The sequence below is a fragment of the Impatiens glandulifera genome, chromosome 6 (assembly GCF_907164915.1).
Source record: "Impatiens glandulifera chromosome 6, dImpGla2.1, whole genome shotgun sequence".
Lineage (NCBI taxonomy): Eukaryota > Viridiplantae > Streptophyta > Magnoliopsida > Ericales > Balsaminaceae > Impatiens > Impatiens glandulifera.
This window is the reverse complement of record NC_061867.1, coordinates 10269064-10341152: the sequence shown is the minus strand read 5'-3', so window position 1 is coordinate 10341152 and position 72089 is coordinate 10269064. Positions and strand designations below refer to the sequence as shown.

General features: G+C 30.1%; 7 protein-coding genes and 2 pseudogenes across 7 annotated transcripts; 4 read left to right on the top strand and 5 right to left on the bottom strand.

Moving 5' to 3' along the window:
• The window catches only part of LOC124943126, a 1245-nt pseudogene extending 503 nt beyond the window's left edge, over positions 1–742 (top strand).
• Positions 743–1008: 266 nt separating this feature from the next.
• On the bottom strand, positions 1009–1905 carry LOC124943969 (annotated as a pseudogene).
• Positions 1906–2875: 970 nt separating this feature from the next.
• Positions 2876–4022, bottom strand: LOC124942497 (probable 2-oxoglutarate-dependent dioxygenase AOP1). Its single transcript, XM_047483016.1, has 2 exons — positions 3646–4022; positions 2876–3562 (listed from the first exon to the last, which is right to left on the bottom strand). The coding sequence occupies exons 1-2, from the start codon at positions 4005–4007 to the stop codon at positions 2974–2976; spliced, it is 951 nt and encodes a 316-aa protein (XP_047338972.1). The 5' UTR covers positions 4008–4022; the 3' UTR covers positions 2876–2973.
• A 5334-nt stretch (positions 4023–9356) lies between these two features.
• On the bottom strand, positions 9357–11990 carry LOC124941105 (sodium/pyruvate cotransporter BASS2, chloroplastic). Its single transcript, XM_047481375.1, has 13 exons — positions 11690–11990; positions 11479–11569; positions 11272–11395; positions 11149–11190; positions 10952–11065; positions 10809–10871; positions 10594–10721; positions 10422–10503; positions 10295–10346; positions 10119–10216; positions 9885–10043; positions 9730–9819; positions 9357–9647 (listed from the first exon to the last, which is right to left on the bottom strand). Exons 1-13 carry the CDS (start codon positions 11799–11801, stop codon positions 9570–9572), a joined length of 1233 nt encoding a protein of 410 aa, XP_047337331.1. The 5' UTR covers positions 11802–11990; the 3' UTR covers positions 9357–9569.
• Positions 11991–20579: 8589 nt separating this feature from the next.
• LOC124941104 (probable inactive receptor kinase At2g26730) lies at positions 20580–23048 on the top strand. The gene is made up of 2 exons (XM_047481374.1): positions 20580–22048; positions 22124–23048. Exons 1-2 carry the CDS (start codon positions 20746–20748, stop codon positions 22765–22767), a joined length of 1947 nt encoding a protein of 648 aa, XP_047337330.1. The 5' UTR covers positions 20580–20745; the 3' UTR covers positions 22768–23048.
• A 14230-nt stretch (positions 23049–37278) lies between these two features.
• LOC124942543 (pentatricopeptide repeat-containing protein At5g55740, chloroplastic) lies at positions 37279–39698 on the bottom strand. The gene has a single exon (XM_047483071.1). The coding sequence runs from the start codon at positions 39670–39672 to the stop codon at positions 37291–37293; it is 2382 nt and encodes a 793-aa protein (XP_047339027.1). The 5' UTR covers positions 39673–39698; the 3' UTR covers positions 37279–37290.
• A 7592-nt stretch (positions 39699–47290) lies between these two features.
• Positions 47291–50114, top strand: LOC124942676 (myb family transcription factor EFM-like). Its single transcript, XM_047483223.1, has 4 exons — positions 47291–47540; positions 48025–48495; positions 48589–48665; positions 49539–50114. Exons 1-4 carry the CDS (start codon positions 47339–47341, stop codon positions 49941–49943), a joined length of 1155 nt encoding a protein of 384 aa, XP_047339179.1. The 5' UTR covers positions 47291–47338; the 3' UTR covers positions 49944–50114.
• Positions 50115–51439: 1325 nt separating this feature from the next.
• Positions 51440–54108, bottom strand: LOC124941674 (U1 small nuclear ribonucleoprotein 70 kDa). Its single transcript, XM_047482022.1, has 9 exons — positions 53970–54108; positions 53649–53747; positions 53097–53572; positions 52876–52945; positions 52733–52786; positions 52083–52151; positions 51917–51982; positions 51760–51828; positions 51440–51654 (listed from the first exon to the last, which is right to left on the bottom strand). Exons 1-9 carry the CDS (start codon positions 54078–54080, stop codon positions 51598–51600), a joined length of 1071 nt encoding a protein of 356 aa, XP_047337978.1. The 5' UTR covers positions 54081–54108; the 3' UTR covers positions 51440–51597.
• A 7159-nt stretch (positions 54109–61267) lies between these two features.
• On the top strand, positions 61268–67975 carry LOC124941453 (protein argonaute PNH1-like). The gene is made up of 22 exons (XM_047481785.1): positions 61268–62838; positions 62927–63141; positions 63213–63362; positions 63522–63655; positions 63742–63851; positions 64022–64128; positions 64302–64440; positions 64508–64624; positions 64697–64804; positions 65191–65262; positions 65349–65471; positions 65557–65716; positions 65786–65907; positions 65985–66122; positions 66210–66352; positions 66548–66610; positions 66678–66741; positions 66806–66941; positions 67036–67109; positions 67323–67417; positions 67504–67535; positions 67658–67975. The coding sequence occupies exons 1-22, from the start codon at positions 62584–62586 to the stop codon at positions 67807–67809; spliced, it is 2709 nt and encodes a 902-aa protein (XP_047337741.1). The 5' UTR covers positions 61268–62583; the 3' UTR covers positions 67810–67975.
• The last annotated feature ends 4114 nt before the right edge of the window (positions 67976–72089 follow it).

The following is a 72089-nucleotide window of genomic DNA, read 5'->3' as shown; positions in this document are numbered from 1 at the left end:
ATTTAGATTTTCAAATTAAATTGTCAATTTTGAAATATGGGTTCTTTAGATTTTGATGATATTGTTTGAGATGCAGATTTGCATCAACTGGGTTTCAATATTATTGTATCTCTTGTAATGTCTATGTTTATAAACGGAGCTATGAGTTATCCTTCTCTTCTTGTGAGTATTTTCTGCTTTTAAATCAAACAATCTTGTGAAATTGTATCCATTTCTAACATATTTTGTGATGGATGAAGGGATGGATACCTTCTCCATTCCTTCATATATACATAGCCAACATCCATAAAGCCAAACATGGAAGTGATTCTGGAACTTATGATACAGAAGGAAGGTACATGCCGGTGAAGTTTGAGAACATGTTTAGCAAGTATGCACTCACTATACCTGGTAGGCTCACTTTTGGGGAGATGTGGGCGATGACTGAAGCAAATCGAGTAGCATTGGACTTATTTGGATGGTATGTATGAACTATGAACTAGAAAGAAGAGATTTTTGTTTTCCTTTGGTATTATTTTAATATTGAAATCGCTAAACAGGTTTGCGGCTAAGGTGGAGTGGATAATGTTGTATGTTCTAGCTCGGGATAGTGAAGGAATGTTGTCTAAAGAGGCAATAAGGTGTTTTGATGGGAGTTTGTTTGATTACATTGCAAAGATGCAGATGAGTGAAGGGAAGATGTACTAAGAAGAAGATGAAGAAATTCTAAGTCTTGTTTGGTGATAATAATAATGATAATAAAGTGTACTACCAGACAAGAAGAAAATAAAGTTTTTTCTGCATTGTGTTTCAATATATTATATGTTGCAGCAATATATCTTGTTACCACCATTATCTCAAATCTTGAAGAGGAATGATCCAACTTGTAATGAGCAAAGCATATGCATAAAACCAAAATCAAATCAATAAAAATCACAAGAATTGAAAGGGTATATGATTCTAATCTCAGTTGTGAATCAAAAAACAAAATTGACAAGTTTTTTAAAGCAAAAGAGTCCCCCGGCTTTATCAGATAATAGCATTGGCAGCACTTGCAATTCTGGGTCATAAATCAGCACATTCCTTCCCAATTGGACTAGTAATGGCAGAACCTGGTTTTTTTACCATTAAACAAATAATTGTGAGTGAATGAATGAGGCCTAAAGATGATATAGTAATTTAACACATTTTGAGACATTTTTTACCTTTCATTTATCCCTTAGGATTCACTATCACACCAGCATTATCTGCATAGTAACAACATATTTATCAACCAAGATATTTACATATTACAATCAACAAATTTCATATATAAAAAAGACCGAGAAGTATGTAAGACTTAGAACGCAAATAAGTGAGTATAGTGTTTCTAAATACATCATTCATCATACCATAAACTCTATTCATTATCCCTAATACTCTTTCTTTAATATTTTAGTGGGTATATACAATACCCAAACACCCTTGAAAACCAATACTAAAGAAAAACTATTTCTAAATCCTCAGCATAACAAATAAGGGAATGTATCAATCAGATCGTGAAAAGAGTGGGTTCTTGTCTAACTATTCTAGTAACGAATAACAAAAAATTGGTTAAACAAGTAACAAGTTATAACACAAAACAAAATCAGAATATACTAAATCACTTTCAAAATACATGAACACTCCATCCTTTCGGCGCCAGGGCTTGCGTTGTCTAACAATGACAGTAGGCATGACCTTCTTTCTCAAATCAGGTTTCCCTTTCTTTACCGTCGCCATAACCATATCTCCCACACAAGCAGACGACAATCGATTCAAACGACCCTTGATCCCCTTCACTGATATGATGTAGAGATTCTTCGCGCCGGTATTGTCGGCACAGTTGACCGTAGCCACCACAGGAAGACCTAGTGACATGCGGAACTTGTTTTCCGCCGATCCTCCGCGACCTGAAACGTGTTGTTTTTCAACATTGAATTACTATCAAGTATCAAGCATGTAGTTAACAGAGAATTGTATAGAAGATGAAAAAACTAACCTTACTTCGACATTTTGGCAGCTTCAGAATACAAGTACAATATGAAATTAGGGTTTTAGAGTATTTATATGAGAACCCTAAATTTAGGATTCGTGGCCGGATAATATTTATCAAATGCGAGAAATACCAAATGCGAGAAATACATTTCTCGTAATTGAGCCAAATGCGAGAAATACCAAATGCGAGAAATACATTTCTCGTAATTGAGTCAAATACGAGAAATACATTTCTCGTAATTGAGCGGTAAAACAGGCGCGCGAGGGTATTACAGACTTTTCACAGGACAAAAAGGCCCTTTTTGCCAACTTTATTAACCGTGGGCCTTTTTTGGAATTACACCTCATACGAGGGCCATTTCATCAAATTTCCCAAAAAAAAGTACATAAGTGGCCGGTGATACTCAAGAGGTAATAAAAAAAAGAATTAAAATATTATTTAAAAATAAAATAAAATTCAAACAGATCTTTATAAAAAAAATATATTGAAATATTATTTTTTGGTAAAATACTTTATTGAAATATTTATTTAAATAAAATAATATTTTATAATATACTCTAATTATATGATATATATAACAAATTTAAATATAGTTGGGTTGCTAGGAGAATCAAGCGCCTAGAGGGGATATGGGGCGCGGAGCTGGAGCTAGAGCTAGTGTCAACTCATAATTCAAAGTTAAAATCGAAAAAAGAAATTATATATACAGCACCAACCTAATTTGGTAAGAAAAAAATATATTTTTCTCAAAGGTTGTACGTACCATTTCTCAATCAAAAATTAGGTTGGAATGCTCCTCAATCGAAAATGGAACCAAAGTCTACAAGATTTCAAATCCTAACTCCGCTCTTATTCATCGTCCCAACTTTTACAAACATCACACTTATAAAAACTCCTTATTCCTTGTAAAAAAACACACACATTACAAATCCCAAATAAAACAAACAGAGAAAATAACAAGACACAATATATTGATCCTAGATCACTCCTCCATTGACACCTGCAAAGACCTTTAAGGCTTCAAAATTAGGATCCACAATATGCTTCTCTAGGTAATCAGAAAATACAAATGATCGGAACAGAGGAGAATCCCCTTCCGCAACCAACTCCGGCGGCACCTCCATCAGCACCCCATCCTTAGGCAACATGAACAACGCACACGTATACTTCTCCTTATCGCCGGTATGCATCGTCACCCGATGCTTCACCGCCCGGAACTTACCATTGCTCCAAACCTCAAAAGCATCACCAACAATCACAAGAAGGGAGCCTTTTGGGATCATCACCGGAACCCACTCATCATCATCGGAGAAAATCTCAAGCCCTTGGATACCATTGTCGTATAGAATGCTCAAGATGGAATGGTCGACGTGCGGCATAAGACCATGAGTCGGTTTCTCGTCGTTGTTCTTGGGAAGAAGCTTGTATTTGAGACCTCTCATTAAGCATGTAACATTCTCCGCATGCTTATTGTAGTAATCTGATATCCCTAGATCTTCGAAAGTGAGTTTCATAACAGAGAGAAGTACATCCATTAATTTCATCTTCATCGACTGATTCACCTCACTGTCAATTTTCATTCCAAACAAGTATTGATCAGAACATCTAATTAAATTGAGATAAATAAGGGTAAGGAATCAATCACCCACCAGAAAGATGGATTGCCATCCGGCCACATATGACCAGCGAGAGATCGAATCTCGTCGTCGGGGAGGCCATAGACGCTGAAGCTCTCCTGTCTAGAATAAGGATTAATTCCAAGGTAACCTCCATGCCAGATCTTAGGTTTCCTGCCGTATTGTTTCTTGGTATCGTCGGGGAGGGCGAAGAATTCCTCGGAGGAGGAGAAGAATCGGTGCTGTTCTTCCTCGGAAATCATGTCGCAATCAATAAGGAAGCATCCATAACTCTCACATGCCTCCCGCATCTTCCGTGCTAAAGTCTTCCTTTCTTCTGCATCTTCGTTTAGCTTCATAACAATGGCAGGGATTTGGATTTTACCACCTTCCATCTCTCTCAAAATGCAACTTATTTATCTTCAAACAAGTAACCTCATACAACACTGTATTTATAGGGATACAGAGAATACTATATTTATTGGCCACGCGATCCATGCGTCCATAAAGTATGTTTTTTATTATTTTTAAATACATTAGCCAATAAAAATCACATTTACCTTTGTTTTTTTATTTTTCGAAAAACTAAACATCAATTTCAATCGATCTCTAATCTTGTGACTTTAAGATCATTTGTTACCGACATTTTTATCGTTTAGTAACCAACCACTAATCATAATGTTACCGATCTCTTATTCATTGACAGACTATATATTAATCACGCTTAATTAAAGAGTTGACTTGTTTTATGAATGTTATGTTACAAGTTCGAAACATACATATAATTTTTTTAATTATATTTTTAACCGTTTCAAATTTTTAAACGGTTCAACTCACTAATCGACTTAAGTATTCATTCTCTCACAAATATATTGAAATTAACCAAACAAATTATATATGGTATATATATAACAACCTATTTAAAAAGTAATTTATAATATATTTAAATAAAAATAAATTAATTTTTTTTATTATTTGTCTCTCTTTTATATTTGACAAGAAAAAATAAATAATATTTTTTATACTAAAAAAATACTTTAGCTCAATAATAAAAAACAAAATTTCAGTTGTAAATTTTATAAAAAAAATCAAAATTTTATTATTAATTAGGTTAAAAATATATATATACATATCCCCTCTTCTTGTTTAGAAGTAATAAGAGGTGGACACTCACCGTAAGATTCTGAGTTCGAGCCTTGTCACGTGACAAATTATGTGTGATTAAATGATTAAGTGTGTTTATAAGCTACATACTTAATTTGTTATCCCATTTTTTTTTTATATATACACATCCCCTCAAACATATATTATTAAGAAAAATGATTTGGAGAGAAAATCTGAGAGATGAAATTTGAGAGGGAATGAGTGGCGCACAATCTAATTTGCTGAAAAAATAACAAATTGCATCTCTTCTCCTCACCCTTTATCATTTTTCAACCAGTGATGTAATGACACGTCATTCTCTACCCTTATCATTCCTTTATAATTACTTCAAATTTGCACGGATTCATATATACAACCATCACACTATCCCCTCAAACACATATAATTAATTAAAATTTACACTCATATATATTACCATCACACTATCTCTCAAACAATATTATTCACTATATCTATATATATATATTAGTTAGTTAAAATGTTAAACTTATATTGTTAGAAATATCATACGTTCATCTAAAACTTAATTCGTTAAAAAATTGTACTGTTTATGTTATGCCTCCCTTCATGGATCAACAGAATGATTTGGTTGTGTACCTACACCACACAAGTATATAGTGAGTCTAAAGACCCAGCAAACATATTTTGAAGAGTATATAAAAAGTCAAGTAAAAGCTGACTGATATTAAGGTGTTGCCTTTGTAAAACTGTTTATAAAATGGTTAGAACAGAAACATCCTTGAGCACATACTGGCCCTTTACATTTCAGAGCTGATCCTGAAAGTTAGAAATCCTGTTGAGCACATAGTTGGAAGGGCACTCTTCGGAGTCTATCCCTAAAGTCCACAACTTGAATAGACACTTGTCTGTGTGGGTAGGATCTTCTAGAGCTCGTCCCAGAAGTCCAGTCCCAATAGAACCCCAGCACATATTTTGGCTTCAGACTACCAGAGCTCAACCTGGCTAGCCTTCTGCCCAGATCCATCCAGTTCATAACTCATTGTCCACAAAAACGTATTATACTTTTGGAAAAACAGAACTTACCTTTGAAACAGATCATGCTTTTGAAAACAGTATATACTTTGCAAATACAGATTATATAAACAAGTGTGGGTTTCTAAAGATGAGTTGAGAAAAGAACTTGCCTTATAAGATGACATTGTTGCTATGTTATGATCCTGCTCAAGGTGCTGCTCAAGGTGCTATGGTCTTGCTTCTAAAAGTGTGCCTCTGGTTTTCTTAGTAGAGAGATTGTGGAAAAGAATATAATGAAGGAAGGGGTGTCCTATATATAGTACTAAAAGAAAACTGGTCACCTGCTTGTCACATGTTGGGTTTACTAATATAATAATAAAAAGGGCTGGTCACTTGCTTGTTTTAGTCATGGGCTAACAAAAGATGACTGGTCACCTGCTTGTCTTAGGCATGGGCTAATAAAAATGGCTGGTCATCTGTTTGTCATAAGCATGGGCTAATAAAAATGGCTTGTCATCATTTAAGTATAATAATATAATAATACAAAGGCTGGTCACCTGCTTGTCATAGGCATGGGTTAATAAAAATGGCTGGTCATCTACTTGTCATAGGCATGGGCTAATAAAAATGGTTGGTTATCTGCTTGTCATAGGCATGGGTTAATAAAAATGGTTTGTCATCACTTAAGTATAATAATATAATAATACAAAGGTTGGTCACCTGCTTGTCATAGACATGTGTTAATAAAAATGGCTGAGGCAAGAAGTTATGGCTGAGGCGCATTCAACACCCTACTCTATACATCCAGGAAGCACCAAAATGTTCAAGGACCTGCAGACTTTATATTGGTGGCCAGGAATGAAGACCGACATCATGAAATTTGTAAGTGAGTGCTTGACATGCCAGCAAGTGAAGATCGAGCACCAAAGACCTGCGGGGCTGCTATGTCCTTTGTCAATTCCAGTTTGGAAATGGGAGGACATTGCTATGGATTTCATAGTCGGCTTGCCCAAGACCGTGCGAAAGATGAATGTCATTTGGGTCATTGTGGACCGCCTCACCAAGTCAGCTCACTTTCTGCCAATTCGCACCACCTTTTCAATGACTCGGTATGCTGAGTTGTATTTGCAAGAGATAGTTCGGTTGCATGGTATCCCAACAAGGATAGTTTCTGACCGAGACCCACGTTTCACTTCTCATTTCTGGAAGAGTCTTCACAAGGGTCTTGGAACAAAACTATCCTTCAGCACAGCTTTTCATCCTCAAACTGACGGCCAATCTGAGCGTGTGATCCAGACACTGGAAGACTTGCTGCGGGCCTGTCTTATTGACTATGGAGGTAATTGGGAACCCAGGCTGCCTTTGATTGAGTTTGCTTACAACAACAGTTTCCAATCTTCCATTGGGATGGCGCCATTTGAAGCTTTATATGGGAAGAAGTGCAGGACACCACTACATTGGGACGAGGTAGGCGAGAGGGTTATGATTGGGCCAGAAATCGTATCCAACACTGTGGCCATGGTGGGCAAGATCCGAGAGCGGCTACTTGCAGCTCAAAGTAGGCAGAAGAGTTATGCTGACAAGAAGCGCCGGGATATAAGTTTCAGTAGGGGCGACCATGTTTTCTTAAAGGTCTCTCCTTGCAAAGGTATCATCAGGTTCGGGAAAAAGGGCAAGTTAAACCCAAGGTACATCGGCCCCTTTGAAATTCTGGAGGAAATAGGTGATGTGGCTTACAGACTTGCCCTGCCCCCAACCCTTGATACAGTCCACAACGTTTTTCATGTTTCCAATATAAGGAAATACATTCCAAATCCGACCCATATCATCCATCATGATGTGATGCAATGGACACCAAACTTGACCTATGAAGAGGTCCCAACAGAAATAATTGCAAGGCAGATCCGAAGGCTAAGGAATAAAGAAATCAACATGGTGAAGGTACTCTGGAGCAACCATTCTGTTGATGAAGCCACTTGGGAAGTAGAAGAAGATATGCAACAGAAGTATCCCGATTTATTCGGTATGTTTTAATTTCGGGGTCGAAATTCTTTTAAGTAGGATCGAGTTGTCACACCCAAAATTTCATTTTAGACCGAGTAAAACTTCGGTCTTGGCAAAAACCAAAGGCCCAGGTCAAATCGGGGTCAGGGCCGAGGTTATATCTATGTCACGACCGAGAGGGTCCGACCGAAGGAAAATCTATGTCGCGACCGAGGGGGTCCGACCGGGGAGTCCGACTGTTTATATTTTCCAGCCCTTTTTGTTTATGGCAAGCAGGTGACAAGCAGGTGACGAGGCCTTTTTATTATTATATTATTATACTTAAGTGATGACAAGCCATTTTTATTAACTCATGCCTATGACAAGTAGATGACCAGCCATTTTTATTAACCCATGCCTATGACAAGCAGGTGACCAACCTTTGTATTATTATATTATTATACTTAAGTGATGACAAGCCATTTTTATTAGCCCATGCCTATGACAAGCAGATGACCAGCCATTTTTATTAGCCCATGCCTATGACAAGTAGATGACCAGCCATTTTTATTAACCCATGCCTATGACAAGCAGGTGACCAGCCTTTGTATTATTATATTATTATACTTAAGTGATGACAAGCCATTTTTATTAGTCCATGCCTATGACAAGCAGATGACCAGCCATTTTTATTAGCCCATACCTATGACAAGCAGGTGACCAGTCATCTTTTGTTAGCCCATGACTAAAACAAGCAAGTGACCAGCCTTTTTTATTATTATATTAGTAAACCCAACAGGTGACAAGCAGGTGACCAGTTTTCTTTTAGTACTATATATAGGACACCCCTTCCTTCATTATATTTTTTTCCACCATCTCTCTACTAAGAAAACCAGAGGCACACTTTTAGAAACAAGACCATAGCACCTTGAGCAGGATCATAACATAGCAGCAAGGTCATCTTATAAGGCAAGTTCTTTTCTCAACTCATCTTTAGAAACCCACACTTGTTTATATAATCTGCATTTGCAAAGTATATACTGTTTTCAAAGGCATGATCTGTTTCAAATGTAAGTTCTGTTTTTCCAAAAGTATAATACGTTTTTGTGGACAATGAGTTATGAACTGGATGGATCTGGGCAGAAGGCTAGCCAGGTTGAGCTCTGGTAGTCTGAAGCCAAAATATGTGCTGGGGTTCTATTGGGACTGGACTTCTGGGACGAGCTCTAGAAGATCCTACCCACACAGACAAGTGTCTATTCAGGTTGTGGACTTTAGGGATAGACTCTGAAGAGTGCCCTTCCAACTATGTGCTCAACAGGATTCCTAACTTTCAGGATCAGCTCTGAAACGTAAAGGGCCAGTATGTGCTCAAGGATGTTTCTGTTCTAACCATTTTATAAACAGTTTTACAAAGGCAACACCTCAATATCAGTCAGCTTTTACTTGACTTTTTATATACTCTTCAAAATATGTTTGTTGGGTCTTTAGACTCACTATACTTGTGTGGTGTAGGTACACAACCAAATCATTCTGTTGATCCATGAAGGGAGGCTTGGAGGGTGTGCAGGGAATGAAATTATTTTTGGTTTACATAGTTTGTATCTACAAACATGCAACCATAGAACCTACCTAGTTTTATTAATAAAAGTTAGATTAATTTCTAGTTATTGTGTTTGGTTTTAAATCTGAGCACAATTTTGTATATACACTGATTGTATTAATATAAACCTACTTAATCCAAACTTTAATTATTACAAAATAACATTATTAATCTATTCCTTTCTTTTTAATACCTGAATTCTCAACTCAAAGATGTTAGTAATTTTTCATAATCATTCCTTGAAGTCATCTTTGTCATCAACTGAAATCGGTTTGTTCCTCCAATAAACAGCAAGACCACTTCCACCCAGCTGTGACAATAACAACTACGGTTCTTCATTCCGAATTTTTTCAAAAAATGAAAATTTCTGAAAACAAGAAGAAAGACATTACCGCCATGCAAACAACGCTTACAGCTGAAGGCACAGCTACAAGAGGATTGGTAAAATGTTTCTGTGCAAGTAAAAACCCAAGAGCAGAGCTCTGCAAAGAAATTCAATCAAAACCTAATCTAATCAATTTGTGTTAAGAATATATAAATAAAGAACCTGCATCCCACACTCTATGGAGATTGTACGAGAAGTTGATTCACCAAAGGATATTTTCGAAAGCCAATAACCAATAGCAAATGCAGCACCATGTAAGATAGCCACAGGAAGCAGTAATTGTAGCCCTTGGGTTTTCAAAACTTCGGAAACTTGTCCAATCTAAAACAACCCCATCAAATTCTTAGTCATAAACGATCATATCTAGCAAAAAAAAAGTTAATTTATTCTACTTACAGGACTTGCACACAAAAGGGTAGTTAAGATAACTCCAATAAGAGGCGTAATAGTAATTATCCTCGAAGTGAATTGTGGGAAATATTCATTTGATAGCACTGCAATATCATACCAAGAAATATGACCAATTGAGAACAAGAACACGAAGAACTTTAATAAATAAATAAAAAGTATACCTCCGACTAGAGTTGGCACCAGGACAACCTGGAAAGTACTGATGGCAAGGCCCTGGGAATTTAAGAAACTATTTGGTCAAATTTGTCTTTTTTATCCTTTTTTGAAAAACCATCGCTATATACTTACAGCTGCATCAACCGGAACAAGCTGACCGGCGAGAAGCTTGGTAAGAAGTGGTGTCATAATAATTGCCCCAATAGTCGAACATCTGCAAACAAGTAAGAATATCTAATTGATGCAGTTTTGTTTGTTATTCTAAAAATTTCAGAGAAAAAGAAGGAAGACAGGTATTACTTACGTTGTCATAAGAACAGAGAGAGCAACATTTCCTTTAGAAATATAAGTAGCAACATTCGATGCTTGGCCTCCAGGACAACAAGAAACCAAGATAAGGCCTGTCGCAAGAGGTGCAGAGAGTTTCAATGTCTGCAATTAAAGACGAAATCCGTAATTCTGTTCTATCTGTTAAATCTGTAATTCTGTTCTTGATTTGAATTCACTTCAAGTACTAACCATGGCTATAAAGAAGCCTAAAATGGGTTTAATCAAGTATTGAGCAAGAAATCCAACTCCCACCTGCATAATGAAAAATACATCTTAATTCTCCTACTAAATCAAAGATCTAACACATGGAAATCTACTGTTCTAACTCTTACAGTCCAAGGATTACGTAAACATCTTCTGAAATCTTCAAATTTCAAAGTCAAGCCCATTGAAAGCATAAGAAAACCCAAGCCAAGTGTGAAAAGGTCTGTTTTCAACCATGTTACCTAATAAAAGTAGGTATAAATTTTAACCTTTTAGTCTACCATTGATTTATGATTCATAAAAGAGTGGTAAGACAGAAAGATACCGCAGCAGGTTTATAGATGCCAATGATAGTACCCAATATGACCTGAAAAGATCAAGGCGAAAAGGATTTGAATTCGAATCGTATTAAAAGTTTCTGTTGTTCGAACATAAGTTCTTAACATACCCAAACAGGAAATAGAGTTGTGAGCGTTTCGATTATTTGTTCATATCGTGTCATTCCCGTTTGACTGCTACTTGGATCATTCTCAGGTACATTTGTCACTGCTTTGCAGATAAATTGTGATCTCCTATGAATAGCAATCATCAATGTTTATAACTCTAATTAAACCCAAATGTCCTATTTATGTTTCTGTAATCTGAAAACAGATACCTATTTGTTGAATTTCTAGCTGAAAGAGCAAGAACTGGATTCTGTGTAACGTTGGAGAGTCCTAGCCGTTGACTATCATTGTCTCTTTGATCTAGAAAAGGTAAACTTATAAGAAATGAATGGAAGAAGTTCTAGTTCTCAGAGGACTTTTATCAAACGGGTAATAGGCAGAATAATAAGAATCCACGATTTAGACTAAAAACCATTTTACCTAACTGGGTTTGAAGCAACCTTACAGAAAAGAACCCAATTCTTCTTTGAACAGCATCACACGACTGAAATCTACAATCTTTGGTAATAAACCTGGAAATTGATGCCGCCATTGCACGATTTGATCAGAACTCTTGTTTGGGTTGTAGATAGATGGAAAAGAAGACGAAGATGATGTGAAAATCGGTGTGGTCAGTGGTGGACGTTGAAACCGAAGAACCGCACGCCACAAGAAGCTAATCCGAGAATTGGTTGCTAGCGGGAACTACTACTTTTGGTCGTTGTTGTCGTGATTCGTGGATATGGGGAATGATCAGAATTGTTCAGTGTGGTTGATAAACTAACAGTCTTCTTCTTCTCCATATCGATTGATTCAATGATGGTGCAATGAGTGAAGGAAAGCCCAATCAAATAACTAAAGATAAGACCCAACAAGTATCAACCAATATTGTTCTGAAATGCTTGCTAATTGCAAACTGAGGTAGTAACATACTAAAAGCCCATATTTACTTCTAAGTAAGGTTTTTTTTTAAGATTGGTTTTGATTCTCCTTCGGAGTAATATTAATCCCTTAGTCTCCGCAAACGCACTTAATCAATTTAACTAACTTTGTCGTCGGAACTTTAGGAAGTTAGGAATATGCTCCTCAGCTATGTTAGAATAGACAATTTAGCTGGACTTTTTTTTAGGGAGAAGACGACTTATCGTCGTTTCATTAAAAATTCCTAAAAAATGAGAAAAAAACAAGGGTTTAAGAAATCATTCTAGACAGGCTTAGAATGACTTTAAAGTCGTAACATTGAAGCTAAAAAGTTAAAAACGTAAATAAATTATCTGATTACAATGCTTTCAATTCTAGTGAGTTAAAAAAACGGTAAATTCCAGTTTTTACAAATATTCCAATTATGTTTCGTGCTTGGAAAATTTGAGTTAGAACATTAGGAAGTGAGGGATATTTCTCCTTTTACAACTATGCTATTCAATAGGGGATTAACTCAGCTTATAACAAAAAGTCAAAATCATGAATTCAAAATAGAGAATTTACTGTAGTAAATTGTTATTTGAAGTTAAACTTAGGTCGTTATTATTAAATATGGGTTCAACTTTAAATTGTATTATAAGAAGACTATTACAGTTTTAACCCTGTAAAGCTTTTCTCAAATGAATAAAATATATGTCTTATTATTAAATAATATTTACAAACGTTTTGGATGTATTTTTTTTAAAGTTGAGTGTTTTTTTGGATCTGTTGAAAAATATTTGGTGACTAAAAAATTGTTTAATATGAGAAAAGATGTGAGAAAATTCGAAAAGAGATTGATTTGGTATTTATTTTTCACAAAATTTTGAAACGATATAACTTTTTGTACGCCAGTTTTTGGTATATTTGAGTTTTAAATTTAGTATTTTTTTTAGATATACCTATTTTAAATTGTCTAATGCAGTTTTAATATCTTAAAAATGTGTAATATATGAAAATTGTTGAAAACAAAATTAAAAAGAGTGAATTGTTAATTTATTTTACAAATATAATAAATTAATTAAGAAGCGGATTATATTATTATAAAGTAAGACAAATTCTTATGTTTTATTTAGAAAACTTTAAATAGCTAAATTTGTGATGGTGCAAGTCTCAAATATTACAATTCAAAATTTAAGCCACATGAAAATACTCAAATTTGAACCTTAAATAGCAATTGGGTCATTATTATTATTTATATATATAATTAAGTATTTTATTTATCTATTATTTTCAAAAATATATATAACTAAGTATAAAATTAATTTAAAATTAACAATAATTAAATAATACTATAAAATATTATATTAACAAAATTAGTTACAATAATTCATTTATTTGAATAAATAATATTTTTTTAAAATTTATTTAAATAAATAATAACTATTATTAACATTTGCATCACATACAAATTTGAGATTTTATTTCTTTCATGCTACAAGATTAAAATTCAACAAAATATATAGATTAAAACTAAACTAAATTCACAATCATTTCACAGGTTAAATTAAACAACTACGATCATTTGTTTTAGCAATATTAATTGTATTCCCAATACTAAAATTTAGGGCCGTCTCGTTCATTTTTGGATCCCTAGGCGATTTAAGATTTGGGACCTAAATTTTAGAGGGAGAGACGAGTAGAAAGAAACATAAAACCTAATTTATTTATTTTTTATAGTACTGCATAAAATGTTTTGAAGGAGAGAACCGAGTAAAGAAACATAAAACTTAATTTATTTATTTTTTATAGTACTGCATAAAAAAAAATTGGGCCTTCTTAATTTTGGGATCTGGGCAGTAGTCCATCTTGCCCACCCTAATAGTCGGCCCTGTTAAAATCATTAGTCAAATCAACATTATTTATCTTTTATATCTTAAAATTATAATACGTAAAATATTACTTAGCATTAGACTAAAGAGGTTAATATATTATGGAAACATTCAACAGGCATAACGCATATTTGATCGCTAAGTTGACACTAGCTATTGTTAGTAGAGAAATTATCATTTTTTGTTTATCTAATTAATACAATAATGCAAATAGATTTTTAGACATTAACGGACAATAATCTTATGTGACGTATCAATAAAAATAAAAATTGAAATTTATTGTACTATAAAATAATTTCAAAAGACATGCCAAAAGGTGCTAGATTATAAAATTTTCATGTCAAAATGTACATAATTATGAACCATAAAATATTATATATCTATTAATCATTACTAAATAAAAGCTAATTGATATCATATACCTAACATGTGAAATAACAAGTCCATCCATATGCTTAAATATGAAACATTATTATTTGATATTATTTTCTACAGTATAAAGTCAAAGCAACTTAAAAAACATAATTAAAATTTTAATTAGGTAAGCATTGTTTAGCATTATGGAGGCATCCTGTCATCCATCTGGGCTGGGATGCTAAATTATAGAATTTTAATCAATCTTAAATTTTAAATTACAATCTAATCTATAGATATTAATATTTATATATATAATGGACTAGTCTAAAAAGTTATCAACCATTAAAGATTGCGATGACTTTCTTTCTTGTTTTTATATATTGACTTACAAAATAAAAATTAATTTCAATAAGTATTTATCAAAATATTGGGAGTAATAACAACGAAATCATTACCGACAAATTAAGATAAGAATTTTTTTTCTAAGCAAATAAGATCTCAATCAACTAACTTCTTTTAATTAAACATATATCATTAATGAGAAAATATAAGATAAAATGACAAAAATATCATTATTGAGATAAGATAACACAATGTCTTATTATTAATCAAACATACACAAATATTTAAATTAATAAAATATCATTAATGAGATTATATAACAACAAAAACTAGTTATATCTCGCGTTCTTGTTACATGATTCAGTGAGTTGAATTAAATAATATAATTTATTAAACATCTTTAAAAAAAAAAATTATTTGCTTAGTTTTTTTTAATTAAAAGAGAACTAGTATAACACTACATAGTCATGTCATGCCCCGCTTAAATTTAAAACGTTTCCAATTGAAATCGAATTCGTGACTTTTTGTAGAGTAACTAACTGGTGACATTTTATTAGTCCATTTATTTATAACATAATACTTTTGTACTTATTTGTGAAAGTTGTAGTTAAATAAAATATTACCTATATATAGTGGGCAATAAGTTCATTATTTTCATTCTTTTAATTTATAATCTGCAGGCCCCAACAAATGCGTGACTCAATCATGCGCCTGTTGAGACTTTAGATATATAATATTTAATATAAGAACATTCACATGATCAGATTATATTCTTTATGAATTGATTTGTTTATGTATATATCATTATATCTGAAGGAACCTTTTTATTTTTTAGTTTCTAAATAAAGGGTTATTTTATATTTAAAATTGACATAAAAAAGTACCCTAAAGAAAATGAAAATAATAATAATAGTTCTCCTTCATCAAATACTATACTAAAATTAGAATATAATTATTTTTTTAATTTTGTAAAAACACGAAAACTTGTCCGATTGATTCAAGAAGATCTCAAACGTCGCAAAACTAAGTATGTGAGGTTATGGATAATAAGAGACCAATGTCCACACAATAGAACTCATCAAATTATACTATCTCATATTCACTTTATAATGGGAATAAGATACCAAGAATTACAAATGTTAGATTGCTTACATAAAGTCAATTGAGGCCTGCCAAATCTTTGATGTTTTCCATGAGGAGACATTGTAAGATAATGATTTCAAAATTAAATCTCAAATCTTCCACAATTTTTGACAATGTAGAAGACAATGAGTTATTTGTCACTCTAAGTTGACATTTTATAACTTATTTATAACTCATACCAATGTAAATAATCAAATTTAAGCTACATTTATTTGATTCTTTATATAGGTATAACTTTTTTTTCTAATATCAGTAACGACATCCACTTCAACTTAAAAGACGTTTTAAGTTATAATAGCATCTGTAACATTTGATCTCTTAAAAAACACTCTTACTATTTAACTAATTAAATTAGTGGATTATTTGTATATAATATTTTGGTTTTTCGATACCATTAACCTTACACATCAAGTGCATTACATTCGAGATATGTAATCACAACTATAAATTTATTTCAAATAACTTTCTTTGAATTCTAGAAGTTTAGTATGATCATCTACCGTTATGATCACATTTTCATTTAAAATGTTTTTAAAGAGAATTAAACCCAAAATCTTTGTTCTTGGATAAAAAAAAAGGGTTCAAATTGATTTGTACTATATAACTAATGTGATGAAAATCCTTTGATTGTAGACAAGTTATTTTTGTTCACAAGCTCAATTCTTGACTTTTGGTTCACTTTGCCAGCTATGAAGGAGTCATTTTATTCCAATCTTCTCTTTTTTTTAAGCACAAATGTCTATGCATTCATCATGTCACTCTTTCTTTTCCCACTCCTCTTTGTCTCTCCTAAATATTGACTTCTTTTATACTCACAGCTCAGAACAAGGACAAAGGGTATATTAGTAATACTTTATTACAAATGTTTAAAAAATGTTTGATCTTGGCTTAATTATTTTTTTATACTTAATTTTATCCCATTATTAATCATTTCATCAATAAACTTATTATATTAGTTGATGTTAGTTTTTTAAGTTTTTGTACCAAAAACTTATATATATCACATCACATATTGATTTTTTAACTAGTTAATTACTCAATTAATCTATTAATATACTAAAATACTCATTACTTTATTTTTAAAATATATTTTAAATATAAATTATGTTATAATAATTCAACTTATTAAAAAATATAAATAACATTATTGTATACACAATAATTTTAAATATATATATATATATATATATATATATATATATATATAAATAACACCGATTATGATATATTAAAAAAGAAATAGAACTTGAAAAAAAAAATTATAAATATGAATAATAAATAAATATATTAATAATGTTATAAATTTATTTATTTTTATTAGTATTCAAAAAAACTCGGAAGACACAAATATATTCTCGTCAATTAAAATGTTAAACTGGATAATATAGTCTCAAACAACAGAATTATCCTGTAATAATAATAAATGTATAACTCTTCTTTCTTATAAATTTAAAAATGACTCAAAATAATTATTCATTTATTTGACAACTTATTAATATTTGTAGAAGAAAAATATTTAGTTAAGAATTAAAATTGAAAAAAAATATATGCATAATAAGATAAAATCCTCTGATATCAAATATTTCTCTCTCCCTCCCAAAAATAAAATAATTACACTTTTGACCCACCTATGAGATGAGAGAAAACATAAGGAATAGAGAAATTTAAGAATAACATTAATTTTGGGTGATTAATAATTTTAAAACTTAATAGAGTTAAATGATAACATAATATATTTTAATTTATTTATAAAAATTGTAAATTATGCCAGTCTTGTGATTTATGAAACAAAATAATAGTTTTGAGACAATTAAGAAACTAAACTTTTAAAGAACATTCTATAATAAACTAGTATTGTCAATTAAAAAAAATTCAATACATATAAATAAAAAATATTATTTATATCTACTCTAAGGTAAGAGTCTTACATACAAAACAAAACAAAAAAAAATTGGTCATCATGATTAATTTTTTTTTGTTAGTTTCCTACAATAAAATAAATAATATAAAGAAGAGATCAATCATCTATTTTGTTATACATATTTATATCCATGATGTTCAAAAAAAGTAATATTTCTTATATTTCTTAAAATTTATAAAATAATTTGAATCATAATAAAAACTAATATAATCATAATTTAAATTGATCTTTATATATATATATATATATATTTTTAAAAATGGTCCATATATTATTATTTTTATTTATTTTTCATTTTTTAAACATAATAAATAATAATAATAATTTAAAATATAATTTATATATCAAATAAACGATCACCATCCAAATCATCTATCAAGTATTAATTTTGACAAATTTTAAATTATACATATTTTTGGTCGGTTAGAAACTATTAAAACCCATACCCTTCAATTAATGTCACATATGACATAAAAGACAAATTTAAAAGAGCTATGTAATTTAACCATCTATTTTCCATGATTATTTTCATATTTTTCAGTGCTTAATAGCTTATAGTTATAATTAATATGTTTGTTATCATTTTAGTATCTTAATTATTCTTTGAAAAAAATATATTTTTTACTTTGGTAAAAAAAAAACATAATAATTTAAAAAAGTATATATATTGTGATTCAAAAATAATCTTATAAAGATATCAAATATCTCTATCTTTATAATTTTCAAAGATAAAGATAAGAAAGAAATAGTCCTTTCATCAAATTAAATATAAACCATTTTTTTATAATATAGTTTTAGATAAAAAAAAAAACATCAATTAGATTGTGATTCAAACAAGGTAAAAATAAATTTGAATTTTAAATCACATGTATAAAATTTTGACTTTTTTTTTTATTATAAAAAAATATTTGTCTCTTTCGAATTTGTTGAAACCAAACGATCCTAGTAATGAATGTAGAGAAGCGTAGCGTTACAATTGTGTGTTAATTAGATTTAATATATATATATAGCATAATCATATTACTAAATCTAGGCTAAACATCATTTTCAAAAAAGATACGTAAACAATTAAATTATGCTAATTTCACTAATTAAAATGCCCTTTTATATATTTTTTTAATTCTTATATGCCTTTTATTAAACTAATCATCTGCCCAATAAAGCAACATTAAAACCTGTAATCATGAATGTTTTTTCTATTTGGGACCCTTTATATTTTTAATTTTATTATCCTATCAAAATTTAATTAATGTAAAAATATTAATAAATTTCAAAATTAAAGTGAAATTTTCAATAAAAATATTGCTAATTCTATATTTTTAAAGAATCAAATTACTCCCTTACATTAATCATGTATAAGTGTTTACACTAACTACACATATAAACATTAAAATTAAGTAAACTTAATTGAAATTATATTAATTATTATCAATATAAATTATACTAAATCTCAAATAATTCTAAAAAAGATTAATCTCTTAGAGTTTGTTTAATGTGGGATTATTAATTAGTCATTTTTATTGGATTTTTGGTAGAAAAATATTATTTAATGAGAAGTTAAGTTATTTAAACTAGGAAGATCTTCGTGCGATGCACACGGATAAAAATATATTGTTACAACGTTCTGCGTTTATCAAATTTGGTGTTGAATTTAAAATATAAAGTGTTATTAGCCTAGTTAATTAAATAATTGTACTTATTTTATTAGGTTACGAGTTCGAAACATACTTATAATATTTTGAATTTTATTTTTAACCGTTTTAAGTTTATAGACGGGTCAACCCAGAATCTGACCGAAGTATTTATTTACTCTCTCATATATATCCAAATTAATCACAGCTCTCAACCTGCCAATTCAGACACTTTCAAAATTAAGCATTGAGATTGGTTGAATTACTATAGTCTTTTTTTATATTAAATTTAAATTTATAAAAGTAAAATAAGATATTTAGTATTTTAATTAATAAATTAAAAAAATAAAATAAGATGTGATACATAATTTTTTTATATTTTTAATAATAACAAATTTAAGAGAAAAGGACATCATCCAAATTTGATCCATAGAGGGAGTTTCCTTTTAAAAGAAATAATGATAAAAGAATAAGACTAATTTTACAAAGAAAAATTCAATTTCAATTTTACCTTTTTTAAGTGAATGATTATGAAAAAATAATAGTATTAAATATACTCATTTGATTGAATTCTATTTTTTTTTCTCGAAGAGCTAGTTTGATATGGGCTTTTTGAAATGTTTTTTTTTAATTTTTTTAAAAAGAAATTCTATATCACCTTAATATAATTTTAACCATCAAATCACTAATTTAGTAATTAAAATACTTCCAATATTATTTTTAGTAAATTTTAAATAATAAAAAAATATTATAATAATTAAACTAATTAAAAATTCAAAACAAACTTTAATAAAATAAAAAAAGATAAAACAAACAAGACATTAATGGGAGTGTAGAGCACTCTCCCATTCCATCAAGCACTTTTTCTTTTTGCCAGCAGTAAAGGAAAAAAACATGTATTCAAAGTTCTAACGTCTTGTTTGGTTTGAAATATAATTTTAGAAAAAATATTATTTCTTCTTTTATCATAATAAAAAAATATTCAAATTTATAGTCAAACATTTTAGTAAGAAAAAATGTGATCACATTTAATTTAAGAAATAAAAATTTAACTGAATTTTGATATTTTTCTATGTAATATACATTCAAGATTCCAAACAAGGCCTAAAAAATTACCACTTCAATGCCAGCAAAATTTCATCTGTTTCCTTATACCTTAAGCTCCCACCTTTCTCTCTCTACTGTAAACAAATTCTCTCTCTTCTCATCCATGGCCGCCGGTCGTCGGAAAATGCATTCCGGGCACTTCCCCATGGAATCCGGCAAGTAACGCCGATCAAACCCCATTTTCACTTTCTTTAACTGATATCAATGGCGTTGATTTCTGTAAATAAGATTCTTCTGTTTACTCTGTTTTTTGCTTTGTTCATTAACTGGGTTGATTCTGATATCACTCAAGAAAAACAAGCTTTACTTGATTTCATTTCACAAATTCGTCATGAAAATCGACTTCAATGGAACCCAAATCAATCTGTCTGCAATTGGGTTGGTGTCGGTTGTGATTCAACTCAATCATCGGTTCTTTCTCTCCGACTTCCCGGCGTTGGTCTTGTCGGTTCAATTCCATCTAATACACTTGGAAGATTATCTCAGCTAAGAGTACTCAGCCTACGTTCTAATCGTCTCTCCGGTCAGATTCCTTCTGATTTCTCCAATTTGAAGTTCCTTAGGAGCATCTATCTGCAGGATAATATGTTCTCCGGCGGATTCCCGACTAGTTTAACTGAATTGATTCGCCTGAATCGAATAGATCTCTCCCATAACAACTTCACCGGATCTGTACCTTTTTCACTCAACAATTTGACTCATTTGACTGGTCTTTTCTTAGAAAACAATGGGTTTTCTGGAAATCTACCCAGTATTAACTCAGAAAGCTTAACAGATTTCAATATCTCGAATAATAATCTCAATGGATCGATACCCACTTCCCTATCGAAGTTTCCGGCGTCATCATTCGCCGGAAATATCGACCTCTGCGGCGGTTCATTACAGCCATGTAACCCATTCTTCCCTTCCCCATCTCCATCTCCAACGTCGCCGGAGAAGCAAATAAAGAAAACCCACAAAAAGCTCTCGACAGCCGCCATTGTAGCTATATCAATCGGAGCTGGCGTCATTTTCCTGTTACTACTCTTAATCCTAGTTATCTGCTTCCGCCGGAAACAGAACAATCGCGATCCTTCAACTACCCCAAAACCGCCGGTAACAGCTCGATCCATTCCTGCTACAGGGATGGAAGCTGGAACGTCGTCGTCAAAGGACGATGTCACCGGTGGATCGACTGAAGGAGGGGAGAGATCAAACAAACTAGTGTTTGTCGGCGGCGGCGGTTACAGTTTCGATTTAGAAGATCTCCTCAGAGCGTCGGCGGAAGTTTTGGGTAAAGGTAGTAATGGTACATCGTATAAAGCTGTTCTTGAAGAAGGCACAACTGTTGTTGTTAAACGTTTGAAAGATGTCGTGGCGACTAAGGATTTCCAAACGCAAATGGAGATTCTGGGTAAGATTAAACACGACAATGTACTGTCTTTGGTTGCTTATTACTATTCAAAGGATGAAAAATTGCTTGTTTATGAATACATGCCCGCCGGTAGCTTATCAGCTCTTCTTCACGGTAAGATTTACATGGGTTTTTGTTTGTTAATGCAAATATGGAAGTTTTCAAATAATCTGGAATTTAAAACTACAGGTAGCAGAGGATCCGGGCGAACCCCATTGGATTGGGATAGTCGAGTTCGAATAGCAACAGGGGCTGCGAAGGGTTTAGCTCATTTACATGAATCAGGAAAAGTGGTTCATGGGAACATAAAAGCATCAAATGTTCTTCTCCGACAAGATCAGGATTCATGCATAGCTGATTTCGGTCTCGCCCCACTCTTTGCAGCCGTGCCACCGAACAGAATTGCAGGGTATCGTGCTCCCGAGGTAATGGAGACAAGGAAGGCAACATTCAAATCCGATGTTTACAGTTTTGGTGTTCTACTTCTCGAACTTCTAACTGGTAAATCGCCAAATCAAGCTTCATTAGGAGATGAAGGTGTTGATCTACCAAGATGGGTACAATCAGTTGTTAGAGAAGAATGGACTGCTGAAGTTTTCGATGTTGAATTGATGAGATATCATAACATTGAAGAAGAAATGGTTCAATTGCTTCAAATTGCAATGACATGTGTTTCGCCTGTTCCTGATCAAAGGCCGGCTATGGTGGATGTTGTTCGTATGATTGAAGAGATGAACAGAGGTGAGATTGGCGGCGATGGTTTACGGCAGTCGTCGGACGGGCAAACGCCGGCGAGGAAGTCAAAGAGTTCACCACAAGAGGTTACACCTTAAAAAGACATTTTGTTTTTTTGCCGGTGGGATGTTTGTTTACCGGCATCCTTAAAATGCGCGGGGTGCGTAATGAACTGGGACTTTTGATTGGTGGGGATTTCAACTTCCAATCTTGTTTTTAATAGTATTTAATATTTTTTATTTTGAGGTAAAAAAAAATTGTGCATGAATTCTTCTATATATTAGTCAGGTTTGAGTGGTTGTAATTGTTCTTTTCCTTTTGTGTTTTTGTGGGTTGTGGACTTAAGAAAATAGAAGATGGTTGGTGGTCTATTTTGAAATTGAACATTTGTTGGCTTTTCTTATTTAAGTTTTATTTGGTTTATAAACATTAATGAGTCGCAATTGTGAAATAAGATTTTGAGCGTTCAACGAATAACTTGGACAATTCGAAGCAAATAAGAATGATAAATTTAATTCGGAGCAAATAAGAAGGATACATATTTCGTGTTAGCATTTCGGAGCAAATAAGAATGATAAATTTAATTCGGAGCAAATAAGAATGATACATATTCCATGTTAGCATTTCGAAGATATAATTTCGAAGATTGATACAAGTCCTCAAATTTGTCTTTAGTTTTTGTTAGTAAAATTATGTTAACCTTAGGGCATTTGTAGCAAAATCCTTAAAATGTGTTCTATCTCTATTATAAAGATAAATAACATAAAAGTTGTAAAAAAAATGCTTTATCAAATTCCCTATCCTTATAATTTTTTAGGGATGATGAATAGTGAATCCTTATATTTATGGATTACTGTAGCATCCCTAAATAATAAAATAATATATTTTCTCTTTCATGGCTAACAATAAATATTTAAATATATATGAATAAGTAATTAAGTGGTTGAGGTGACTGAAAAATTGGTTGTTTTAATGAATATTTAAATGATATATGGATAAAGATAAGGAAACTGATGTAGAATAATTTATATTTTGATTCTCTAAAATATGGATATTATTATTTTATATTAATTTTAGGGATACAAAATAGAGAAGCTGGTACAAATGCCCTTAGTCACTTTGGATTGTCTTGAAATTCAAAATAAGCCATTTTCAAAATATATGTTAAGTAAACTTTCAAACTTCATTCTAATTTCAAATGTAAGAAATTTTGTTTAAGATATTAAAGTTTTTGGTTTTAAACCGAATATTTTTTTGAAAAATATCCATATATATTAAAAATGAAAAAAAAAATCGTTTAAATACAACGATAAAAAACATAACATGAAAAGAAAATAATAAATAAAAATAAGAAAAAACAGTATTGAATAGGTTATCGAACTCTTAAGTTCTCGAGAAGTACAATTAACTCCTCGACAAACTGTTACGGAACGAATCTAAGAAAGCTTCATAATAATAACATTATGAATGATACGCATTGGACGATTATGATTATTGAAAGTTCGACGATTTCTCTCCAACCAGATAGTTCACCAAAAAATAATTGGAATGTTAACCTAAATATATAGGCATGTCATCTAAGACGTATCAATCCAAACTTCCCAACAACTATCAAAAGACTCGTGGTACCATTCAATGAATCTCAGTAATACTTCATAAAAGATTTCAAATACTAGTCACCCCTTGATAATGCAAAAAGAAGTGAGTTACCGATTCAACATTTTCGTGACACGTACGACTAGCCATAATATAATTTTTTTTTCATGCACATATCATTAGTAAGAGTTCCACTGTGAATAATGTTTCATCAAAAGAACGAGATATTTGATGAAATCTTTGACTCCCAAAGTTTTTCTCAACAAAAAATATATAGAATAATCTTAGTGAATAACTTGTAGCAATGTCCCACATGGAAACTATCCATATTTTACCAACCCGTAACTTTTTGTTCAAACGGAGACACTTACTTGCGTTCTACCAAAAATAAAACTCTATTATGGTACGAAGACTTCATAATGTTTAATCTACTTCTATATTTAATTCGGCTAGTGAAACCACTATATCGAGAATCAAACATGTCCTTAACTATGATATTTCTACATATAACAATGAAAACAAACTCAAGATACGTCGTAACTAGACTTTTGACACTACACTAAATGTCATCTAAAAAAATAATCGAAGAACCACCCCCATAATGAATCTAGACTGCTAATGAAATTTTTTCCACACAGAATAAATTTTCTTCCAAATGTTACACCCTGTTGGATAATTAAACATTTTAGTGAACCAAATAGACCAATCATGACCATACTTAATCTAATTATCGATGCCCAAAAACTATTCGGCTCTGTTACAAATCTACTATATATATCATTTGATAGAAGAACCTTATTAAAGGAAATAAGATCTCGAATATTTAGACCTCCTTGATCTTTAAACTATTCTCTCAATTTTCACCGACACACTTTTGGGAGAATGAATAAAGACATCATATATGTGAACATAGATGACAACATACTCTTAATGAGGATTAATCGATCCCTTTTGATATTATTTTTGCTTTTCCATCTAGATAGTTTACATTTCATTTTAGTGATAATCGGGGTCATAGGAGACATTGGATCGTAATTTAGCACTCAATGACATACTAATATATGTTGACAAAAGACCATCAATTCTGAACCCCACCACATTTATCAACATCATCCTTCTTTTATTCGAAATAAAATCTAAGAAAAAGTTATATAACTTGTTAAGATTAACTCAAAGACCAGAAATACACTAAATAACCATAAAATATTCAGAAGGTGTTTAAATTTTTATAAGTAACCTGAAATCATAGAGGATGTGTCATCAACGAAAAATAAATGTGATATGTCAAAATGATATATTTTAATCCACAACCCACTCCACATATTATGAGTAGTTTTGGAGTAGTTATAAATATACTATTATATCTTAATTAAAATTATAAGTTTTTTTTTATGGATTGATCTAATAAACTTTTTAGTTAATATCTAACTTATTTTATAAATTTTAATACATTATTTAATTAGACTTTATTTTCTGAAAAATAAAATTAGCACCACCCAATATTATATTTTTAGATTTTAATACATATTATATGTTTATACCTTTTAAGCCTATAAAAAAATCTTTAAAAAAATGAGGGACCTAAATTATCACTACACAACATAAAAAAAATGAGACAACAAATTAAGTATGTAGCCCACAAACACACTTAACCAGGCGCAGAATTTGTCGCTTAACGGGCTCGAACCCAGGAACTTAGGCTAGGGGATCACTACACAACATATGCTAAAACACAAATGAGTTAATACTTAATAATTTGAAAAACATAAAACAAAATACTCAGACCACCTATACCGTTATCCTGATAAACTCTTCTTTATCTTCATAATAATAACATTACGGAATAAATACTCAATCGATCGCGATTACTAAACGTTGTACGATTTTCTTTCGATCAAACTATCAAAAAAAAATAAAAAAAATAAAGATATTTTATAGATTATAATTTAAGTTATCTTGTGAAGATATTGTGCTTTATAGAATATAAATTTTATCTATATCTCATGATTCATTTCATAAATCAGATAATATATAAGATTATTAGAGATGAAAAAAATAGGTACCACGAGTGAGAAAAGTCTGAAGTGATAATGTTTTGGACCATAAGAAGAAGAAGAAGGGGCCCAAAGAACAGGCTGGCTTGCCGGAAAAGCTCAAAAAGACCGGCCCGGTCTCTCTTTCTTTGGTTTATTTGTTTCTTTTATTTCCTTTTTACTCTGAAAAAGTAATTAAAGTTAAAACAGGCTCACACTTTTGACCGGTGAAAATTAATTCATCCCACTTCGTCCACGTGGATGGATCTCATTGGCTAATCAGAATATCATAAATAACTTTTATTATATTATATTATTTAAGAGTTTTTTTTTTTATGTATAAGATAAGAAATAAGATGTAATAGTATAGTTTTTATTTAAAAAAACTCAAAAGCCAATATCAAGATCTTGTTTGATATTGAGTATTTTTTTTTGGATTTTATTCCAAATGTAATATTTATGTATTTTTACTTCATTTATCTCATGACTCATATTATTTACTAAAATATCCAAAAATATCCAAATATATTTTATTTTATTTCTTTTATTTTATTTTTTTCTCATCTATTTATATAATAAAATGATAATTATTTTTTTTAATTAATTCAAACAAACATTTTATTATAAACCCAGATAAAATTAAAAAAAACCCAACTAGTTTGATATTATTTTTTTTTTTAATTTAACCAAATTATAATATTTGTTTGTCATTTCACTTCATGTATCACATTATTTTCTTTCATTTTATTTATCTTTTTATCTTATCTATTTAGAGGAAAATAGTTATTAAATTTTAAAAAATTGTTCTTCAAAAAGTTAAATCAAATAATTTTTTTACTCAAAATCCATATATAATCTAAGATATAAAAAAAGCTAAAAAAAAACTTAAAGCAGTGAGGTTTCGTTTTTAATATTGAAATTATTAATTTTAGTTAAAGTTTGATTTGATTTTAAATCATAATGTATCTAAATTATAGATTATGAAAACGATGTGTAGAAAAATTTGGTGAACTAATTTTTAATAAATAAATATTTTAACTATTTAAAATAATTAAGATTTGCATAAGATTGTGACATATCACTGAATTTTGAAATAAGAAAAAGATTTGAAGGGTTCTTCTTTGCTGCCATGAGAGCAGCAGTGGGCCTTTTTCTCCACCTAATTACATGGGGTGCGTAATGCGCCTCCATGTCCCCAAATTTAAATATTATATATATTGAAAAAAAAATGAAGTTTCAAATTAATTAAATTTCGTGTCAATTAAAATTAATTAAGGACAAAGTAACAGAACAAATGCATATAAGAAAGAAAAATATGGGAAATTGAATCAAATAACTTATAATATAGTTTGTAATAGATTATATATCACGGAGTTCAATTTTTACTTTAAATAAAAGCGATAGTTGTAGCTAGGGATGACAATTATAATATGTCCGTGATTTTCGATCTGAATTGTCTTGTTAGGGAAGGTTTTTTCCCGGTTGTCCGGTAGTTGATCGGGAATAAGACGGAATGATATTTTTGTCTTCGTTCCAATCTCACCGAAAATTTGTACCCAATACTATAAACACTTTTAAATATATGACATCACTAATATATTTAGTAATGTTCATATTTTATAGAAATTTTAAGTTTATTTCTTTCTAATATATATTACACTATATATAATATATTAAAAATTATATTATATAATTTTATTAATCTTTTTAGAAAATTAGTGGTACCTCACGAGAATTCTCCAAAACTGAATGAACCGGAATGATTATAAAAAAATGTTCAACAAGTAAAATGACGAGGATGGTAGGACAGATTCCCGCCCTATTGCAATCCCTAGTCGAAGTTATGAGTAACTTCCGACATTAAAAAATAATAATAACAATAAATACAGATCCGAATAGTTAATTAATATATAATATGTACTGATATTATACATATTGATATTAGTCAAATTAGATTAAACTAATAATATTTTAGTCTATTTTCATTAGCATATGTAATGATTTTCAGTATATATAAAAATTGTGTTTTGAAATGAATGAGAATCTAATTACCTTTACCCAAAAATATTAGAAACTAATAAAGCTATAATTTAGAACATGGTTTGTGATTAACAATTTAAACCCTAATTAATACAAATTGATATAACGTTGTTTGTCTTAATTCTTTTTGTGATTCAAATAAAATATGTCTTAAACTAGTTTGTTTAAAAAAAAGAGTATTAATATGAGGATTCTGGATCAATTACCTAGCTTATTTAACAAAATTAATGTTTTATTTAAGTTTTGAGTGAACAAAGTTAAATTTTCAATATTTGTTTTTCTTAATCTAAATATCTTATTGACAAGATATCTAAACTAAACAAATATATATCATTCCAATCTGTCTCTTATAATTAAATCATGTCACAGTCTTATTATTATGCAAGATTTCAGACAAGGGGGTTTACTTTGCCAACCATTTTAGATTAATCCAGACCGTCCATTCCTAGATCATCTAACGGAGAAAGTTATCAACAATAGCATGTGGTTTAAAGTATGAGCATGATGATATATCACTGTTGTCCTTTATTTTATTTACAAGCTTTGGTGGGGCTTCTAATGAACTTTAATAATTTTATACAATGTCTTTTGTAAAAGAAGAATATTAGCTATATCTGTAAAAGACCCACATTTTATAATTGTTCACAATAATAAATGATAAAAAGATTTTTTTTTTTTAGTTCTTAAAATTTCGAGGAATGTATCTTATTAACTAGGACATCACTCGTGAATACACAACTAATAACTCTTTTTCGGGTTAATTATATGCTACATAAATTCTATAAACTTTAACCATCTATTGGATTTAGTTCATACAATATTTTCAGAAGTTTTTTCTAGCAACAACATCTTAATTGAGGATGAAAAATAATACAATATTGTTTTTATTCCTCTAAAATAATTCTAAACACTTCAAAAAAATATCTCTAAAACACTTTAAGGTATCGTTTGATAAATGAGTTTTTTGAGTTCTACTTGGGTTTTTTTCTATAAAAAAAACTCGTTAGATTCAAACTAAAAAAAATTAGTTTTTAAATATTTATGTCCAAATTACATTCGTTAATTGTTTTCTCTCTTTAAATATAAAAAAAATAAAATAAATGATAATTTTAATATTTTAATAATAAAATGATTAATTATATGATTGAGGTGATAAATTTGTTTTAGGATAAAATCTAAAAAAAAATATAATAATCACGCAAAAGCTATAAATATCTTTTTTTTCATTATATTGTTTATTGTTTTCTGTACTTTTGATTATTCTCGATTGGTTTTTCTTTTCCAAATTTCACTTCAATTATTTAATTACTTCCATTTTTTTAGAAAGATAATCCAATCCATGACTCATGTCTTAGCTTCTAATTGAGATCCTTACTCTTCTTTTTCATATTAATAGTTCTCCTTATTTTACTTTTTAAATCTTTGTGTTTTTACTGTTTATTTTCTACTCTTAATAATTGTACACTTTAAATAAGTTTCCAACATTGAGTATCCTAGGCATAAGGTTAAGATTTTGCACAAAAATGCTTTTTGGATTAAGAGTTGAGTATCTAAAAGTTGTTAGGTATATGAACAATACAGGTTTGTACTATCAACCTTATTATTGATTTTTTAGAACATATAATTAAAATAATTGTATAAAATATCATTTAAACAACGTATATAAATAATAAAAAAAAACACAAGAAAATAAAACAAAAGGCCTAGGAAAGAAACCAAACAAACTCATTAAACTCAATCATCCTTAAGAAATTAAAGCTCCACATTGTCACTCCCATATAACCGGTGAGACATGCAGATCACACCTTATATATATAGGATCATGAAATTAGAGCTCATGAACTCAAGATCATCATCGCATGCATGCATACCTTCCTTTTTTTTTATAAGATATTTTATTTATCTCAAGCTAAATAGTTCAACAAAAAATAACATGGTCTGAAAAACAACTCTTAATAAAATAAATGTGCAAATGTTACAAAGCATAATCATGCATGATGGGAAATGTATATGTTTTACCAAAAAAAAAAAAAAAAAAAACACTTTTCCAACAAATTGAGTATAAGAAATCAACAAAACAAAATGAATTCAAAACGACAATATAAAACAAGTTTTAGCGTGAAAAACTATTCTTCAAAACAATGCCATCAACCTATTGACGAATATAACCACATACTTGTCTATGCAAAAAATTACAATCATCTACAATTTTTTCTGCAAGCTTAGCTGAAGAGAACACTAACAAATGAAAATTTTCACATACAACAAATCTTTCATTTTAGCCTTCCAAATATTATTAAAGTCTTTCAAACTCACCATTCTAGATGTGTTAATCTTCATTCTTATACGGAAATAAAAATAAGCCCTGATATAACTTATAAGAACATTATATACTTATCAAAGCAAAATACTTTCCCAACAAATTGAGTATAAGAAATCAGCAAAATAAAATAAAATCAAAGGACAATACAAGACAAGTTTAGCGTGGAAAAATCTCTTCAAATCGAGAGTAAAAACTATGAGACCGAATAGGTCACTTAACAATTCACTATCATCAACAAGATTACAAATAAAAGTTTACTCTAAATATAACCAAACTAGAGTCTAATCAATTGCATTAAGATCACACAACAATTTTGACAAATAATAACAAAGAACAAGAAAGAGCAAGATTAACCAACTATAGAAATTCTGCAATTCTGATTGTTCGCCGGACTAACTTAAAAGTCTCAAAAAATAGATTTTCACCGTTCCGAATGTAGCCCCATAAATAACCAACAATTTGTCAAAAATTTAAGTCATCAAACAATGCAAACTCTAGCAAACATAAATCTTCTCCAGCTGCTACCTCAAACCCTTGAATTTATTTTCTCTGCCCTCTTTCTTGTTCTCTTCTATGATACCCAGAGAAAACCTAGATGAAAAATATAATGTCACTTCACATTATAAAGCCCACACCAAGTTGAGTCTCTCCAACTAGGAGAACAAAACCCATCAAACTCCCCCAATCGAATAGTCGGAGGGCAATGTCAACCCGACAACTGAGCGACAGAACTCAAACTTATTTCGTGACAACGCCTTTGTCATCATATCTGATCTATTATCATATTTTCTTTACAATAAGCCTTTTATAACCAATCGAGCCTATATATCTAGATTGTGAAGTATGTTCATCTTACTTAAATCGATAAAACCATCGATTTTTCAAAACTTTTTTCTCTTATGCAATTTTGTTAGCTCAAAAATGTTATTCACGCGAAAAATTTAAATCTCATCCTCCATAGAATCCATCAATTCCTTTTTATTTTTACTTTCCAATGATTCTTGAAAACTCTCAAGTTCTTCACCATGATGAAAAATACATAATCATTTGTTGGGTATCTAACTATAGGATGTCTCTCTTGAATAGACCACTTAATAATCCACTATCTTCCATAAAGTTACAAGTAAGGGTTCACTCTAGATATAACCAAACTAGAGTCTAATTTATTGCATCAAGATCACACAACAATCTAGACAAATAACAATAAATAACAAGATCAACCAACCATAGAAATTATGCAATTGTGGTTCGTCGGACTGACTTAGAAGTTTCAGAAAGGATATCTTCACCGTTCAGAACGTAACCCCAAAATAACCAAAAATCTATCAAAGTTTAAAGTCGATCAAACAGTGCAAACTCTGACAAACGAAAATATTCTGCTAATTCAAACTCCTAAATCTGTTTGATATCCCCTCTGTCTTATTCTATTCAATCAAACCAGAAAAAACCTAAATAAAAAATATAATATCACTTCACATTAAATTACGTGGGCCTAAATAAAGCCCACGCCAAGTTTGGTCTCTCTAACTAAGAGGACAAAATCAAGCAGTCATGCCTCCCAAAAATCTTTCAAGTGATAAAGCATGACATATTTCGTATTTAAACAACTCAAAAGAATATTTGCTTTGAATTCAGATTTCCTAAGAGAGGTGGCTTTAATTGTTCGCATATGTCATCTTACCTTAATAACTCTAATATTTTTGTTATAATATATATATGATATCAGAAGCCTTATTTTGTTCTTAATTACAAAGTTACAGCCTTACGCTGTCTCCATTAATAGTTGAAAATGATAAAGTGCAACGAAGGGGCAGCGAAAGCAATGCCACAAATCCTATGTGGCCTGCTACGTCACCCCACATTAGCATTTTTTTCCCTTTATTATTCCCATCATTTTGTATTTATCCGCCACTTTCACTCTCTTCTCTTCAATGATTTGACGATTTCTTCATTTCAGCTTGTGCGACTTAAACGTCTTATTCATTCTCATTCTTCTTCTCTCTCATTCTTCTTCAACTTTAGTGGGATGAAACAAAGTGTATTGTTCTAAGATTTTAGATCTGTTTATTGTTTAGATCCATTTATTGTTTAGATCCATTTATTGTATAAATCTGTTTATTGTGTTAATTTGTTTATTATTTAGATTTGTTTATTATCTTCTTCTTTGTTGTCTACTTCTAAGTTTTATGAACAAATATATCTCCAAATGTTTGCAAAAAGGTTATGGATACATCTCGTGCTTGGTTTGATATGATAGAATTTCGGGACGTTTTTTTTTCCGAAAATAAAAACTTTCGAGACGTTTTTCTTCCGAAAGTTTATATTTTCGGGACATTTTTGTCCCGAAAGTCACAAAATACACAATATGAAATGATTAAAAAACTTAAACTCTTCACAGGTTGTTAAATCATAAATCATTCATTAATTGTAAAATGTTCAAATATAAACAAATCATAAAATTAACCATCAAAACATGTCTAATTTGAAGATTTCGTCACCCAAACCGCCTTCAGATTGAACGTCGTATATCTCTGAAAATACACAATTTAAAAAAAAAATCGTCCAAATCCTTCGAACGTACACAAAGTTATGCCTTCCAATACAAGTGTATTTCAACATAAATCAAGTTTTTATTTTTGGACGTTTCTCCCGAAAATTTCATTTTTGGGACATTTTTATCCCAAAAGTATTTTATTTTCAGGACGTTTTCTCTCGATTTTTTTTTCGGAACGTTCTCTTGAAAATGAAATTTTCGGGATGTTTTTATTCTAAAAATGAACATTTTCCGGATATTTTTCTCCCGAAAATGAACAATTTCAGGACATTTTCTCCCGAAAGTGAACATTTTCGGGACATTTTTTCTCGAATTTTATTTATTATCTATATATAATTGTTTATATGTTTAGAGACCTTCATGATTCATTTATTTGTTTATCCGTAAATAAGGAATGTTGTCGATGAAATGTAACATTGTAAATACATTTTAAATTTGAGTTTTTGGATAATGTACAATGTTTACTTCAAATAACACAATTTTATAGAAGACCACAAAAATAAATAAGTGTTTTACTTCATTTTTTTCAAAAATGAACAATTTTAGGAGAAAACAGATCTAAACAATAAACATATCTAAAGATGTGGGTAAAAATGGATGCCAATAGAATCTCCAAAAGCATCATTTTAGACACAGCAACTTTATGCACAACATCATTCGACTTGTTATAAAATCTCGATTAGATAGGAAAGAAGTTTTTCAATTTGTCTTCAATAATTATTGTCTCTCTGCACAATTTGTAAACTATGTTAGGGTTATTACCAACAAGTATAGCCTCAAAAGTGGAAATACAAGACCATTAATATTGAAATAAAATAATAAATAAATATTATGTATAACTAGATCTGAAAAACGAAATACCATGAACTAGGGTTTTGGGTTGGGTTGGGAGATAATTTTCGCTAGAGCCAGAGAGGTTTGAGAGAGAGAAATAATTTGAGGATTATGGAGGGTTTTGGTTTAAGATTGTATTTATACTACCAAATAATATAGTTTTTTCACTCTTGCAAATGTGGCAGGCCACGTAGGATTTGTGACCTTGCTTTCGCTAACCCTTCGTTGTCCTTATCATTCCTCTTAATAGTTACCTTAACTATTTATAGAGGACTCTAAAAATTTATTATTATATTTTTTTAGTGAAACCTTGATCATTGTTTTTTTTTTCGCACCTTAATGCCAAATCTTAACATTGCACACATATCATTCTTCTATTAGTTACCTTTTTTCAACCTTAATAGCTAGCGTCTCGTTGTTCCCTTACCCATTTATTTAGAATTCTTTCTCCTCCTGGAAATTATGTCGCTCTATCCGATGACGTAGGTCCCAATCATGGTCGTCGTGGCGGTGAGACTCAACATCGTGAACGGGACATTGGTCGTCGTGACCCACTTGTTTGTCCCTTCAAGTAAACGCCCATCACCTAGCTAATGATGGTTTGCCTCGTTTCCAACATCTTGCTACTTCCTCTACTCTTGAGAGGAATGATCTGCTTTAGGTCTCTGGACTTGTAGGCGCTAAACTTCAACCACTCCTAAACGTGATGTTTACTATGAGTGCGAGATGTTTACTATGAGTGAACGGGGCATTGGTCATCGTGACCCACTTGTTTGTCCTCCCAAATAAACGTCCATCATCTAGTTAATGATGGTTTGCCTCGTTCCCAACATCTTACTACTTCCTCTACTCTTGAGATGAATGATCTGTTTTAGGTCTTTGGACTTGTAGGCGCTAAACTTCAACCACTTTTGAACGTGATGTTTACTATGAGTGCGAGATGTTGTCACAACTCATCTCTGTCATACACACTTCATATACATTTTCTTCGGTCGAGTATTTCAAGAGAATTTTTTAGTCACTCTTGGTGTACGACTTCGTTCTATGTACTCAGTACATGTTGATGGCTCTCCAACAAATCGACTCCCTCCCCTGACTCACGATAATGTTTAATTTTCAAACCAAGTTGAAATTCTACAGTTGGAGGTCCCGTTGTTAATAACCCACTATCTCTCGGGCCTCGCCAATACCCGAATAACAACCGGACGTGATATAAAGTTCTGAATGTTTGATCGTCCCACTTATACCACTACCAGTAACATCCGCGAGTGGTATGAACCTATCATTCCGAATACTCAAACGATATACGTTACATATATGTGTCTCCTTGTCTTCGTCTCGTAAAAAAATTGTCCGTGGACAAGTTCAAGTGTTACATGTCTCATCACGTTCTCAAATTGCCGACATCTTTACCAAAGGTTTTCCATTGATATTATTTGAAGATTTTCGAGACAGGTTCAAGTGTTACATTTCCCATCACATTTTCAAATTGCTGACATTTTTACCAAAGGTCTTCCGTTGATATTATTTGAAAATTTTTGGGAAAGTCTCAGCGTTCGAGGACCTCCCGTTTCGAATGCGGAATGTGTTAGAATATATTATATTATTGATATAATATATTATTATATATTTATTATATATAGTTAGTTAGACTATTGAGTTACGTAAAGAATAAATCACTTTCAATTTCGTCCCAAACATTCTAAGAAATCTCAAATTATTTAACATGATTTTTTAAGTTTGTTACCAAATAAAATGTTTTGTGTCAAAATTATGTACCAAAAACATCTAGTTTTTGCTATGTATAATATTATATCTTCTTGTACATTGTGTAACATAGATTTACAATAATTATAATATTGTAAATGACTCCCAATAACTCTTATATTGTCAAGTGACTCAAAACTTATGGGATATGACTACTTATAAAACTCTTATGCATTAACATTACTTAGTTCTTTCCGGATTTGGTGACATTTGGAGCATCAAGAAATGAGAAAATAATTTGATACATTTGGACAGAAAAGAATAGATGCATTATTTTGATCCATTTGGACAGAAGAGAATTAACCATTGCATTATTTTGGAAAGGGTCAACACATCTTATGTCTCATGCAACTCAATATCAGAATTATTCTAGCACATTAGATGTGATCTTCAAGAATTTATCTTTAGAGTTTTTCTTTTGTCACTTAACTCTTTCGAGTATTTTCTTTTTCGAGTAATTGATCATGTCATTACTTCTGTTTATCACTTAACTCTTTCGGCTTTTCTTTTTGTCACTTAACTGGATTTGACGATGACTTTTTTTTAGTTCGACTTATTTTCAACCACAATTAATAGAGATTCGATTTAAATAAAACTCATTTCAAATAAATGAGCTTATTCTATCTTTTTCACAAGATTATTTTGAAGAGTCAGTATCTATATGCAAGATACATGCATGTGAATCAAAATTTATTCAATTTTTCCAACTACAAGTTTTTCTCAAGCACTCAATTTAAGCCTCGTAGACTAACTTCATCATTTTGTTCATTTTCTTTTGAGAAAGAAAAAGGGATTTACTTACTGTGTACTAAAACAAATATAAAATTTAAACTAAACGACAAAAGTATATACAAAACCCTAAATGTCCTCTGGACTTCCCGCCTTATTTACTTAGCTAGAACGACGCCCGCCGTATAAGACCCTAGCTCGAAAACACAACGAGCGCATACAAAATCATCAAACTAAATAAATCCAATCCGAGAATTGTCTCAAAATGCATTTTTTTTATCAAATCAAAATACACAGACATGATGAATGACATATATAGATATTTCCATTACTTGCAATATATCTCATCATACACAATTATAAAGTAAATCATTCCCTTAACTCATGCTCAATTCGCAGTTAAGTGTGATCCTCAATCTTTCCTTATACTTTTTAGTCCACTCATCACGTTCTAGTTCAACCCCACGAGCCCGTGAACCCCACGAGCCCGTGAACCCCACGAGCCGTGAATTGTATCTTGAATTGATTGCTTTCCTTGATTTCTTTGAATCATCAATCCCTTGAATTACATTCTTCTTTGTTCATTTTTCATCCACATTTAGATGGAAATTCATATGAGACCACACTTAGAAACATGACACACATCCAAATCAGAACAACCGTGTTCCCAAATAGGGTCATTTCCTTCTTCTTTCGAAAAGCCAACATTCTCCAACGACAATTCCTATGTAAATTCTCCATTTCATCATTCACAATCGCGCATTTCTTGCAATAACAAGTCCAATGTTGAATAAATTTCGTCGGCTTCTGGATAAGATGCATCATAACCAGAGACAAACACACGTGAATTCCCTCCAATTTGAATCCAACTACAGCCCGGATTCTTTTTCACACTTTTTTCTCTCATCATCCGCCTTACCCTCGAGGCCTCATCAAACCTCCCAATACCCGCATAAGCATTTGAAAGAGCAACGTAGTTCCCACAACTCGTACTCTCAATTTCAAACAAAAACTCGGAAATATACTCCCCAGTTTCAATCTTTCCCTCCTCTTTAGTACCCGCAAGCAACGACGAAAGTATTTGAGCATCCGGACTAAAAGGCATCGATCGAATAATATCGAGAGCTTCTTCCAGGTATCCAAGACGAGAAAATAGACTCACCATACATCCATAGTGTTCCATCCTCGGCTTAATGCGATATTTCTCAACCATATCGATGAAAACTCTTACGCCTTCATTCAATAAACCCGAGTGGCTACATGCCGATAAAATGCAAGTAAATGTTATACCATCGGGCTCTTTACCTTCTTCCTCGAGTTTCTTCAACATGTTAATAGCGTCAAGATATCGACCTTGAACCGCGTAAGCGGATATCATCGCGTTGTATATCGGCGTTTCTTTGTTCGAAATCAAACCAAACAAACCCTCGGCTTGTTTAACCTTACCACACTTACCATACATATCCAACAAAGCAGTTGTGATGGGAATCAGTTGAAGACAGTTACGTCTAGTTAGGTATCCGTGGATCGATCTTCCTAGTATTAGCGACGAAATGTCAGTGCAAGCAGAAAGAATGGCAGTTATGCTTAAGGAATTTGGTCGAATTCCCATTTCCAACATTTGTCGAAAAAATATAATTACTTCATCAACCTGCCCTTTTCTCAAGAAACCGATTAGAATCGAGTTAAATGAAACGACGTTTGGTGGTATCCCGTCTAACTGCATATCGTAAAACAGTTTTAAAGTCTCGCCCGAAAGACCTAATTCAGAATAAGCAGCCATCAATGTGTTCCACAAAGCCAAGTCTTTTAATCTACTTGAGTTAAAAACTCGTCTAGCTTCTATAATCCTTCCACATTTCGCGTACATATTAACGACGGTATTAATAACGATAACATTCGAGACTAAATCGTTCCTGAGACAATAACAATGACATTCTTTACCGAGTTTTAGGTTTTTCGCATCTGCAGCTGACGAAATGATAGACGATAAGGTGACAGCATCAAAAATGTAATTCTCCGATCTCATTAATCGACATAAACTAACTGCCTTATCGATCAAACCGCAATTCGCATAGCAAGATGTTAATAAATTCCATGTCACAACATCTTTATCATGAATCCTATTGAAAACCAATTCAGCTTCTTCAATGGATTTGACTTTAGAATAGAAATTCAAAATGGAACTACCCAATATGTTATTATCTAAATCTAATCCACAAACAATAGCAATGGCGTGACCTTGTTTTCCTTCTTCTAAAGCAATTAAATTCGCACAAGCTGAAAGAAAGCTTACAATGGTTATACTGCTTATATGAATTCCTTCCATTCTCATTTCATAAAAGAGCTTTAAAGCTTCTTCATTCATCCCATTTTGAACATAGCTCGTTATCATAGAATTCCAAGACACAACATTTCTCTCAGGCATAAAATCAAACACCTTACGTGCATCATGAAGAACACAACATTTCCCATACATGTCAACTAGACTACTCGCAAGGAAGACACAATCACCAAAACCAGTCTTAAGAGAATACCCATGAACTCCTTTCCCCAAACCAATCCTCCCAAGAGCCCCACAAGCTTTTAAAGCATTCGGCATGACGAAATTATCAGCAAGAATTCCACTTTCTAACATTTGAATAAAACCCATCAGAGCTTCTTCGTTTAAACCCAATCTACAATATAACCCAATAATAGCAGCCCATGAATAGACGGATCGTTGTTGCATTCTTTCAAATGCTCGGATCGAAACTTCAGGAAGATCGCACTTGGCGTAAAAGATTAAGAGTTTTGTCTCAATGTATTCGTTTTTCCCCAATTCGTCGCCGTGTTTGATGATTAGGGCGTGAAATTGCCGACCCGTGAAGAGATTTCGGTCGTAATGACAAGCTTGAATAAGGTCGCCATAGATCTCTGGTCCGATATTGATTTCTTTGTCCTGCATTTCAGTGAATAGGTCCACAGCTTCATGTAATCGACAATCCTTGGAGATAGAGGAGATTTGTTGGAGATAGGAAAGACGATGATGATGGCGTGAAGGAAATCTACCATCTTCTTTGTTGAGGAATTTGAAGTGAGGAGTGTTTGCTAGATTCTTTGGTGGTTGCAGAAACAGAGAGGCCATGCAAGAATGAAGAACCAATGGATAGAGGATGAGATAATATGTAGATAAGAGTTAAAAAAAAAAAAAAAAAAAAAAAGTGTATATTAAAAATGAAAAATAAAATCATTTAATAAGAAAATGACATAAAATAAAAAAATAAAAATATAAGAAAAAACGGTACTCAATAACAATAAGTTGTCGAACTCATAAATTTTTGAGAAAACGATTAACTCCCCGACAGATTATACTGACTTTCACGAACTAATATCAAAAAAATTTATAATAATAAGATTGTGAATGATACAAATCGGATAACTATTATCATTGAAAATTCAATAATTTCTCTCTAACCAGATAATTAAAAAAAGTAATTTATTATAGGATGATAATTGATTTATCTCGTTTATTTGGATTTTCCTTTAGTTGATTAGGATAGAAAGATAATATTAATTTTTTTTTCTTTTCTTTCTACTTTATTCCAATGACTACTGATAAATATAAATATAATTTTAGATTTATTTATTTTTGTTAATATAACTTTTGTTTGTAATATATTACCTAAAAGATTTTATTTATTTATTTTTATAATATAGCATAGACGATTATTCAATATTCTCATTAGTGCTGAAGGGATTAAATTTATTTTTAAAAAAAATATTGTTTTTTTTAAATGTAGGAGGGTGATATGAACTCTTAATTTTTAATATTTTTAATTTAGTTCTATTTTTATTTTTCTAATTTCTAAAAAGTGGCTATTAGTTCTCCCACCTTTTTTATTTGAATGTAGTCTCCATTTTTTTTTCTATTGTCAATATGCAGGTAATTTGGGATATTTAAATTTTACATTGATATAATAATTTATTTTTTTAATTTTTTTAATTTTGAGTTAACTCTTAAAATTTTGTAATTTCAGATAAGGTTCGAGTCTGATTTTAAGTGAATTATTAAATAGGTAAACTCTTATGATTTTAAGTTTACGATAATAAGATTTTACAATTTAACGAGTTTATAAATATTTTCGATTTTACGATTTTATACTATTTTACATTAAAAAATATATATTTATAAACTAAAAAAAAGTTATTATTTATTCAAATAAATAAATTAATATAATTAATTTTATAAATATATTTTTTAGTATTATTTACTTATTATTATTTTTTAATTAATTTTATATTCAAATATATAAGTTTTTTAAATTGATTATATATAAAATATATAATTATATATATATATATAATAATAATAATAATATATAACTAATATTTTTTCAAATTAAACTCTTACAATTTTAAGTAACTCTTAATAATAATATATAATTAACATAAACTCTATTTCTTTTTAAATCATTTTGATACGTGTCTTCATCGTTATTGTTACAAATTACCAAATTTACAAGTTTAAATAGATTAGAAATCTTTCTTTGGTAGAAACATATTAACTGAGAATGCCAAGCCCAAGCCAAACCAGTTTGTGATCAGTGATTTAGTGTTGGTTGGGCCTTGAAGGGAACATTTATTTATTTGACAGTTAAAATTTATCAAATCTGAAAAAACAATTTAATGTTTTTTTGAGCTTCGAAATATAATTAACCAAAAGAAGAGAAGAATTTGCATAATATTAATGTTTATTGCTAAGGAAATAATTGGACAATGCATCTTTTTATTTGGGACTGGAGAATGTCATTTGCCACCATTTCGTCTTGTAGAATTGTAATCTCGATCTGATATACTTTATTTAATATAAGCAATAGTTTAAAAAGGGAAATAAAAACATTATTAATACGTTTTAATTGGTTCCCTAAATAATTATATGATTTGAATATTATTTATTAGGCACTAGCTAAAATTATATTTATACTATGTTTTGGGATGACCTTGGTAAATTATATTCAACTACAAAGCTTAGATTTATACGCCATAAACATAGATTGAATTATTTTAAGAAACTAATTCTATAAAGAAAAAAAGATAATGGGTGTGCTAATTAGGGTTTAGTTAGTTAACCTTCTCATTAATTAAGAATGGTGTCTCCAAACCATGATTTGGTAATGGAGTTGTCACTTGTCAATATAATAAAATTGGAAAATTGTTAACCATCATTCACGAAGCGCGTCGAAAAAGACCTGAATTACCAAAATCCATGTATGATCATGAGATGTCGAAAAATCATATTGGCCTAAACTATGTGGTTTCATGGTTTGCAGATGTCTGTGGAACTCGAAGTCGTGTTTGATTTTTACTATTAATTGTTCCGGGATGTTTTTATGTATCATTTTTGGATGTTTATTATTTTAATTAACTCGTGAAATTTTTGTACTTTTTTTTATTTCCCTACATTTATCGTGATCACGCATATGAAATCACTTTTTCGATAAAAACAAACAAAAATAGAATATTTAAAATTTTTAGTCTTCAACTACACACTTTAAACAAACTATTCAAAAGAGGTTGTTACCATCTTTTATTTAGCTTAGAGGCCGACCAAAGTGATTCTAATTCCATCCCCACTTTCTCACTCTCGTCTTTCATCAAAGATGCTGTTTTCTCTCTCAATCCACAATGCATGGTTTTCATGCTCTCTTCAAAGTTAAATAAACCCTAAAACCATCCTAGATTCAACAAAGACTAAGGCAAGCTTATATCTTTGTCTAGCCATTTTACTTAAAATTAGTGTATAATATACTTGATTTCCAGTAGTTTACACCAAGAAAAGAGATCCATCTAGTTAACTCCTTATTTCCTTAGTAATTTGGTTGCACCTTGATCATGTACAAGGATAATCCGACATTTATTTGTGACCCGAGTTTATTCTTGAGGGTGATTAGTGTAGTAAACGATCTGAGTCAAGGCAAACAGTTCCAGGCTTGAGCTCGGTTCGTTTAGCATATTCAGGCTCAAGCTTTTATATTAGAGCTCGAGTTCGGCTCGTTCAGTGGTCGTTTACAACCTAAAAGAATGTTCCACGTTAGAGGGAGACACATTTTTTGGATATTAAATATTAATTTATTAATAAACATTCATATAGTAATAAATATTAAACGAGATTTTAAATGAGCATCTAAACGAATATGTTCGCGAATCTCTAAACGAAAATGGTTGCAAGCTTGCGAGCTGAATATTTTAAAGCTCTAACTTCGCTTATTTAAATTTTAAAGCTTTTAAACGAGCTTGAATTCAGCTCGTTACGACTGACGAACGAACTCTAACGAATTTTTTATCGAGTCGATTCGAAGAGCCCGCAAGCAACTCTGTTCATTTATATCCCTAAGAGTGACTATGATGACTCATATAGTAAATCAGAGTGTTTTTAGTGATAATCAATCCTAAAATTTATAAAGACTTTTTTTTTCAATTGAACTATCCTTGTGAAAGAATTTTGTATAACTAACTAACTAATTAATGTTCAATAACTAGGGTTATGATCATTTTTTTAATCTATGATTTTTGGGGTTGACTAACATGATCATGTTAAATCAAGACATTCTTAATAAGAGTTATGATCATTAATGACTTAACATGTTATCATTCTAAATAATTATACTTTTGAATAGAGATAAACATGACCAATTTGGAATCCTAAAATAAATAAATCAATCAATGACGAAATTATTGAAGGAGAATCCAGTTGAAGCAAATTAATGTAAACAAAAGATATTCAGAAAATATTAGCAGGCCAGCTAAGTTAATGATTCTTGTATTGAAATTATATAAAAAAGAAGTCATTATAGCCTTTAAATGTACCCATTATTTCACTTTCCAAAAAGCTTATGACTGTTTTTATTTAGGTAGTATAAAGATAAAACACACCCTTTACCCAAAATTAACTAAACACTAATTAATTATATATAGAACAATTATAAATTTAATTATATCTATCTAATTCAACTCCATTTCATTTATAAATTCATATATATATCAATAATCATGAACATTACATATATAATGTTGATTTAAAACTAAAATCAATAATTAATTTTGGTAAATTAAGAGTCCCAGACAAAAGGGATATACAAAAGGAGGAGAATATTGGCGTTGGGAATCTCTTCCCTGCGAGAGATAGAGAATTCTCCATTTATCAAATGATAAGGATTGAAGAAAAAAAAAAGAGAATCTGGCTGAAAAAGGTCAGGTTGGAGTCTTATATGTGAAGATGGGAGAGACCATATTACTAGTTTGATTCTAACTTATTCAGTCGAGCTTTTTTTATCTTTCTTTTTTCTAGTTAACAATAATCGGCACGTACTCAATAAGGTGGTCAAGTGGAAAGAGTTGACCTAAGAGATAAAATGTCACGAATTCGATTACCACTGAAAGCGTTTTAAATGGAAGTAAAGGGTAATAATTGCTTTGGAACGTCATACTAATTCTCTTTAATTAAAAAAAAATAGACATGTTTTTGACGAAAATGATAATTTATGACATTGAGATAGTTGATCAAGAGATGATCATTAATAAGATTTTGGGGTACGGCGAATCTAGTATGTTGAGAATTTTCCAAACGGTTAACTATTTACATTTGTAAGAAGGGTAAGGTTGGTGAAATGTTTGATCCTATTAGTGATTCGTGTCAATGTTGAAAGATAAATTTATCGATATTAGACCGAAAACATTCTTAAATGGAAGTATAAGAAACAATATGATGTTCAATTATGTAAATTAAGAATTTTGACCATAGGAAGAAGTGATGTGCTATCTATTACAAGACTAATGTTTTTCTGCAATGTAATGAGGTGACTAATATTTGAAATTTGTTATGAAATTAGGCTACTGTTAATTGGGTCATGTATGATACCATTGGAGGATGCTTGTATATATACTTTGATTGAAACAATTAGAGATGTGAAATTAAAAAAACATTAGGTGATCATTATCGCCATAGTTTTCTAGTTGCTAATTTAGCTCGAAAGAAATCGTTCGAACTTTTCCCTTATATTAAATTAATGGATTTAGTTTGAATCTATATCACACATAGATCAAACAAGCTCTTATGATCTTACCAGCCACAATCCAATCCAAAAGAAATTAAGAAGGAATCTCAAAAATTGGTAGCCATTTCAGAAGTTGAAGAAGATTCCCCATTAACCATTTTCCTCCTTTAAGCTTTGTGCCTTTTTATTCTCTTAATTTATAGTCTTAATTAAATTGAAACCCACCAGATATTCCTTCCTTACGACCAAATATTATTATATTCTTCAATAATGTATGTCTCATCTTTTACATAAATTAAATTAAAATATGTATTCTTCTTTTTAAATTACGTTTATAGTATTTAACTTAATTGTTTCGCTAACGTTGAGTGTTGTTTAATTATTTAATTATTAAATCAATTCACTATAACGCTAATGTGTGTTTAATTTTATTTATAGGTTGCAACTTATTTGCTAAAATTATTATAAAAGATAAATAAGACTGCAAAGTATTGTGGGGTGGCAATACTTTTTAGAGCTAAAAATAAATTACACTTAATGGGGGGCAATTGTGTGGATGGATCATACTAAACGCCATATGAATATGTCACTCTTAATTCTTTTGAAATAAAATAATAATCATACATATATAGTATATGCTATTCATTAAGCTTACAAAGTATGACATATATAGAAACTTAATTTTAATTACTTAATTCAATTTGAGTTTTTAGTCAATGACTCTTTGGTCCCAAGCTTTTCACACTAATATTCATAGTTATAATTAATAACTCATTCATAAAGGTGATGGAAGGTAAGAATAAAAAAAAGAATTGATCTTTCATGCTATTCAAATTTCGTCATTAGTGTTAGATTTTGATTTCTATCTTCATATACACATATAACATCAACAAATTATTCATTAAATCATGTTGAATCTATTTCTTTCTTAAGATCACATTGAACACGAAATATTGTTGAGTAGTGTTTTCATTTGTAGACCCAACACTATCTTCATCATTGTGGTCAAAAACTCGATACAAAGTTATTTTCATAGTCATAAAATGGAGGTGAGATCTGCTACCAAACATTATTGTCTACTCCCCCTATTCCTTCTCATAGGGAGGGGCAGTAAGGTAATTAATTTTTATTTTTTTTAAATATTACCTTACTATCCCTCTTTGTGAAAGGAAACAGAGAGAGCGAACTAGGTTTGGTAACAAAGGATCCCGGTTGCATAAAATGACATTACCTATTCATATGTCTATCTATTAGTGTAACGCCCAGAACCGAGTACGAGCAAATCATTGGTCACCACTATCCAAGCTAAAAGATACTCACGAAGTTATTTATAATTTATTAGTCTCACTTTTCAAGGAGTTCATGTTTGCTGTGATTTTCGATGTGTGTCATCACAATCAAAGTGTCACGGGAGAACACATCTTGAATCCAAGAGAAATAAAGTGTCGTGTGAGTCACTTTTAGAGTCCTAATCAGGGGAGTTTGAGACTACGAATGGGATCGCGATGAGAACTTCGTCTGACTAAGTTTGGGAGATTGCGATGTCTCACATCAGGAAATCAATTAAACATGAACTTTTTATAAGAGTGAGGTTAATAAACTATAAATAAATTCATGTGTGCCTTTTAAACTTAGGTTATCTAGTAATTTGTTCAGGGGTATTTGTAGTCTATTTTCTGTACCCAGATTTGGAAAGTTACAATTAGCATTAAGTTTTCCATGTCTATGTCTATGATATGAACTCAAAAACATGGGCGACCCATACAATTTTTTTTTAAGGTAACTTATCAAAACCTAACACCTAATTATTATAACATTTAACCAACTAAATTATATTATTTATATTAAATATAATACAAAATTGTTAATTTTCAATATAACAAGTTAAACAAAAAAAGATAATAACATTTTTTTCCGTTTAGGGCACACCAAACTTCAAGACCGACTCGGCTCATAAGGTGTTATTGTTACCAGCAAAATGTATATGTCCTGACTCATATATATGTGTATAATTGTTCATTAGTTTGATGTGAATTTAGTCTATCTTTCACCAAATTATTGTATCAATCATGAATAACTTATTCACTCACTAAGAATAATCAAAAGTTAAACAAAGAGGAACATACTCAATAGAAATTTGAGATTAACATCACTTTGTATGACACTTATTTCGATGTTCCATACGACTTCACCTGATATCCTAAATTGTTGGGTTATCATTCCAATAGAAAACGATGAAGAACAACCACTAGAACATTTTTAATAGAAATCGAATTGAAACAAATATTGTCAAATCTTAAATTTAAAGACTCCAAAAACTTTTCATTGAAGTTAAGGAATTCCTAGGCCCTCCCAACCATGATAGTAATGTACAAGATAAAAATGTCTTAACTTAATTTGTGTTTGTGAAGACTAATAATCATGTCCCTTTTCTTCATTTCAAAATTTTGATACATAAGAGTTGAGAAAAAGAGTGTTACACATGATCGATCCTTCAGGTGTCAGACAGTGAGAGAACCTCTAGAATCTATCTCTTTTTCTCTTTATGACCCTTTCTTCTTCATCTTCTTCTTTGCAAAGAAAGAAAAAAAAGAAAGAAAGAAAGAAAGAAAGAAAGAAGGAAGGTGCTCTTCTTCCACTTCTTTATCTCTTTTTTTCCTTCTTTACCTTAATTTCCTACACTGTCTGTCTTCTTTATTCGATCATATTCATACTCTATTTCTCTCTCTCTCTTCAAGGTGACAATATTTACTATCAATGGCGTCTCCCACAGAACTAATTACCCTCGATTCATGCACACCTAATTACATCCAATCCATGGGTAATGATCATCATCAACATCCGGATCAAACCCATAAGAAGAATCTCGAAGAATTCATGGCTCGTCTTCAACAAGAACGCATCAAGATCGAAGCTTTTAAACGCGAACTTCCCCTATGCATGCATCTCCTCACTAATGGTTCTTCATTTCTTATCTAAATTTCTCATTCATTCATATTTTAATTATGTTTCAAACTTGTATACCCTCAATAAAAAAACAAAATGGGATAGCAACCCAAATCCCTATATGCAAAAATTATAATAATTTATTGGTGAATTGAAATCTCTATTTGAAAACTTATTTTTGTTGAGGAACACACTAAGATAACTAAGTGCAATCGGTAGAGCTATAATTTAAAATCTATCACAAAATCTACCCGGTCTACAATGATAATAATATCAAACAAACAAACAAAATCTACATAACTTCATGTCTAGTTCATATTGTTGCCCTCTTATATACAAAAAGTTTTGGATCACCCGAACTACAACTCATGTAGCTTTAAGGTTAAATTTGTTCTTTAAAGAAAATAAAGATCATAGTTTGATTTTCAAATAAAACGTCTTTAATTCAATTATTAGTTTCCAATATTGAAAAATATATTTGATTAATCTTTCAACAGCAATGGAGGCGTCGAAGAAGCAATTACAAAGCTGCAAAGAAATCGAAGCATCAAGGATTCCAGTTCTCGAAGAATTCATACCCATTACAAAAAGTTCATCAGAAAAAGAGAACTCCGGCGGCGTCGGCAACGACAAAGCGCATTGGATGACATCAGTCCAGCTATGGAACCCGTCTTCAGCTGCATGCAACGCCGAGGAAACTAAGAAACAAACAATTCTCAGACAAAGGAATTATGAAGACGAGAAATATACTTCCACCTTTCTTCCCTTTTCCAATGAACAAAAGGCGGCGCCGGAGCTGGCTATTGTCGCCGTTAATGAGGGGGCGGCGGCGGTGGATAGTAATGGAAGTAGGAGAGAGGTTAATTCTTGTAGGATGAATCAGGCTAATAGAAAAGCAAGGAGGTGTTGGTCGCCGGACTTGCACCGGCGGTTTTTGAATGCTCTTCAGATGTTGGGTGGGTCTGAAGGTAATTTATCATTTAGGGTTTTTCATTTTATTTTTCTTGTTTTCAATGTTATGATTTTGATTAAATTATTATTATTATTATTATTGTTTATAGTGGCAACACCAAAGCAGATTAGAGAGCTTATGAAGGTTGATGGCTTGACCAATGATGAAGTAAAAAGCCATCTCCAGGTACTTTTTATATGTATTTGAATTTATGCACATTATTCAACAAATTAAAGCAAATTTGTTTTAATTAAAAACAACCTAAAATTAAGAAAATTTAGAAAAAAACTATTGGAGATGTTGGGTTATTTGGAGGTTTTAGAAGAAAAAAATTGTTATTGGAGATTTTAATATATGGAATTATTATAATGTTTTTTTTTTATGTTTAAAATTTTAAATAAAATGTGATATTTATTTAATGAATTGAATGATTAAATAGATAAAAAAAAAAATGATAATAAGTGAGTTTTTGATAATACAAAATAAATAAATAAAAAATCAGAGGGTATGATATGGTAGAGAATTTTTAAATAATTTATTAATTATTTAAAATATATTGATAGATTGATTTTTAGGAAATATAATATTTTTGGTAAAATAACTTTAAAATATTCATATATAATGATAAAAGAAAATAGAGATTATTTAATATTTTAATTAATGAATGAATAAAGATTATGAAATGAACGATGATATAATATTTAATTAAGTTGAAATTATTTAAAATTTTTGAACTAAAAATAATATTCAATTTCTTAATTATATTATCAAAAGTTTTAATATCTAGAGAAATTATGAAACAGACCAAATATTAATAAATAAAAAGTTGTAGGAAATTAAATGATTGTAATCTCCTAAATAATTTTTCATAAATCATATAATAATTTGAAGGAAAATATTATTTTACAATTCATTATAACCTTCACTATTAACTTAATTAAAAAAAAATGAATTTTATCTTTAAAAAATTATTTTATAATTTGATGTGATTTATTTCATTATTTCACAATTTGTATCAATTCCATAACTCATTTTTTTTCCCACACAATCTGTATACAGAAGTATAGACTTCATACAAGGCGACCAAGTCCAAGTTCAATGGCGGCAGACGGCGGCGCACCAACTCAGCTGGTGGTGCTCGGAGGAATATGGGTCCCACCGGAGTACGCTGGTGCCACCTCCGCACCACCAATGATTTATGGTCCACATCCAACTGCGCTGCATCAAGAATTCTATCCATCGTCCCATCATCAAATCCTACATCAATTCCACATGTATAATGCGTCATCATCACATGACTCGCCGGATTCAAACATTAAAGTCGCAGCCGCAACCGTCGGCCGCGACTTTAATGAAGATAAAAAGCCGGATAGTATTTATGAAGTTGAGAGAAAACAGTTAGCGGCAATGAGGGTGGTGGAAGGTGAAGAGAGCAACGCAAATGAAACTACTCTCAAGTTTTAGTGTTTTCGTTTCTATTAGTGCGACTAATTTTCGTAGGTTAAACAAAAACACACCCTACTAATTAATCAAATGTGCGAAATTTGTCTAATGACTAACTATATCAAGGATATCAAACTCATACGGTCAAAAGTTTTAGGGTTAATTAAGGGTAAAATAGTAAAAACAAAAATTGGTACCAATATTTATTATTATTATTATTATTTTAAAAGTATTTTTTGCATGGTTATTTGAAAGACATGAGATTAAGTGTTTTTGGCATTTTCTTGCATCTTTGTACTTTAGCAAAAATGACAGATTTGTCCCTCACTTTTACATAGAAAATGGTGGAATATATCTTTTTCACAAAAACCTATGAAAATGAACTTTCATTTCTTTTTTTATACAAATATATTTTACAGCTAATAATAAAACAAATAGTATGCTTTTAATGGCATAAAGTGGAATATCTTAATATGCTTTAAAACTATTTTTTTATCTTTAGTGCTTTGCTTTTCATTTAAAATTGATGGAAGCTACAAAATATTCTCCCAATGTCTATTTATGCTTTTTTCAACAAGCAAGATTCTCACTTCATTCCTTTTAAACATATATTCCCCCCTTTATTTTAAAAATAAAAGAAATCACACTCTTATTTGAAAACTACAAAGCTATTCCATTTAAATAAATTTAAATTTTATTTGAAAATACATGAAAATGGTTTGTTATTAAATTTATTAATATGTATAATTAAAGTATATTTGATAATATTATGTATTCAAATCAATATTCAATGACAAAAACAAAGTTTTTAAATAAATTTATAAAAAAAAAAATTTGTTTCAACTTAGATCCAATCCTTACTATTTCCACAATGTAATAATATCCATGGAACTCTAATTATACTACTTTGGTATAAAGTCCTTCAAATGTGAAATATTTTTTTTAACTTAAAATTTGTAAAGGAATATCATTGATATTTTGCAAACTAATTGTATTATACATACCAAAATTATTTTTCTATATAGTTGTACAAGTATTAAATTTATTTATCTATTAGTCTAATAAAATAAAATTTTAAAAATATAATTGGCAAAACTAACACACAAAAAAAAAAGTTTCAATATAATAATAAAATCGTAAAAACTCATAGATCAATGATAAAACACATATATAAATTATGTCATTATACAAAAAAAAAAAAAAAAAAAAAAAAAAAAAAAAAAAAAAAAAAAAAAACACAGAATTGGAGGACAAAACAGTCATTTAAAAAAATTATTGTTTTGCCCCGACCTATAAGAAAGAACCGTGATCGATCTCATAACACAGCCCCAAAATAAACATAAACCCTTTTAAAAAAAACTTGCAACGGTTCAAAATTCAATCCCTAAGACTGAAAATACATCAAAACAAGAAAATTTTGTTTAACTTAATTCAACTCAAATCCAATTCAGGGCTAATCGAAACTACAAATCTAGTTGAAACCAACTTTTCAATTCTCAACAATAATACAGAAATAACATCAATAATTCTTGTAACTTTTTTTAACCTTAAATGTAAATACATCACTAGAAATAACCACAAGGTTGGTAAAAACAACACTTTTGAACCCCTTTGTGGTTTTACATTGATGTCCAACTAACTATAAACCATTAACCATTTATGACTGCATCTATCCTTAATTGGCTGCATCTATACCAACATCTACTTCTATCCTTGTAGACTCGATGAGTGACTGCAAGAAAAAGGTAAATAAACAAAAAAAAAAAAAATCAATATGAACTCCACACAAATAAGACTTCTAACCCTAAACCTAATATTTATCATGAATGCGACTAACCTGAAGCTCCTGTTCAGAGGTTTTAAGCCTTTCGCGATTTTCTTTTACAAGCAGATAGTACCTATGAAGCTGCATAGAATCCATATGTGAGATGTAAATGGAAGTATTCATTCTGAAGAAACAAATCTTAGCAGGGAACAAAGTTATAATAAATTGCCTTGGTCAGAAGGGCTTGACGATGAGATGAAGCCTTCTTCGTTGTGGTTAATGAGTTCTCCAATTTCTGCAGCACACAAAATACTACCATTGTCATCTTTAGCAAAAGCAGAGCTTAATCTATTGAAGATACTCGTATATTATAATAGCTCAAGCAACAGTTTAACCTGGGACTTCTCATGTAACTTTATAACAAGTTGTTGCTTCTCCTCTACCAAATCTTCCATCTCAGATATCTGCAACAAAGAAATATTATATTTCTGTGAAAAATATACATGGAATGTTTGAGATGATAAACGGTTGACTTGATTAGATAGAAAAGGCCAAAAGAGCTTTTACACTATGAATTGACCTACTTTGGAATATCATTTTTTTACGTCAATCATCTACCAGAAAAATCTACATTTGATCTAGAAGATAATATGTTGCATAATCTAAAAATGAGTCTAATGACCTATGAAACTAAAAATTACTCTAACTTGGATCATAATCTATAAACTAATTTGTACACCAAATGAAACAACAAAACTTACACTATTATTTGGATCATGATCCTGAAAAAATCTTATACCAAAGGTAAGGAAGTCTATTTTAATTTGAACTTTTCCGATAATTCAATTGGCTTCAAATACAAGTTTACAAATAGGCTCAATAATGATCCATATGGAGACTCGTCATTTAAAAAGCAATTATAGTTAGAGCCATCAGCTTCAATTGATTATTCATCAATATAAGAGAACATGTTCACCATTGTGATAAGAAAATCGAACAGATATATCAGCAACCTTTTTGATAATACAAAAAAAAAAATGGAAACCTGTTTCTGGAGTTCTTCCAGCTGCTGATTTGATACATGTAGTTGCTTTGATATCTGGTAATGACAAAGAAAACAAATTTAATTGTATTAGGAAAAGATAAATATAAAATCTAATAACCGGGACAGAAGAATCTTAAACTTACTTCTTCATCATTGTCCTCGTCGCTAGTTACTGATCGAAGCTCCCTGTCACGCCGTTCATTGGTTTGAGAACTGCGTAATAAGAGAAGTCAGTAGCTTGTAAATTACAGCAGAAAAGATAATGCCTTCAATGATCGTACACATGTTGCTAGCATCTATATAAAAATTACGACAAAATAGGCAACATATGAAATGAACATCTTGATACTACACTACAAAGTACCCATTGGTTTTCTTCAAAGAATGATGTCGGTCATTTCCATTTCTATCTATCTCCTCATCTTGAACCCTACCAAATTCATTACTACTTTCCCATTCTCGGTCTCGCTTTCTATCAATTGCTGGTTCCTTATTATCCAGACCTCTATCTTGAACTCGAATTCCATCTCTATGCTCATAGTCGTCCCTTTTCCCGACACGGTCATCTCTAATCTCATACTCGTCCCTTTTCCTGACATGGTCATCCCTATCATCATATCCTCGCTGCTCCCTGCCATGATCGTCGCTTTGAGACCGGTCTTCACTATGATCCTTGAATCGATCCCTCTCACGACTATAATCCCTATCCCGTCCATTTCTGTCCCTGTCCCTGTCCCAGTTTTCCCTTACACCATTCCTTGGAATATTTTCACGGCCAAAATTCGACCTTCCACCTCTGGTCTTCACATCATTTACTCTCACAATTCGACCGCCTATAGTCTAATACAATAAAGCATAGTGTTAAAAAGTTAGACATAGACAATAAAAGACATGAGAAAACCAATAATTTCAGTACCCTTCCATTCATATCTTTGATAGAGTCAATTGCAGAGCGAGGATTCGTGAAAGTTACAAATCCATAGCATCTTCCACCAACCCCACGGTCATTAATTATCTTCAGACAAAAGCATATGTGATGAGAATCATTGACTATAAACAAGTAAGAAAGAAGTATCTGCGTAGAATGAACTAAACTTCGAATTAACTATCGAAATCAAGCTAAGAGAGAATACCCAATAACTTATTAGTTACAAACATCTTTGAGAACACAAATATCATCAATATTCAACTTCTATAGAGTTAAAAACCCTAGAATCGAGTGAAATCAAGAGAGAACCTTGACGGCGATTACGTGACCGTAGATGCTGAAGGTTCTCCGAACGGTTTCCTCCGTCGCGTCGTAAGGAAGACCGCCGACGTAAACGGAATTCTCGTCGTCGATCGTCATCACTCTTTGGAAACGATTCAGGGCACAATCACAGTAGTAGTTGAAGAAGGGGCTAGACCGTTTAGAAGCCCAATTAAACCGGTTAGAAGCCCAACTAACCCGGTTCGGTTTTTTATTTCAATTTTAATGTTTATCAACTATTCAAAAATTAAATGATTTTTTTTATTTTTGTTAATTATTATTATATAGTGATCAAAATTTAAATTTAGAAAAGTATATATATTGTACTAGCTTAAGTTTAATGAAACTTATTAATTAGATGGTGCCTTTTTCTAAATTAAATAAAAATTTTAATTGAAATAATCAAATAATTCTTCGAATTACACACTAAAAGAACTTTAATTATTTTTATCGAAATTGAAAGAATTATTTTAACCTTATTGAGTCGGTTTAGACAAATCAATCATCTAATAAATCTTGAGCAAAACCGACAAACTACAAAAACACAATTAGCTTAATTTAAATAATGTTCATCATATAATGAAAATTTGGAATCTTCTAATAAAATAGGATTGCAATGGGTACCCAATACCCGTAGGTACTTGATAGTCGGATTCGAGTATTTTAAATCAGGGTTGGGTCATAGGGAGTGAAAAAAGTTATCCGACCGGATTCAGGGTCGGGAATGAGGTGTTGAAAACCTAAATTTGATACCCGAATATATTAATATTAATATATATATTTTATTAAATTAAATAACTTTTCAAATTTTACGTCTTAACCATTATTACAATAGATATATTATTTATTTTCTTCCTACCCAAAACCATAAATCATGCCGACATCATTTTTAATAAGTGTTTCCCCTTATTTAGGGGTGTTCAATATTTGGTCTGAACCGAATATCCGACCGAATTCGAATTTCATTTTCGGTTTTCGAATCGAATTTCAAACCAATTCGAATTCAAATACGGTTTTCGAATTGGTTTTCGAGTTTGGGTTTCAACTTGAAAACCAAACCGAAAACCGAATTCATTTTTTATTATTTATTCTTTCAAACTTAACTTAAGAATAAGTTCAAAATAATCAAACTAGAATATTTTGAATTAAGATTTATAATAAAAGAAAAAAATAAGACAAAAACACTAGTGGTCCAGTGGTAGAATAGTATCATACCATGGTATAGACCTTGGGTTCAATTCTTGGTTGGTACATTTTATTTTGAGTTTAAAATAAAAGAAAATTGAATTCGGTTTGAATTCGATTCGGTTTAATTAAAACTTATTCGAATTCGGTTCGGTTTTCGAATTGACGAAAAAAAAACAAAAAATTCGAAGAAACCGAATTGAGGAACTCGAATAACCCGAAACCGAACCGATGAACACCCCTACCCTTATTAATCATGACTCACTCTTCTTTTTTCATCTTATTTTAACTTCTATTTTAACATTCTCTAGTTTTATTTAACTCCAAGTCTCTCCTAACAAAAAAAAAATTGTATATTTTTCAACATCTCCAATATAACTATATAATAAGTAATATTTTTATGTATTTTTAAAATTTTAATATTATTAGTTTTAATGTTATTTATTATTTAATAAAGTTATGTTTGTTCTTCAACTTTTATGATCTTTTACTTATTTATTAATTTAATCTACCATCTCTATTTTGTATCTTCTTGTTTTGTTTTGTCAGCAACAAAGTTGACATATTCAATAACTTCTACAATACTATTTAAGAATATTTTTTTTTTCTTTTGTGAAAAAAGTGCCTTGATAATTTTTAAAAATTTTAAAATTTGTGTTTAATTAAGTATTATATTTTATATATTTAAAATTTATTTATAATTTTGTAGTATAAATTAATTTATATTATGTAGTATGGATGATTAACTGTCTATTGTTTAGAAGTAAAATATTTATTAATATTTTTTGGTCAATTATATTTTGTAGTAACATATTAGTTAAAATATTATAATTATTTTATATTATTTTAATTTAAATGTGTTAATTAAAATATAATATTTTTTTAATATTTAATATATTTAGAAAAATAATAAATATAATTTTACACTTTAATTGGGTAATGAGATACCAGTCGAGGATCGAGTATACAGATACTCGTCGGGGTCGGGTAGTAAAATAAAAATTGAGTTCAGGGATGGGTACTATAAGAGCTTTCCTAAAGTAGCCTCATTTGAAATTTAACTTTTCAAACAAGCCTCTTTCACTATTCAACTCTTAACTCAATATATATATATATATATATATTTAAAAAAAATTATTAATATAATAACTTATTATTAAATATATATTATACATTTAATTATTTAAATTATTATTTTTTATAATATAATAAATATTATCATCACCTTTATAAAGAATTAATATATAATTATTTCAATATAACAAATTTTCTTTTATAAATGATTCGTGCAAATTATAAAAATAAAAATCGCAACAACTTAATAATTAATAAAACATATTACAACAATCTTATTTTAAAACTATTGACGATATTGCTGAGAATATCGTTTACTACGTCTCGTATGATCTTCTTGACCACACCTCCCATAAACTATGGTCTTTCGTAAATTATCCATTTTAGTTCGAATTTGTGGACTTTGATCTCGTTTATTTTTCTTCTTTCTCAAATTTTTATTGGGATGAGATTATCATATTTTTCTCAATCATGTGTTAATGGGAACGTCCAATATGCTTCGTTATGCATGGGATGAAATTCATACTATCACATCTCAGAAAGTGATGTCAAATTGTGATATGACTCAATGTATTGAGTCCAATCAAGCTTGCATACTAAACAACCAACAACTATATGCGAACATGGAAAGTGATACATATACCATTTTCCACAAGAACAAAATCATCTGCATAGGTCGACGATATACTTATTGACACCTTTCTAAAAACCTTTATTTGTTTGGTAACGTGCAGTAGTCACCTCAAAGATCTCGATTTGCTGATTGTATGAAACGCTTTTATATGTTTATGCCTTGCTTTTAATCTTTTCAAATAAATTTGGATGAAGATATTTTAAAATGATAATACATGAAATGTTATAAAGAAATCATAACAAAAAAAAATTGGTAAAAAAAAATTGGTAAAGAAACATCAATATATATTAATTATTTATAAAGGTGATGATAATATTTATTATATTATAAAAAAATTAAATATATAATATATATTTAATAATAAGTTATTATATTAATAAAAAAATAAAAAATATATATATATACCGAGTTAAGAATTTGAATAATGAAATAGGCTAGTTTGTGAAAGATTGAACAAATAAACCTAGTTTGGGAAATTAAATTTCAAATGAGGCTATTTTGGGAAAGCTCGTACTACACTACCTGACGAATAAAGTATTATTAGAACTCTAAAAATCGTTATCACTCTCTTTTAATGCATATGGCATAAGCCACAAAATTATAGCAATCGCTTAATATAAGTTATTGTGCAATCATTTATAAGAACAAAAAAGAACCATGTAAAAATTGAGCCAATGTATTAGGGACATCCACTGCAATGCAAAGATATGCAAATATATAATTTTCAAACAAAAATTTTGCAATTTCAACTATTTTTTTTTTTGAAAAGTTTAAGCATTTTCATTTATTCATATTATTGTAAAGATAGTAAAATAAATATGATAAAATACCCATAAGAAACAATCTATTACCTTTTTTTCTTTGTTCGTCTTCATTGGGTGGGCTAAAATGGACAATGGACTAAGGTATTCATTAGAGAAGAGAATATAATAATTTGCACAATTTGCCATTAAATAATAGCACAAATTAAGAATAGATTGAAAAGACTAAAAGTAGTTAAAAAAAAGATAGGTGTAATTGGTTTTCACCTTACATGTTCATATTATACAATATGCTAGCCAAATTCATTTGCACCCAAAAAGTTTCACTACTTTGTTTTTAATTAGACAAATTTTATGTGAGATTCTTATTGTCTTATCACAAATTACTAAATTCACTCAAGAAGATGGCACTTCAATCAATTTATTTGGTGGATCTCTAATTGTTTAAGTTGATTGGTTTATATAAAAGTTGGTTGGTTTGATATCAAATCAACAAACCCACTTTTTAAATTTTCCATTAAACACAATAATAATAATCTTTTTTTTTTTTTCCTTTTTATATTTTTTTTATTTTTACTTTTGTTCCAAATTATAATTGAAACATTATAGAAAGTCCACACCATGTCAATGTTATCAATTTAGTTTGACACTTTGGTTTTAGACCAGTTATAATTTTCAAGTAGTTTAAGTGTTAAAAATATTTTTTTAAAAACTAAATATCATATATTTCATTTCTATTTAAAACGTCTTAAATAAAATTAAAATTAATAGTTTTGAGATGTTATGCTAACTTTTTATATTAAGTAATAATAATAATAAATAAATATTCATTTAATTATATATTATTTTTCATGAGTGGTTAGAAAATCACATAATAAAATGAATGTAGATGCTAGTTGTCGAGAATCTGCTATATATTTGGGATATTTGTGTGTTTATTTTTAGGACAATTTATAGAGACTCATGACTCTCATTCATAGAATATATATATATATATATATATATATATATAAAAATTTTTAAACTGACTTTATTTATAATCTTTTATAAATTATATACTATTTCACCTTATTAATAACATTAGTCATGTATATTATTTATATAATGCGGGTTCAAACTGATTTTTATATTTTATTTTATTAATAAATAAATCTATAAATAAATCAAACTGATTATACCGATCTTATACCAACTATTTGAATTTTAGTAAATCGACATAAATAGTTTGAATTACATTCTGGATAATAATTTGACCAAACTGTTTTTACCTTTTAAATATTCTACCGCAACACAAAAATTATAAAAAACCACTATTGCATTTTCATATATTTAAAAAAAAAAACTCACATAACTTTCTGATCTTTGTTTAAGAAAAAATATGTGAGTCTTATTTTTATTTTTTTATTTTTATGTAATTATGATTAAATGAATTATTTTTAGAGAAATAATTATTCAATTGATTATATTTTATTCAATTGATGGAAATAATATCACTCTCACCTCACTTCTATAGGCCATATCTTCCGTACAAAGAGAATTACAGATATCCTGTCTTTCCTTCTTTCTTTTTCAATCTTATGAATTGAGTTATTTTAAATAATTTATTAAACTATTGAAATATATATTTTTAATTTTTTTTATGAAAAGTTGAATTATTCTGTAATTTTTTTGAAGTACATTAATATATAATAAACAATATTAATAATGTTTTTTTTTTCTCCATAACTTGATTAGGTTATTTAAAGAATTAGGTTCATGTTAAGATTGAGATTATAAGAAGTAATAATTATTTTAAATTATTAAAAATTATATATAATTTTTTAATGAAATAATATTATAATTGATAATTTAAATAATGTAATGTAATAAAAACAAGACTGTTTTATTAAACCTAAATTAACTATGTATCAAACATGCTAAGTGTTATATTTTTTTTAAATCAGCTTAGTTCAACATAAATTATTAAAAAATAGTTATCTGAATGAAATAAAATTAGGAATATATATAATATATATTTTTAAATCTAAGGTATCTTGTTAAATATTATTAATAAAGAGAGTAGTAATAGAGTGATAAAATTATTTGAATTTAAAATAAAATAATTTAAACCAAACAATGCTCAAGGATGAGAGAGAAAAATGATGGTAATTCAAACCCGGTCTTAATTAAATATTAATTTAAATTATATATTGATATACAGTATACTTTTATTCTTTCTAAAAAAAAATGTAAATGAAAAATAAATGAATAGTAAAATATGAACATATAGCTGTAATCATTATTAATAAATAAAGAAATGTTATTGGAAATAATTAATATATAAACCGAAATATTGGAACAATAATAATTTATATAATTTTACCATGATTTTTTAATTTTCAGGTAGGTGCAGATACTCATATTTAATAAATGACAAATTAAGGTGTTTATATTCATCTTCAATTAAATTTATTTATTTATTTTTTATTTTTTTAAATTTGTGACTTTTAATATTTTGTCTCAATGTTTCAAATTCAGTTACTTATTATTGACGTATATTTATAAATAAATAAAAAATTTATGTCATTAATTAAATTATCGAATTTTTAAGAGTTTTATTATTCAATTAAGAGTTTTTTTTTTCTAAAATTTGATAGTTAAATTAGTGATATATATTTTATTTATATATTTATAAATATCACGTAAATAAAAAAAATTGAAACCGTTAAACAAAATAATTTTTTCTATAACTTTAACAATGAAAAACTCCAAATTGTGAGTTCGAAAAAAAGAAATCGAAATTTCAATTGGTCTCTAGTTTCAATAGTGTGAGTAATTTTTATTTTTTATAATATAAATATTATACTATAGTAAGTCGTTGTCGTATGTGTCACGAGAATATTGAATCGACAACTCATTTACTTTTGAATTGTCGATAAAGTGACTACTATCTATAGCATTTGTGGAGTAGTACTAGAATTCACACCCTTAACTATCATAGCGTTATAAATATTATGCATCTTTCTCGGCGAAAAAGTTACATCTAGTACCGGACCAATGATTTGAATAATACGCCCTTTCCCCTCATTCTTCGAGAATCCGAAAGATTATTTTCCAGTTTGAATTTATTCACTTGGAGTTTGGGCTCTTCGACTTCATTTTTCTTTTCTAATTTTCCCCCATTTTTTTTTATATCATTACTTAATTCCCATAGGTTTGATCCTATAGGTTTTGACCCATTTTCTCATTGAGCGAAGGACAACGAGTTACATTTACGTACCATCGATGTTAATATTGACATGTTTGGGACGATCAAAGAAATAGGTGATACCCAAGTCTTCGGCTAAATGTTGTAAAGTTTGAATTGATGCGGTTAATATGTCATATTTGAGACTAATTGTTAACTATCGTAGTATTAATAATGTTATTATTATGATATTTTTTGATATTCGTTTTAGAAAACTGATGAAAACGAAGTTAATTATTTTTTCGAGAATTTCACCAAGATAACGTGATTATATTTTTTTTTATGTCATCAATTATTTAAAAAAAATCATTTAACTTTCTATAATCCAAACCATAAATGGAATAATTCAAATTCTCTATAGTGTGTTTATTTGAAAATGGATTCTGTGTATTTCGTTCGTTGTCCAGGTCTCGAGGAGGTTGAATGACTGTCAACGTCAAAGTCTGAGTGCGTCGGCTGTTTCGGTGGCGATAATGAACTGTGAAGCACAGCCAAAGGGCCCCGCCCAATCTGACTGCCGGAGCCAGCTGAAGGAGGAAGGATTTCCTTCTTCCTTTACTGTCTAGTCTACTGTCTACTCTACTCTATACTCCTCGTATTTCCTTTCAACTTGGTGGGGTTACAATTAAGATCGTTTTCGTTCGTTCAACCGTTGTTGGGTTTAATTCTCAGTCATTAATCCAAGCAGCGAGTCGTCATTTTCAGTCAATTTTCCCTTTCTTAAAGTGATTTCATCTACAATACTGTTCAAAGGGTAGAATTCTCCTGTATTACGTTACTACAGGACCATCTCAATGCGGAAAGAGCGACATGACGATAGACATTCTTGGCTACTAGCACTTCACCTCTTACCCATCTGTCCTTTTTTCCTATCTTCATTTCCATACACGCCTTTAGTCTCTTTCTGATCAAATTTGTTTACTTTCTGGTTTCATTTCCTTTTATCTGTAGCAGCATCTAGCTAAGCTAAGCTAATCTATTCATCAGCTTTTAATTAATTACTTCTCTTTTCTCTTCTGCATGGTTATGGTTATGGAAAACATTTAGATCTTGCTGCTTTTGCTTCTGCTGCTGCTGTTGGTTTTTGATTGACCCATCTGTGTAAAAGCCAAATACAGACCTAATTGTGTGTTTAAATTATTTATTTGTCTCTTATAGCATGCATCTATACTTATGATATTCTCAATGAGTTAAAACAAAGTTCCTTATATGTCGCTGAAAAGGGTTTTTTGTGTTGCTTTACTTTCTCTGCAAAGTTGGCTGGCCTACAAATACAAATGTGTGCTGTTAAACGAGGTGTGTAGTTGGTTTTTCTAAAGGTCCACTAGTTAAAAACTTACATTCATCTGTCTTCATTTATGATTTATCACTATTTTCTTTTACTTATCCTCCTAATTTTACCCACTAGATTAGTGTTTCATTAAATTATTGGTTTCTCTAGTTTGTATAAAAGTTTAGCTAGGATAGTATTTGTTTTCACATGGGTAGTCTGCATGTCTTTATGTCTCTCTTTTCTTTACTTTAAGATCAAAGCTGCTCAGAGAATAACAGGTCTGAAGAAGAATAAATAAGTTAGCTATTGAGATTTTATTCTCACCTATTATACATACATACACACACCCTTTTACTTCTTTCCCTCTCTCCTTTCTCTACATGTACCTAAGATCATTATAAGTCTATAATGGTTGACATGTTTTAGAATTATTTGAAGGTTTCTGAAACATGCCTTCAGAAATGCCTCATTGGCAACCTAAAGGTATAGAGAAGGCTAAGGGAAGGAGGAGAGATAGGAGCACCAATGTGGAAACTTTTTCTCATCAAATTAAGCCTGAAAATGGTGTTGATTCTTCTTCTCTATCAGAAAAGAGTCTTGTTTTTCAAACTAGACCTGGTTTTGGCCAAATGGGTACCAAGTGTATGGTAAAGGCCAATCATCTCTTAGCTGAGATATCAGACAAGGAATTGACACAATATAGTGTAAATTCTTAAATCCCTTTTTTTTCTTTTCTTTGTTATTAACCTTTTTGATCCATATATCATTATTCTGTAAACTATTTGTTTTCAGGTTGAAATAAAACCTGATGTTCATTCTACCATGGTGAATAAAGCTATCATGAATGATCTAGTTACGTTTCAAAGACATACCATGTTGGGTGGGAGGCTTCCTGTTTATGATGGAAGAGGAACACTTTATTCTGCTGGGCCGCTACCTTTTAAATCCAAGGAATTCATAATAAAGTTGGAAGAAGAGAAGGAATCCACAGGACTTGTTTATGTAATGTATGTGATTAACCTTCATTGTTTTATTCTGTTAATGATTGATTGATTGATTTTATGGAGAATATATATAGCAGGGAAAGAGAATATAGGGTGAGAATCAAGTTTGTAGCTTGTGCAAATATAAGTCAATTACGTGACTTTCTATCCGGTAAGAAAGTTGATGCCCCTGTGGAAGTGCTCAAAATGATTGATATTGTTTTGAAGGAGCGTGCTTCTCAAAGGTGCATATTTGTTTCATAATTCTTTTAAAAAAAACCCATTTGGAAACACTTTTTGTTTCTTAATCTGAATTTGGATCCAAATGAGAAACCTTTGTTTTATTCGCACCACTCGGTTTCAAATACACAAACTCACATTGCACTTTAATGGAACATATCCAGGAACCTTTCAGTTGGGAGATTTTTTTATTCACCAAATTTAAAGAAACCACAGTCACTAGGAAATGGTTTACAAGTATGGAAGGGTTTCTATCAAAGTATAAAACCTACACAAATGGGATTGTCTCTGAATATAGGTAATATCTTTCACCAAGTTCTTTTCAATCCACTGATGATAAAATTCTGGTTTAACTAAAGTTTCCTTTTTTTTTATGTTTTTCAGATATGTCATCAACTGCTTTCATTGAGCCTCTTCCTGTTATTGAATACGTGGCTCAAATTCTGGGTAAAGATGTTTATAGTAGGCCACTGTCTGATGCCGAGTGTGTCAAGGTATAACAATTATGAATATTTTGAAGGCTTTAATTACCGGTCACATTAAGATCGAATGATGAGGTTCACCGTTCATGATTGAATATAGTTATTGGGCTAAATACATTTATGTATTAAGTAAAATTATAGAATTTGAATTTGATTAAGTGTGTATTTTTCAATGTAAACAGGTCAAGAAAGCTCTTAGAGGTGTCAAAGTAGAGGTTACTCACAGGGGAAGTATGAGGAGAAAGTATAGGGTTTCTGGTTTGACATCACAACCTACTAGGGAGCTAATGTAAGCACTTTCCTTCTTTATTTTGTTAGTTTTTTCATTATCATTGAATTAAACCATTTATAAACAAGTTCAGTGGTAGAGCACAAGAACTCATGTCCTCGAGGTCATGGGTTCATAATTGACGATATTTCAAAGTATGTAACCATTAATATGTTTTTTGTTTAATTTCCAAGTTTTCCAATTGACGAAGAGAAGAATATGAAGTCAGTCATTGAATACTTCCAAGAGGTTTATGGTTTCACCATTCAACATGCACATCTACCTTGCCTCCAAGTGGGAAGTCAAAGAAAAGTCAATTATCTACCTATGGAGGTCAACTCTCAACTCCACTATTAATGAATTCATATTTTTTTTTTTCTAATATACATGTTCGACACAGGCCTGCAAGATAGTTGGAGGGCAGAGATACACAAAGAGGCTGAACGATAAGCAGATAACGTCTTTACTGAAATCATCATGTCAACGCCCTCTTGAGCAAGAGATGGACATTTTGCAGGTTTTGTATACTAGCTATTTGGTTGCTAACTTCTTTAAATTATGGAAATAACGAATCTATGATTTGTTTCAGACTATTCATCAAAATGGATATAATCAAGATCCATATGCTAAGGAATTCGGCATCAGTATAGATGACAAGCTTACTTCAGTTGAGGCTCGAGTGCTTCCGGCGCCATGGGTAATGATATTCTTCATATATTTCTTTTGAAACATTAAAATTTGGTATCGATAAACAATATATTTTGAATATTATCTTGTTAACAAGTGCCTTAGAGGTTAAAGTTAAAGCATAAAAAAAGAATTTTGGTTCACAATTATTTATTTATTTTTGAAATGTGCTATTTGGGAAATAAGGATAGAAATATATATAAAAAATTTGGCTTATTTTGGGAGTTATTTCTAAGCTTGGCCTCATTTGGAAACTGAACTTAGTTGGAAACTGAACTTAGTTTAGACACAGATTATAGAAAAAGTAATGGTGGTTTCTCATCAGGATTCAGATTTCTATATAGGCCCCTGATATATTATATGTGACATGATTAACATTTTTGTACATATTTATAGCTGAAGTATAATGACAATGGCAAAGAAAAGGAGATTTTACCCAAAGTTGGACAATGGAATATGATGAATAAGGTATAAACACTGAATATCTTGCAGGTCAATGCTTCTCTTAATTTTATTTACATTCTAAACAGATATAGTTATCATTTGAGATTCAGAAAGTCGTAAATGGAAGCACTGTCGATTGTTGGGCTTGCATAAACTTTTCACGGGGGATCCAGGACAGCGCTGCTCGTGCCTTTTGTCAGCAGTTGGTACAGATGTGCCAATGTGCTGGACTGGTAATATTTTAAAATGAAAATGTCATCGAAAATCTAATTATGGTTATCATTATTACTCAGTAACGCCATGTTTTTATTGTTTTAGGAGTTTAAAAGTGAGCCTGTTATAGCCATTCACTCTGCTAGAGCCGATCAAGTAAGGAAAGCCTTGAAATTTGTGTGTAATGCCGCCTCAAATAAACTTGGAGGAAAGGAATTGGAACTGCTTATTGTCATTCTTCCAGACAACAATGGCTCCCTTTATGGTATAAAAACATATTGAAGTCTAAAATTCGATCTTTTTAGATGAGGCTAATTTGTATTCTCTGCATCAGGTGATCTGAAACGAATATGTGAAACCGAGTTGGGCTTGATTACACAGTGTTGTTTAACAAAGCATGTTACGAAGATTAGCCGACAATACCTTGCAAATTTGTCGCTTAAAATTAATGTGAAGGTAATATATATTCAATTTAAATATATTTATAACTTCATATGTTCAATTTTCTTTTCTCTCATTCTTCCTTGTACCAGATGGGAGGAAGGAATACTGTTTTATTGGATGCAATAAAATCAAGAATCCCCTTTGTCAGCGACGTTCCGACAATAATATTTGGGGCAGATGTAACTCATCCCGAGTCTGTAGAGGAGTGTAGTCCCTCGATAGCAGCTGTAAGAATCACTATTGGAATTGGCTTTATCTCGAAATATATATATATTTTTTTTTAATTTGAAGCCATGTAAATGAATTCAACACAGGTTGTTGCTTCCCAAGACTGGCCAGAAGTTACAAAGTATGCTGGATTAGTGTCTGCTCAGCCTCACAGGCAAGAACTGATTCAAGATTTGTATAAAACATGGAAAGATCCTCAAGGAACTGCTGTCTGTGGAGGCATGATCAGGTGCATCGTCATTCTTTGAAATGATCTAAGTTATTTAAATAACCTTGTTCATTTGGCTTATGAAAAAATAAGTTATTTGGGAATGAAGATTTAAAGGGTATTAATATATAATGTTTGATTGATGATTTGAACCAATATGAACAAACCCTACATAAAAGGCGGAAAATAACATGATATGATTTATTCAATATGCAGAGAGCTTTTATTGTCTTTCCAAAAGGCGACTGGACAAAAACCGATGAGGATAATATTTTACAGGTATAAATAAACTTGTTATTAAAGTTATTTACATGTTCGTGCTGTGAATACAATCCTAATTATGCAGGGATGGGGTTAGCGATGGACAGTTTTACCAGGTTCTGTTATATGAGCTCGATGCAATCCGTAAGGTTGGTTTGGGAGAATCGATACACTTTTTTTATTCTCTTTTTACTCACAAGTTTTTGTCTTTAGGCGTGTGCTTCATTGGACCCGACTTATCAGCCACCTGTAACATTTATTATTGTCCAGAAGCGACACCATACACGACTATTTGCAAGCAATCATAACGACAAGAGTAGCATTGACAAGAGTGGGAATATCTTACCTGGTATTTGTTCAATCTCATGTTCTTACTTTGTCTTGTAAACTTTGTTTATTGCTTCTTTTAATGTATTTTTTTTTTTTGCAAAAACAAAAATCAGGGACAGTTATCGACACCAAGATTTGTCATCCTACTGACTTTGATTTCTACCTTTGCAGTCATGCCGGAATCCAGGTTATTATCATTTTCATTTTAAATTGACATGAAGCCAATTTGGGAATATGTATTTTGTCAAGTTAAAATTTTAAACGATTTATGTAATTTGGTATATGATATTTCCTATCATAATCCAAGTTATAGTATAATTCTTTGTTTCGTTTTTTATGATCAGAATATTATATACTTTTTACAAACATAACATATCGAATGTAATTTTTTCCGGATCAGGGAACCAGTAGGCCGGCTCACTATCATGTTCTGTGGGATGAGAACAATTTCTCGGCCGATGAGATCCAATCTCTAACAAATAACCTATGTTACACGTGAGCTTCATTTTTCTTTTTAATCTTATTATTACAACGTTATTATTTCCTCGCATAACATTAATCCAGATGATAATTCATTTCAGATATGCCAGATGCACACGGTCAGTGTCTTTAGGTAAACACCATTATTACCTTTCTTCCATTCATTAGACATCTACAAATTGTATTTGGTCCAATTAGTCTCATTATTTGTTTGTTATATTTCATTTTGAAAATGTTGGCTGGTTCTGAATGCAGTGCCACCAGCTTATTATGCTCATCTAGCAGCCTATCGAGCCCGATTTTACATGGAACCGCACGCCCATGAGGGTCTTAATTCAGCACGCGGTTGTTTCAGACCATTGCCTGCCTTAAAGGAGAAGGTAAAAAGTGTGATGTTTTATTGTTGAAAGTCGAGCAATTATCAACTGTTTGATGCTGCAGCTGGTTGTTTATATTGTATAGAGATCATAGTATGTTTTTAGGGAAATTTTCGGATATGCTGCTGGTTAAGGAAAAACAAATAGGGATTGTATTAAACTGTTTGTTTATGTTTCAAATGTCTCCTTTGGTTATATCTAGTTGTAATGCAAAAAAATTGAATAGTCGAAAAATTAATTTTTTTGTTAAATCAATCTCGTAAAATAAATTGAACTTAACAATTTAAATCTCATAATTTATCTTTATCTCGAATCTAGAGTGAGATGAGAAATCGAAATGGTAGATTTGACTAGAGTTTCCTTTTTAGCTTGGTCTATTAAATTAATTTCTCAATTATATTAGTAGTGAACTAATTTTTCTCATAAAATTAGAAAAAAGTAAATTTAATGCAAGAATATTACAATTAGATATTCTTTTTAAATGGAATTCGGTGTTTGGTTACATCTTTGAAAAAGTTTCGACTTTATTTCATATGTGCAAGTGTCCTTCAAATTTGATAATAAAAATTATTATGTATGTCTTGGCTAAGTTTAGGCGTGACAAAGAAAATTCGGAACCAATTTCATTACATCAATAAAAAAAAATATATATATAAATTAGAGTAAATATATATATATATATATATATAAAAGCAGATGGATGTCCAATTTATGACAAAATTAGTCAAATGGTTAAAAAAAAAAAATTATATTTGTGAATTTATAATCCAGACCTTTATGTGAAATGCTAAAATAATAACCAGACTTTTAGCGAATATTTTTTGTTTTGATTTTATCAAAATATTATTTTTAATAATTTTCCTTTTTTTAAAAAAAAAATGATTAAAGCATAAAAAAAAATGATTAAAGCATAAAATAACAGAGAATAAAATAATAAATACAAACATGACAACAAAAAAACTAGAAAACAAACAAAACTTAAGACCTAGCTAGCGTCGGGTTCTGAGTCGAATCAGCGGGTCAGGTGCAGGGTTGCGGGCAGAAATCGGGCTTGGTCCAAAACCATACCCATTTGATCATTTTATTTCAATCATAAGTCTATATTTAACTCGTATTGTTTACAATTGATATATTTATACTTCTATAATTATGCTAATAATCTTTTGAATACATTTTTTGTTTTTTTTAGATAATTTTAATGTTTCATACCTTTTTGTTTATTATTATCAATAGAGAAATTATATTCTTAACTAAATTTCCACGAAAGTTAAGTCACGAATCTCACGTGGCACGTGGGTATGAGAGAGTAAAAAAAAATAATTAAATTGAAACTTTTTATTTTCCCTCAAAACTAAAACCTTATTTTTTCTCTCTTTTGTTTCATTCTCTATTTTTCTCTTTTGTTTCATTTTTCTTAAACCCACATTCGATTCTCTTCTTTCATTTTCATCGACTTCTCTTCCGATCAATCGAAATGGTAAGACTTCTTCCGTTTATGAAACGTTTCATTTTTTTCCAAAACCAAAACCCCCACGACATCTCTCTCTTTATATTTCGTTTCATTTTCCCAAAACTCAACCCACTATCGATCTTACTGAAACGTTTCATCGACATCTTCTCTTCCGATCGATCGAAATGGTAAGCTTTTTTCTTTCCTTCGTTTATCTTCCGTTCGAAATGATTGTCATATAAATATTTATGTTTAACGTTTATGTTTTAGCTGCTGAATCGATTTGGATTAGGGTTATAAAAAAGAGTCCCGAAACCACTATTATTGGTAACAAGCATTTCTGGTCCCGAAACTACTATTTTTAATCCCAAAACCAGCATTTCGGGGTGATTTTTGGTCCCAAATTTTGTGAGGTGATTTCGGGCCTAGAAATGGTTTCTATAAGAAGTTTTATGGCTGCTTCATTTCTTTGCAGTTAACTGTCATTTCTTCGGCGTAGACAGTGAAGAATAACAATGATCTATTGGAAATGTCTGGAAAATATATTACATTTGAGTTGTGTTGTTGGTTTATTGTAAAAACAAGCATATATATATATATATATATATATATATATATATATATATATAATTTTTGCTCAAAGAATTTCAGTAAATTTGATTGTCTATTCATTGCTTTTTTTTCTATACAAAATCTTTAATACAAATGAATGAATAATGAATCATATGGACAAAAATGTCATTGCTGGTTATAGAGATCATAAGAAGTCCATTAATGGAGAGTAAATAAAAAAATGATCTTTATGAAGAAAAAAAAGGTGATATGAAGAAGCGTCAACGCGTACTCCCCTAAAAAACACGTTAATTTAGCTTCAATACACATTAATTGAAAACTCATTAATTTTTTTATAAAGACTTGTTTGATGTAGAATTATTTAGAATTGTTTTAAAAAAATATATTTGTTTGATTTATGCTATGTAGAAACACTTTTTTTGAATATTTTTTAATCTAAAACATTATAATGAATGCTAGAAAATCAAAAATAATTGAAAACAATGTTGTTATACTAGAAATTAAAAAAAAAGGTTCATTTAGACGTATGTACTTGGACAACTAGTTCACTTAAACGTATATACTAATAAAAGGTCATTTAAACGTACGTATTATTAAAAATTAGTTCATTTAGCCTCTTTTAGTAACCATGATTAATTTTTATTTTTAAATTTATATATTTATTAATTAAATATTAATATATTTTCTATCTCTTTCTTTTTCATTTATTATTTCATTTATTACTCATAAATGAACCTCTATTTTTATCTTTATTTTATAATATTTTATTATTTTTATATGAGTATTTATGATTGATTATTTTAATTTTATTTTATATATACGAACATTCATCATTAATTATTTTAACTCTATATTTCTTCTTCTTTTTTATATATTTTTTATATTCACATTAATTATTAATTATTTTAAAATTGTTTGATCCTTGAATATAATAATGAAAATTCTTTCAACAATAAAAATCTTTCAACACAAAAATAAATTAATTAAGAATTAAGAATTGAATAATAATAAAAACTCATTAATCAAACACTAAAAGAATAATAATCAAATATTAGACAAATTCTTTTACTACTAATATAAGTCGTTAATAAAAATTAAATAAAAAATTATTAATTTCATCTTTATTTATATTAAACTAAATAAGAAAAATCCCTTTTTCATTTTTATTATATTAAATTAAATAAGAAAAACCATTCAAAAAAATATTATAATAAAACATAAAATTCATAAATAAATTGTTAAATTTTTTTTTAAAAAATGAGAATTTAAGAAATAGGAGAAATAAAAACTAATAAAAAAAAGATAAAATATAAAAGAGAAATTAATATTAAAATAATAAAAAATTTAAGAATAAAATAAATTACTTAGTTTAATTAATAAAAAAGAAGGAGAGAGAAAATATATTAATATTTAATTAATAAATATATAAATTTAAAACTAAAAGTTAACCATGGTTATTAAAAGAGGCTAAATCAGCCAATTTTTGATAGTACATATATTTAAATGACCTTTTATTAGAACATACGTCTAAGTGAGCTAGTTGTACAAGTACATACGTCTAAGTGAGTTTTTTCTAGAAATTTACATAATTAAAAACTTTATTTACAATGTTACAATTTGTCCTTTATAGCACATTTAAAATATAACCTATTATACATTTCGAGAGATCTCAAATAATCTCATTTCTTCATTAACTTGATCAATAAAAAGATTTGGATTTTCATACATGACCTACAAATCAAATTAACATTTCAATAAGATTATTGGTTTAAAAAAAATAAAATAGTCATAAAAGATCGTATAAAAACAATTTCGGAGTCTGAAATAACAATTTTGGGGTCCTAAATAACCATTTTGGGCCCGAAATCACCATAAAGTGGTGATTTTGGGACTAGAAATGACCCCAAAATGGTGGTTTCGGTACCAAAAATGCTAGTTTTGGGATAAAAATGCTGGTTTCGGGACTAGAAATGCTAGTTTCAGGACCATAAAGGCTGGTTTCGGAATTAGAAAGGCTGGTTTCGGAAATAGAAAGGCTGGTTTCAAGACCAGAAATGCAGGTTTTGGGACCAGAAATGCTAATTTTAGGACCAAAAATACTAGTTTCATGACCAGAAAAGCTAATTTCGAGACCAGAAAAGCTGGTTTCGGGACCAGAAATGTTGGTTTCGGGACGAGAAATGCTGGTTTCGGGACCAGAAATGCTGGTTTCGGGACCAGAAATACTGGTTTCGGGAGCAGAAATATTGGTTTCGAGACTAGAAATACTGGTTTCAGGACCAGAAAT

Coding starts and splice junctions, on each gene's coding strand:
- LOC124942543 (XM_047483071.1), bottom strand. CDS start 39,672: ATGGCCTCTCTGTTTCTGCAACCACCAAAGAATCTAGCAAACACTCCT.
- LOC124941105 (XM_047481375.1), bottom strand. CDS start 11,801: ATGGCGGCATCAATTTCCAGGTTTATTACCAAAGATTGTAGATTTCAG. Junction 11,396..11,478: donor GCTAGAAATTCAACAAATAG/GTATCTGTTTTC, acceptor TGCTATTCATAG/GAGATCACAATTTATCTGCA. Junction 10,504..10,593: donor CTCTCTGTTCTTATGACAAC/GTAAGTAATACC, acceptor ACTTGTTTGCAG/ATGTTCGACTATTGGGGCAA.
- LOC124942497 (XM_047483016.1), bottom strand. CDS start 4,007: ATGGAAGGTGGTAAAATCCAAATCCCTGCCATTGTTATGAAGCTAAAC. Junction 3,563..3,645: donor GATGGCAATCCATCTTTCTG/GTGGGTGATTGA, acceptor GAAAATTGACAG/TGAGGTGAATCAGTCGATGA.
- LOC124941453 (XM_047481785.1), top strand. CDS start 62,584: ATGCCTTCAGAAATGCCTCATTGGCAACCTAAAGGTATAGAGAAGGCT. Junction 64,625..64,696: donor AAGAGATGGACATTTTGCAG/GTTTTGTATACT, acceptor GATTTGTTTCAG/ACTATTCATCAAAATGGATA. Junction 65,263..65,348: donor AATGGAATATGATGAATAAG/GTATAAACACTG, acceptor TTTGAGATTCAG/AAAGTCGTAAATGGAAGCAC.
- LOC124942676 (XM_047483223.1), top strand. CDS start 47,339: ATGGCGTCTCCCACAGAACTAATTACCCTCGATTCATGCACACCTAAT. Junction 47,541..48,024: donor CATGCATCTCCTCACTAATG/GTTCTTCATTTC, acceptor ATCTTTCAACAG/CAATGGAGGCGTCGAAGAAG. Junction 48,496..48,588: donor GATGTTGGGTGGGTCTGAAG/GTAATTTATCAT, acceptor TATTGTTTATAG/TGGCAACACCAAAGCAGATT.
- LOC124941104 (XM_047481374.1), top strand. CDS start 20,746: ATGGCGTTGATTTCTGTAAATAAGATTCTTCTGTTTACTCTGTTTTTT. Junction 22,049..22,123: donor CTTATCAGCTCTTCTTCACG/GTAAGATTTACA, acceptor TTAAAACTACAG/GTAGCAGAGGATCCGGGCGA.
- LOC124941674 (XM_047482022.1), bottom strand. CDS start 54,080: ATGACGATCGACGACGAGAATTCCGTTTACGTCGGCGGTCTTCCTTAC. Junction 53,748..53,969: donor GTCACGTAATCGCCGTCAAG/GTTCTCTCTTGA, acceptor TTTTGTCTGAAG/ATAATTAATGACCGTGGGGT. Junction 51,983..52,082: donor AGTTACATGAGAAGTCCCAG/GTTAAACTGTTG, acceptor TGTGTGCTGCAG/AAATTGGAGAACTCATTAAC.